This window comes from Canis aureus, chromosome 26, assembly GCF_053574225.1.
Source record: "Canis aureus isolate CA01 chromosome 26, VMU_Caureus_v.1.0, whole genome shotgun sequence".
NCBI lineage: Eukaryota > Metazoa > Chordata > Mammalia > Carnivora > Canidae > Canis > Canis aureus.
In genome coordinates, this window is record NC_135636.1 from 36625002 (window position 1) to 36697090 (window position 72089).

Consider the following 72089-nt stretch of genomic DNA (forward strand, 5'->3'; position numbering starts at 1 on the left):
GACTCTTTTTTTTCTATATTTTTATGTTGGAGTTCGATTTGCTAACATATAGAATAACACCCAGTGCTCATCCCATCAAGTGCCCCCCTCAGTGCCCACCACCCAGTCACCCCCACCTCCCCTTCCACTACCCCTTGTTCATTTCCCAGAGTTAGGAGTCTCTCATGTTCTGTCACCCTCTCTGATATTTCCCACTCATTTTCTCTCTTTTCCCCTTTATCCCCTTTCACTATTTTTTATATTCCCCAAATGAATGAGACCATATAATGTTTGTCCTTCTCCGATTGACTTACTTCACTCAGCATAATACCATCTAGATCCATCCACGTTGAAGCAAATGGTGGGTATTCATCGTTTCTTATGGCTGAGTAATATTCCATTGTCTGCATAGACCACATCTTTATCCATTCATCTTTCGATGGACACCAAGGCTCCTTCCACAGTTTGGCTGCTGTGGACATTGCTGCTATACATTGGGGTACAGGTAAGCAAGACTCTTTCTTACACCCTCCTCATGTATGCAAGGCTCAGCTCTCCCTTCCTGGGACAGGGTTCAGGGAAGGGGCCCCTTGGCATCAAAGGCCTGCCCCTTGACTCCCAAGAAGAGCACCATTTCCACAACCCAGACATGGGTGTTGGGGAAGAACTTGTCCTATGGCAAAGCCAAAGCAGCCTGTGTGATGGACAGAACTCAGGCTCTGGAATCCTCCTCTCCTGGGTGAAGTCTGATCATTCCTAGCCCCGTGGTCTTGAACAAGCCATTTAATCTCCTGAGTCAAGTAAACGAAAAACTAAAGTGCCCGACTTGGTAGGAGCTCAAAGTGTCAACTGTCTTCCATGATAAACCCCTCTCTGGAGCTCACAGCAAACCCACCTCTGGGACATTTCTTGTTTCTATGAGAACAGATATTTCCACAAAACATCTTTCTTGGGGGCAGCCCGGGTGGCTCAATGGTTTAGTGCCACCTTCAGTCCAGGGCCTGATCCTGGAGACCCGGGATGGAGTCCCACGTTGGGCTCCCTACATGGAGCCTGCTTCTCCCTCTGCCTGTGTCTCTGCCTCTCTCTCTCTGTCTCTCATGAATAAATAAATAAAATCTTTTAAAAAATCTTTTTTTAATCCATTCAGAAGGAAGGAACTGTGGAAAGCTGCTAGTCCAGACCTTGACCTTAACAATGGGGAAACTGAAGCCAAACAAAGGGAAGCTGGAGATCAAATTGGGAGTTGATGCCAGAATTAGACTAGAATGAGATCCCCTGAAAAAAAAAAAAAAGAATGAGGTCCCCTGGTTCCCAATCCTAGATCTTCTCTGCCACATAACAAGATAGCCTCTTTAGAAAGCCCTTTGTCAGTATCTGGTAAAGACTGAAGACAAATATTCTGTGTCTGTGCTCAAGGAGAGAGATATAAAGATGTTTACTGCAGCATTGTCATCAGAAACAGAAGTATGGATAATACAACCTAAATATCCCTCAGTAGGGAAACATGGAGACAAACTGTGACCGATTCATAGGTTGGAATATTACACAGCAGTTAAAATGTATGTACCTGATCTATGTCATCAGCATGGATGAATTTCTAAAGCTCAGTATTTGAATTTTTTTAGGGTTTTATTTATTCATTTGAGAGAGAGAGAGGAGCAGGGAGACAGGGAGAAGCAGGCGCCTCGCTGAGCAGGGAGCCTGAGGTAGGGCTCAATCCCAGGATCCCTGGGATCCTGACCTGAGCCAAAGGCAGATGCTTAACTAAGCTACCCAGGCGCCCTGAAAATTTTTTTAAGAATTTATTTGCTCAGGGACACCTGAGTGGCTCAGTGGTTGAGCATCTGCCTTCTGCTCAGGGCGTGATCCTTGAGTTCTGGAATCGAGTCCCACAGCCGGCTCTCTGTGGGGGGCCTGCCTCTCCCTCTACCTGTGTCTCTGCCTCTCTCTCTCTCTCTCTCTCTCTCTCTCCCATGAATAAATACATAAGGCCTTTAAAAAAATATTTTATTTTTTCATTTGAGAGAAGGAAAATGAGCATGAGTGGGGGGAGGGGCAGAGGGAGGGAGAAGCAGTCTCCCTGACAGGGAGCCTGGGAGCCCAAGGTGAGAGAGGGTGGCTAGATCCTAGGACCTTGAGCCAAAGGCAGATGCTTAACTGACTGAGCCACCCAGGTGCCCCTAATGTTCAAATTTTTAAATCAAGCATTTGCTTCGACGTGGATGGAACTGGAGGGTATTATGCTGAGTGAAGTAAGTCAATCGGAGAAGGACAAACATTATATGTTCTCATTCATTTGGGGAATATAAATAATAGTGAAAGGGAATATAAGGGAAGGGAGAAGAAATGTGTGGGAAATATCAGAAAGGGAGACAGAACATAAAGACTCCTAACTCTGGGAAACGAACTAGGGGTGATGGAAGGGGAGGAGGGCAGGGGGTGGGGGTGAGTGGGTGATAGGCACTGAGGGGGGCACTTGACGGGATGAGCACTGGGTGTTATTCTGTATGTAGGCAAATTGAACACCAATAAAAAATAAATTATAAAAAAATCAAGCTACAAATATTTACAGCATGGTATCGCTCATGTAAATTTTTTAAATTCACAAAGGCAAAGAGAGATATTAAAACATGAACAGGAAGACTGTCAGCTGAGCATAGGAGCTACCTGGAGGACAGGACAGTAGGATTGAGGAGGGGCAAAGAGGCACTTGCAGCACTGAGCACAGCATTTTACTGATCTTTTTAAGAAATATTCAGAGCAGGGGGCACCTGGGTGGCTCAGCAAGTTAAGCATCCAACTCTTGATTTCAGGTCAGGTCGTGATCTCAGGGTCATGAGATCAAGCCCTGCATTGGGCTCTGCACTGGGCAAGGAGCCTGCTTGGGATTCTCTTTCCCTTTCCCTCTGCCCACCCCCACTCGCATGCAGGTACACGCTCTCTCTCTCTCTCTCAAAATTATTATTATTATTATTATTATTATTATTATCATTATTATTTAAAGCAAATATGATTACATGTTCATGTGTGTTGATTTGCAGTGGGAGTTTCTTGGTTTTCTTACTTTCCAAACTCCTCATTTTGTTTTAAATATTTCATCACTACACTAAGAAAGTAAAACGATTAAGCTTTGATAATCATCCTTTACTAAGAACAGAGACACTTAACTTTGCGATGGTTGCAGGTTAAAACTTCATGCCACCAGAGGTAGGGTGACCCCACCTTCCAGGTTGACAGGCCCCCAAAATGAGCTTGTAGGACATCAAAGGTACTCATCAAATATTAAATGAATTGATTAACGCTACAGTTAACTATAGTGGCTACTCAATGACACATTTTCTCTCCTTTGCTTATAAAGGTTCACAAGAAAATCAATGCAATGGGCAGAGTGAGACTGAGATCAGTTACTTAGATACAACACTCCTGGAGAAGGACGGTGGTGGCTGGAACTAGGGAGTGGTTAGAGGACATGGAGAGTAGTGGATAGATTCCTTTCTAAAAAAAAAAAAAATTATTTATTCATGAGAGAGATAGAGAGAGCCAGAGAGAGAAGCAGACTCCATGCAGAGAGCCCGACGTGGGACCCGATCCCCAGTCTCCAGGATCAGGCCCTGGGCTGAAGGTGGCACTAAACCGCTGAGCCACCCGGGCTGCCCCAGCAGTGGATAGATTTCAAAGATAATTAGGAGTTGAAATTGGTAGGATGGTAGGATGCATTGACGGAATATTTATGGAGTTGAGCTCCATCTTGGACACAATGCATTTAAAGAACAACCCAACCTTCAAAGGATAATGTGCACTTTCAGTTCTCCTCTGATGCTGATTCTATTTCTTCCTGGGGCTCTATATGCTGGACTCAGCCCTACACCAGGGCAGTGTACATGGACTTGATCCTCCAGAGGGCTCCCTGCTTCTTGCATTCCCTGGGTTCGCAGGAAGCCTCCAGTAACTCAAATGTTAGTTTGCAGGCTGTCAGGTGGGCTTTGAAGCAGCAAGTTGGCCTAAGCACAGAGAGGAAGGTCTCTCTCTCTCTCACCTTTGTATTGTCAAACTTCTGACAATTCAAGTGGCCTGGCTAAGAATGTTCCCCAACCTCACCACTAGGCTTCTATCCTGACTGGATCCCTAAGGGGATCCATCCCTAGAGCCTGTCTATCACCTGCGGGACAGGGGCTGGTGCTAATTACATAAAAAATATTGAAAGGGTTCCTGGCCCCTGAGTTCCTGAGGAAATGCTCTGCTCTGACAGCACTGGCACGCATCCGACAGTCAACGTCTGCCTTCATATCCCTTAAAAAGGAACATAGAGGAAAACCCTTCTGTGAGTGGAAGGTTTGACAGTGCCAGTGAAAATTATGCAAAAAAAAAAAAAAAAAAAGAAAAGATTAACATAATCAAAATCTTTGTGGGTCATGCTGGAAATGCCTTTTCTTAAAACATTAGTTTTGCTCTTGGGTCTCGTCCATTCTTTTTCTGTCTTGAAAAGTGTGGAAATTTTGGCTTTGTCCAGATGGACTCACTGACTCTAGGTGGCTACAAATGGATTTCCCAAAGGCTGTGCACAGTTGGTTTTCTTTCAGCTTTTCTTAATTTTCATTTATTTTTCTTCCATCCTAACCCTGGCAATGGGCCAGTGCTTTTGGGTTGAATAAATTTAAATGTCATTACTGATAATAGGAAAATCATGCCCACCTTGAGCCATGCCACAGAATATAACTTTCCAGAAGAGGAGATTATAGGCCATCAACAGGCCCCCTCCCACTTATCCATAAACCCACCAGTCCCCAGTGTACCAAGTCTCAGTTCAAGTTGTGTGCAACTCCAGGGTACGTCTAATTATCTCGATGACTCTTGCAAACTTCTCAAAAGTTTCTCAAAACGAATTGAATTTTCATTCAGCATCCAACTAAAAATAAGTTCATATCATGCAAGACTTTGAAGTAGGGATTCTTTGCCTGGGTTCTACAGGTCTATGGATAGAATTCAGTGATATGTGAACTTAGGCAGGAAAAAAATTACTTTTTTCCCACCAACCTATGACTAAAGTTTAATCTTTTCTTCTAGTATGAATATAGGCAACAGGGGTGCCTGGGTGGCTCAGTCAGTTAAGCATCTGCCTTCTGCTCAGTTCATGATCCCAGAGTCCTCGGATTGAGCCCCACGTTGGGCTCCCTGATCAGCAGGGAGTCTGCTTTTCCCTCTCCCTCTGCCCCATGCTCATGCTCTCTCTCTCTCTCTCTCTCATTCTATCTCAAATAAATAAATAAAAATCTTTTTTTAAAAATGAATATAGGCAACAAACCACAGTACTATTAGAAGGACCTGGGCTTTCACCAATTAAACCCCATGGATTTTTTTCATATGACCTAAGTTGCTATATATCTCAGATATTTTGATATATTTACATTTGACACTACTTTAAACCCTTCACTGGTTTGATAAAGTGTTAATAAGGAGGAACACTTATCATAAAATTGTTTTCTTAATATGTAGATAACTTTCTTTTTTCTTTTTTAAGTAGGCTCCACACCCAGCATGGAGCCCAGTGCAGGGCTTCAATTCACAATCTTGAGATCAAGATCTGAGCTGAGATCAAGAGTCAGACACTGAACTGTCTGAGCCACCCAGGGACCCCTAGATAACTATCTTTCAATATCATTGATTTCCTTTGGAATCCTGTGTATTTGTTATGCATTTAAAACCCTTTTTTTTACTGAACAGAGGTCCATAGGTTTCACCTGACTGTTGGTGGGAAGAGGTCCATAGAGAAGAATAAGTTTAGGGGCTCTGCTTTGGAAGGGGAGAATAAGGAGCAGGAGGGGGGAAATTTAACAACCGTGGATGAAGAACCTATTAATATGCCATCTTTTCCTGAGCTTACCCAAAGGAAAAGACACCCAAGGATAAAAGCAACATGAGTCCGCCTCTCTTCTACCCCACTTCCTAAACAACACTTCTCAAACTTTAATCTCATATAGTAAAGAATTTAGCTTTGCCCAAGGAGAGATTCTGGCCTTTTTTCTGGACTCCTAGAAAGTAACCTCTAAGTCCTTAAAATTTCCTGGGAGATAGGAGTGAGAATTTGTTATATAGCAATAGCTGACTGATACACCTCTGGATATTAGTGCATATCCCACTTAACTGAACTTCCCATGTCCCTATCTTCTCTAAATCAGTTCCCCAAAACCTAGTCCATGTCAGAATCAAAACTTGGGCCAGGTCCCAGCCCTCCCCCTGCCACCTTCCCTGTTTCTGTTTTGATTCTCATTCGCTGTGTGACCTTGGGAAAAATATTTAACTCTCTGAGCTTCACTTCTGTAGGGTTTTTGGGAATGTTGAGAGCACAAACATAACTTCATGCTAATAAACTCTCTAGGACAATCTTGGCATGCAAAGGATATTCAACAAATCATAAGGGATCAGCCATTCCAGATGGATTCCTGAGAACTAGTATAAGCATCACTCCACTTGAGAATAAGCCAAAAGCTAAGATGGATGGATGAAGTATATATAGGGATTTGTTTGGATAACTGGGTGGATGGATGGATGAAGGGATGGATGATAGGTAGAGAGAAATGAGGATACCTGTACCTTTGGAAGGGTATGTAAACAGATGGTTGAATCATTTATGGATGGAGAATGGAGCCCCTCCTCCCCATGGACACCTAACTACCTCACACTTGCTTCTTTTCCTCTTCACTCTGGCTCCCACTCATTCTTCTCCTTCACAATCAACTCCTGGGTTTATTTTAAGTGCCCTATTGAACAAATCACAAAACCTAAATTGGCCGGTTGAGGGTTTCTAGCATTCTAATTGTGAAGCATGCTTCTGAATGACTTAGAAGCTGAGGGGAGCTTGAAAAAAGCCCAAGATGCTGAGAGAAAATGAGAAACATGACATTTTGAAAAGGAAGCCAATTTTCTTTAACTAAAACTGTTGCCTCTGTAAACCATATTATAAATCCAATAAATTCACATAATGCTATGGTAAGGCCTTTACAAAAGAGAGAGGGGAGGGGAAAGGAAGAAAGAGAATAAAAAATAGGAAAAAATGTTGCAGAGATTTCCAAAGCCTCCCTCCCTTTAAAAACAATTGCTTTGAACCTTATCATAGTTATTAAGAGTTGAACTACCTGGGCTCAAATACAGACTCCACCAATTCCAAGTGGTATAACCTTGGGTAAATCACTTACCCTCTCCATGCCACAATTCCTTCATTTATAAAATGCAGATGATAATAATACATGCTTCATTGGGTAGTTGTAAGGATTACAGAGAAAATATAGGTAAACTTCCTAGAAATCTTTCAGGTATGTGGTAAGTTCATGGTAAATGTGAGAAAATATTATTACTGTTACTTCCACATACCATCACTAGGTGAAGAAGACAGTAGCATGCAGGACTCGGGTGACCTAGATGCCCTCGGGAATACAGAAAAATTTAGCACTGCTCTGAAAACTCTTATCATCCCCTACAGCTTCACATAGTGATATTCTCTGCCCTGAATACCACTCCCAACCATGATCCTGATACTGGCTGCTCACAAGTCCAATCCCAAACGTCATGTAACCCAAGTATGGATGTGAACCATCTGGTCCAGTCTCAACACACTGTTCTATTGAAAGAAACAGTCCAGCAACCAAAAAGCAATGTAAAGTACTTCAAACATTTACTCAGCCTCTCCAAGAATTTCAAAGGGAGACATGCATTCTTAGTACATTACAAACATCTTTAGAACCTCCTCTTTACTGCTGCGTTCAGTATCTTTCACATAGCATCTCCCCAAAACTCTCTCTCTCTCTCCTTCACTCATTCTCAACCTCCAGACCATGAGGCTTTTCTATTTCTCACCCTCTCCATATGTTCCCACATGAACTCTTCACTGAGTGGACCACCTTAACACTCTCACAGCTTTGGTGCCTTCTGTCCATTTCCAACTTTCCCTGGATTCTAAAAACAAAGGTAAGTTCAGGAACTGACCAAGCAGACCAGAATTCTTCCCTGTAGAATCAGGGTAAGTTAGAAATATTCATTCATAACTGCTGTCTCTGCTGCACCAAGTTCTCTGATCTCTCTCTGCCTTTGCTCAAGCTGTTTCCTCTTCCTAGAATGCACTTCACTTCTTTTGAGAGGCGTTTGGATGGACTAGCATCTGTGTTGTGAGAGGCAGGAGTGAGGCAGGGATGGAGAAAAAAGAATGGAGAGCTAGAAAAGTCTGACTCACCTCCAGTCTGCTTTGGAAAGGCAGAATGTGCTACCATGTAGATTGAGTGACTGCTGGTTGAGCATCTGGTCCAGGGGACACAATGGCTAGTAAAGAGCTGGACTAACTAATCCAAAAAACTTGGGTCTTACGGAATTTAGGACAAAAGAGCCCCATGGTGGGGACAGGAGGGAGGGCTGAAAAGTAGGCCAGTGTTCACCCTAAGTGCTCATAGCTATCAACTGCTACTCACTAGTCTCCATGAAGCAAGAACCTCAAATTTGGAAAGTAGCACAAGATTCTTCAGACCAGCAGGTCCATAGTGACATCTATCTTTACTTCCACCTCGCAATGTGGGGCATGGAAACCCTAGACCTGACCTTTGGAAAAACATCTTAGAAATCTCTTCTTACACAGTAGTTTACAGTTTTCAATGGATTTTTACCTTTGTCCACATGGCCCCATAAGACCACCAGGGATGAAATCTCAGCTCTGACCATAGTTCCAGTGACTTTGAGCATGTCACTGCCCCTCTCTGAGGCTCAGTTTTCTTGCCTGAAAAAAAATAGGAATATATTAGTCAAGATCCGCTAAACTTTGCTGCATAACAAAGCTCAAAAGTTAATGGCTTTACACCACAAAAATTTGTTTCTTGTTCATAATATCCAAGGTAAGCCTGTGAGGAGTTCGGAGTCTCTACCGTCTTGTGGCTGAACCATCTGGAACATGGGCATCTGTATTCATATGGCAAAGGAAGAACTAAATTAACGCAGGCTTTTAACTACCTCAGAAGTGACATGCGTGACTCCCACTCATGTTTTACTAGCCAGAACTGTCACCTGACTCTGCCTAACTCCAAAAGAGCCAAGAAATACAAGAAAACAAATGGAATCTTTGGTAAGCAACACTGTCTCTGCCACAAGGTACAATAAGAATCCCTCCCTCACAAGGTAACTCATAGGATTAGAAGAACAATTATATTTCAAAAGGACTTTTAACATTTAAGCTTCAGTAAAATATGTATTGTGCAGCTTCTGTCTGCTAAGCCTGATGCTAAGTATACCCTCACAGAGCTTATAATCTAATACATGAGGCAGACAAAAATCAGATAATTATGCCAAGAGTACCAAGAGTACAGTGAAGCACTGAAGCAGATGCACTGGGAGAGAGAGGCATGGTGATGTAACAAGGAGCCTGGGATCATCTGGGGGCCCAGGAAGTGTTCTCTAAGGTCATTCTTGAATTAAGATCTAAAGGATGAGAAGCCATAACATAGAGCAGTTAAAGAGAAGGTGGTTCGAATGGCATTGTTAGAAGAAGAAACAGTATAAACAAAGACTTCAGGAGCAGAAAAACTCTAGCATGCTTCAAAGACTGAGAAAAAGTCCAAGAGGCTTGAGTCCTGAGACCAAAGGACAGGTTAGCATGAGAGGAAATCACTGATTTCAGCAGAGCCCAGACCCTGCAAACTGAGACAGGGATTTATTTCTCCTCTATCAACAGATCGAAGTGTGGTAACAGTTATTATGGTCATCATTGCTACTTTGCAGAAGTAGAAACTGATGCCCAGAGAGGCCAGGAGATCCAGCCAGTTAGAGTCCCACAGCCACCAGAGGAGGAGCTAGAATTTTGATTCAAGTCCTAGCTACAGTGTGGCCTCCCCCAGAGGCCTCAGGGTGATTCAGGACTAAAATCCTTCTCTCCCATCATGAACAACACCAGTTCCCTCCTCCCAATGTGCAACATTAGCCAGGGCCTGGCCAGTCCCATAGATGGCAGCTAGCATGGCTGAGGCCAAGAGTAAAGGAATTGACCACAGAAACCTCAGGCACTTCCCTTCCATCTCAGCTGTACTATTGCTCTAGCATGGGGCTTTGGGTAAACAATTCTCCCTTTCCAGCCCTCAGTCCCCCAATCTCTGAAATGAAAATATTGAACCAGATGGTCTCTGAGGTCCCTTCCAGCAGCAGGAGGCTTAGGTGTGTTTTCAGGCTAAGTAATGAAGGGGGAAAGTGAATAGGCTCCAAACCAGTCTTTATCTGGAGAACCGCAATTTGCCAAACAAGAAAATCAAAGGGAAATTGCAAAGATGATGAGGGATGAACCTTTTTTAGGAACAACAACCTAATCACAAGCCACTGCTAGAGAATAAATGTCACAAAAACCTTGATTTGCAGCTTTAGGGAGCAGCGTGCCATGGGAGACGGGCAATTAACAACGTGCGAAGCTTCTCAGAGGCATAGATGAATCATGGAAGGCAGTGTCTATAGGCTGGAAAGGATGCCAGACAGCATGTGATCAAACTCCTAGTCTGATTCATAAAGTCCCTGTGGAACTGCTCCACCAAGAAGCCAGTCTGAATCTTCCTGGACCACCCCTTGTAATAAGGAGCTTCATACCCACTCCCCTTTTGGACAGTAGCCAGCATAGCACAACACACAATAACAAAAACTCAATACATAATTCTGAATGAGTGAATGAATGAATGAATATCTCTGGCCCCGCTCTAATAACTCTTCTGGTACTTTCACCCAGGAGTCCTGGTGCTACTCTATGGAGCATCCTTGGTCTCATGACTGCCTATCTTAGGAAGGAATCAACAAAAGCAGATCCTGATTCTGATTCTGAAGGTGCTTTTAGGAACCTCATAGTTGGAGACTGGGGAATTGATAGGGAAAGGAAGGAAGCGAACATGGTGACATTAATGAACAGGTTACCATTGTGGGGAATTTTTGCTTAATCCCACCAGGGAATCCCTAGAAGATGATAGGGAACTGTGCTGGCCAATACACCAGCAACAGTTCTACTACGTGGAGCTACTGAGGACTTGAAATGTGGCCAGTCCAAACTGAGATGTAGAGTAGATGTAAAACACACACTGGATATCGAAGACCTAGTATTAAAAGTGGTAAAATATCTCATTAATGATTTTTATATCACTTACATATTGAGATGGCAATATTTTGGATATATTGGGTTAAAATATATTAAAATTAATCTTTCCTGTTTCTGTTTGCCTTAAAAAACATATTTGGCTCACATTCATGGCTCATATTATATTTCTATTGCTTATTTCTTTTTTGTTGTTTTTTTTTTAAGATTTCATTTATTTATTCATGAGAGACAGAGAGAGAGAGAGAGAGAGAGAGAGAGAAATGGGCAGAGACACAGGCAGAGGGACTCTCATACAGGGAGCCCGACGTGGGACTTGATCCTGGATCTCCAGGACCACGCCCTGGGCTGAAGGCGGCACTAAACCGCTGAGCCACCCGGGCTGCCCTCTATTGTTCATTTCTGATGTAGAGCATACCTTAGAGTTATTCCACCCAAAGGGTGAGGATGCTGAAGTTCTACCCACCAATTTCCATGCATCATTGGTTGAGTGCTGCTCCCAGGGGTGTAATTTCCCCAGCATTACAACCTGTCCCACGTACAAAGAAGCTTCCACAGCCAGCAAAAACCATCAGGCAGAGTTGCAGGAAATTGCCATAGGAAGCCATCAGCATGCTCAAGAGTCTCGAGTGTAGGGGATGTGGGCAAAGCATCATCAGCGCTTGCTGTGCTGTGCCTTTCATCATAACTAATATACACCCCTAGGGAGCAACAAGCCAAACTCCCTATTACACAGTTATTACTCCCTCTTGCTCATTCATTCATCTAGGAAAGAAGCATCTGAACTATGGGAATGCTGGCCCACCAAGACAGCCACCAGGGCTCTTATTTTATCAGAGCCTCTGAGGAGAAAAGAGGAGGAGGGTCTAGGGATTGCTAGCAGAGCTCCTGAGGTGCTGGACCTTGTGCCCTGGATCAGAGAAGCGTCAGAAAATGACCTCAGAGGTGAGCGCATGAAGGCTTGTCACTGGATGGTGCCCTCTGGCACCTGGTCTGAGCAACTCAAAAGTTTGAGTGAATTAAACCAAGTTCCATTCTCCAGAGAGCCTAACATGACAGCTGTCGGGCATGGCTAGGGAGAGGGTATGCTCTAACCACCCCTGTTTATAGGGGAGATATTCCTACCCTGGGATGATGGGGATGGATGGCCAAACACACAACACTTGACACTGGACAGACAGGATGGACAGCAGTTGTTGACCACGTATACTCACAGCCCAGGTGGGAAGCCACATGGGCATTGTACTCTGGAACAGAGTGAACCACCAAGGCCTGTGGGAGGCAGGCCTGTATTATCAAGAGAATGAAGATGTGATTTGCTTCTTTGAATGATTCCACAATCTGGCAAGGACATCTGCTACTCCAGAATAAGCAGGGACTGTACCCGGTCCCCTTGATAAGGAAGGTTGTTCAGCAAGGGGACCTTACCTGTGGAAGCAGAGTAGAAAGGGGAATTTGCAGTCAAGACAGGCAAAGACACCCAGTTTTACCAGATATAAAGACAGCCCACCACACTGTGCCTTAATTTTAGACCTTAGACCACAGAATGTGCCCCAGGGATGACAGCAGCAGCCGCAACCCTCATCTGGTTAGCAGCATTGGCTCAGGTGGTTTCAACATGCACAAAATCTCAGAATGTGTTCATTAATATGCACAATGTGCTCATTGTGCTGCCCAAAGTGGGCTAAGAGCTGTTCTCCATTCAGCCTGAGGAGTGAGTGATGGAGACCCCCAGTTATATGCACACTGCTGACCCTCCTGCCACCCCCGAAATCCACCAGCCCCAGCCAGGTCAAACATCCCCACCTCCAGCTATCTGAATCCCTCACTTTCCTGCCCATCTCCTGAATTTGACACAAACAGACATTAATACATCTGCCCTTTGCTCCTGTAAGAAAACAGGCTCTGTAACCAAGACAATTAGTTTTGCCCTACAGCGGTGAGCATGGAAAGAAGCTGGCTATCAGTAATAAGGGTCCAACTTGGGACCCTTGCTTCCAGACCCCTCACCACCCATCCTTCCGCCTTGTTTGCTCCCAGTGACCTCACTCAGCCAATCAGAGGGCCATGTTTGCTTTCTGCACTGGCCTCTCTCAATTTCTAATCAATGCCTGTCTCGAGACACCATCTAGAATGAAGCCACGGAAAGATGAACTTTGTTCTGCTCTTAATGTAGCGCAGGCATCCAGCGAATAATAAGCTTCAGAGTACGGCACCGGAGAGAGATGATCCCTGTGAGGGCACATGCAAGACCCCATGTGGCTACTACTCTGCCTGGGTGGGAATGCCAAGCTGCCGGTGCTTGAAACCCACCCCAGCTATCTCCTTCTAGCTGCATTCTGGAGGTCAGGCCCTACCCAGCCCCTTGGGCTGCTGTCCAGTGCTGATGGGGGGTGATGTCTGGTAGCTATCATCTCACCCCTGGACACCAAGCATCTGGAAGCATTCCTAGAGTGTGGCCAAATCCATGTTATTTACCAGCATGCCCCTGCTGGTAGCTTTATTAAATCCAATTTCCATCAGAAATTAGCAGTTAAGTCAGAGCTGCCACTGTGGGCACCTGGGGACAATAACCCCACAGTCCAGGGGGGGTTGAGAGAATCTATGAACAAGACACTAAAAGTAGAATTCAGGTTCCTGGAAAAGCAAAGGGTACTGCCAAACCGTTGCCATGACTTATCCAGTGGGCACGTAGCCTGCTGGGAACTTACACCATGCTGTGATTTCTGGGGTTTGGGGTTTGTTTTTCTGCCCCAGTCCAGTCAGAAGTCACCTTCTCTTTCCTGGGCAGGTGGGAGGTGGCAGCGGTGCAGGGAGTGACCCCTCTGAGGAGGAGGAGAGCCCGGCTGGGGAGGTTCTGATGATTAGCGTGCTACAGCTGCCACTGACCTGACCGGGTGGCCCAAACCACGGAAGGTGACTTCCTCCAAGTTTTGGAGACCAGGAGGCCAAGATCATGGTGTCAGCAGGGATGATTACTGTGGAGGCCTCCCTCCTTTGCTTGCAGATGGACTCTTTCTCCCTGTATCTCCACGTGGACTTTCCTCCTTGAGTGTGGATACCTGTGTCTTAATCTCTTAAGGACCAGTCCTAGGGTATCAAGGCCCACCCATATGACCTCATTTTACCTTAATTATTATGTTAAAGACCCCATCTCCAAATACAGCCATATTCTGAGGTCCTGGGAGTTAAAACTTCAGCATGTGAATTGGGGACAGGGGTTACAATTCAGCCAATAACTGACCTATTCCCTTTCAGAGTCATCAAGGTCAGTATGCCTCATACAGGGCAGGATTTTATTTTCCTAGGAGACCAACAAGCCCCACCATGGACTAAAGAATCAGAAGAAGGGAGTCTGTGCAAAATGGCCCTAAAGAAGGAGGACCAACACCCTGAGAAGGAGCCTGGGTAGAGGGGAAGAATAGGGGGCACTGGGATGGGGGGAAAGAGATCTGGTCACCAGGTCTTAACATGGATGTGAATAAATTTCCTTGGAAGTGTGACCAGGAGGGAGGGACAGGCTATGAAGAAGCTTGCAAGATAATGGGGGATATTTAGCTTTCAGAAAAAGGGACAGGTACTGACAGATGGATTAGCAAATTGTGGTTTCATGCACACAGTGGATTATTATTCACTCTAAAAGGGAAGGAAGTTCTGACATGGGCTACAACATGGACAAAACTTGAGGACATTATGCTAAGTGAAATAGGCCAGTCACAAAAAGATAAATACAGTAGGATTCTGCTCATATGAAGTACTCGGAGTAATCAGAGTCCTAGAGACAGAAAGTAAAATGCTGATTGCCAGAGCCAGGGCGGGGGTGGGGGGGCGGTTAGAGTTATTGTTTAATGGGGACATAATTTCAGTTTTACAAGATGAGAAGAGTTATGGAAATGGATGTTGGTGATGCCTGTACAACATTACAAATGCCACTAGACTGTACACTTTAAATGGGTAAGATGGTAAATTTTATGTAATGCATATATTACCACAATAAAAAAAGAAAAAAATATTAGTGTATGCAAACCAAAACCCATTTGCAAATAGTTGCAAAATATTCAGTATGTCCATGATTGTTTTCAAAATCTCTGATATCAATAGTCCTGTATCCCGGGAGGTGGGCCTTTTGAAATGGCCAAGAATTCTTTGCTCAGAAAACTGCATTATTCAGATAGAAAACTCAATATACAAGGAAGACTCCTAAAACAGCTATACTTCCAACTTCCTAAAAATCCCTAAAGAATAATTCTAATGACTTCTGGCATTTTTAAATCCATGCTTGTAATTTAAAAATTGTAAAATTTTCAAATGAGCAGAGCATTAATAAATCAGATTCACTTTGTCTCTTAAAAAAAAAAGGGACAGGATCTCTGTCATCACCTCCCTGCAGAAGGGTAACCAATGAGCCCCAGAGGAAACACTGGACCTGCTGGTATAAACCAAAGAGAGGCATCTTTCAGGTGCAAGAAAATAAAAATATTGTAGGCACTGACGTGTTTAACCTTGGAGTAATCTACTACCACCAGCAGCGACCTCCCTTCATGCAAAGTGTCTCATCTGGGCTGGAAGATCATCAGGGCAGTTAGAGATGTTTTCCTGCAACTCTCAAATCCTGTGATGTATCAAATAAGAGACTTAGCCTACATAATTTAGCTCGTAGCCTGCCCTTGTGATCCTTCAGGCTGCTATAACACCAGCCTCTCTCTTTCCACACTACATGAATTCAGAGTAGTTAATGATACATAATTCTGGCATGTAATTCATGACATCCATCCAAAATGTCCAAGCTACCTACTATATATTCATAGTAGCTACTACTGTAAATCAACAGATCTTCATACACACACACACACACACACACACACACACACACACACAAGCAGAACAGTTTATCTAAAAAGTATAAAAGAACTTCTGAGCCCTATCAAGGAATTAAGCCTTTTGGAAGAATTTGCTTCTATGTCTATTGGGTCAGAAATGCAACATCACTCTAGGAGGGTGGGGTGGGCAAGATAATGCTCTCCCCTCCTTGTCCCCTACATGATGTCTTCATCCTAATCCCCAGGATCCCAGACCCAGGATTCAGTAACTTGGATCCCCGGCCCCTGGCCCTCTCTGCTGGATCACAGAACTGAGTGGCTTTGGCTTCCACATCTGAACCCTGACCTCTGGCTGCCTTAGCCAGAGTATCAAAACTAAGTGGCCCAGACCTCTGACCTTGATCCCTGATCTCTCATCCTTAGTTCAGGGTCTGGGCTCCCAAAACTGAGGCAAGCAGCCTCCCAGCCAGGCCCTAAAAGCCAAATCCATGGGCTGGTCCTGCTTCGAGCCAGTGGTCAAAACTGACTGGACTTGGCCCCTGGGCCTGCTCTGCCTTCAGAGGCGGCAGCCCTTGCCCTGGACCTGGGGCTGAAATGCGGGAAGGGTGGTTTCTTTTTCTCTTTTTTTTTTTCTTTTTTTTCGTGCTTCGGTGATACCAGAATTAATAACACTATTTTTTATTTTGAAAAATAGTTAACATATATTTTTATTATTATAAAATAATATATTAACATATATTTTTAATATATGTTAACATATATTTTTATTGAGGTAAAATTCACAGAACATAAAATTAATCATTTTACAGTATGTGTATATATATATATATATAGGCACCTAGGGCATTCATGGTCTTGTATACCCACCACCTCTACCTAGCTCCAAAACCATTTTGTCATCCCAATGCAAACCCCACTTCCACTAAGTCACTCCTCATTCCTCATAGCCCCCAGCCCCCAAAAACCACCCATCTACTTCCTGTCTCTATGGATTTACCTGTTCTGGATGTTTCACAGGAGTGAAATCATACAATGTGTGACCTTTCGTGTGTGGCTTTTTCTACTTAGGAGAATGCTTATGAGGTCTGTCCATGTTGGGGCACACATCAGCATTTCATTCCTTTATATGACTGAGTAATATTCCATTGTGCTTAAATTTTGAATAAGTTTCTCCTTTTCACTTTGAAGTGGGCTCAGAAATCACCAAGCTGGTCTTAGCTGGCTCTGATGGGGGTATGAGAGCTGGCTGCGCTCCAATGGGACTGCTCCCTGCCGCCCCTCCTTCCCTGCGCCCTCAGCTTGCAGCTGAAATGCTCTATCCTGGGAGAAGCCTGGCCATGCCTCTCCTTAGGTAAAATCCTCCCGTGACTGGAACTCCTCCACCCTCAGCCCGTCCCATCTATGTCTCAGCCCCTCGACTGCAAGCAGAAGCTCTCTGAAGGCCCAGGCTCTGGGGACTCTCCAGGGGTCCATCCGGGCTCCCTTTCCACCAGGAAGGCCTGCCCTCCACTGCCCCCACATCCCCTCTCCAATTGATTCAAATATCATAACCCAAGATTCTAAGGTCCTCGTGCTCAAAAATGGGGCAAAAGTGGTGGAAGGGCCGTGAGATCAGTGGTGACAAAGCTGCAATTTGCCTCAAGGCTGACCTTCCAGGAAGACAGGCTGAGAAACTGATGAGTCCATTTTAGCTTTCACACTGACACTTTTGGGGATCATAGAACTTACTTACGAGGGAACTTATGTAACCAACGAGATATAAATAAGCACATTAAAGAATTCCTGCTCCAGGCCAGCTTAATGGCCAAGAAACTAATTGTCAGAAATTGGAAAGGGTCTGAAATAAATACGGCATTTCATGTCATGTAGGGAACCTGGCCAAGGACCGTCAGATTAAATGCAGGGATGCTGAGAGGATGCTTCCAGACATCGAGTGAGCAGGGTTTTTCATTTTGGTCATTAGGTTTTCCACTTTCTCACATCAACCATCACTAAACAGTAACCAGCACCACTTGATTCTACCTCCTTCCAAGAGCAAGGAGGGTGAGTCAGAAACCCCAGGGGTCCAGAGCTCTTCCACCTGGCTTATCCTCTCAATGGTCAATGCCTCTATGGCCAGGGGCGTCTGACACCAGAACTTCAACTATGAACAGGGGTGTCACAGATCAGCCTCTGTAGGCCGGGTCCCCAGCTGTCAAGGACAACCCCTGCCACCTCAATCCTCCTCTCCTCCCCTACCCCTGGGTCATCACCCCCACTGCCTCACTCCGCCAGGGCAGCACTCTTCTGTCTTCCAGTCTCTCCCCCTCCACAGATTCCTTCATGCCACCCTTCAGATGCGCTCATCTCCCCATCCGGACAGAAGCCCCCTGCCCTGGCTCTGCCTTTCCCCAAGCCACCATGTCCTCTCATCCCTTCTTCTACTACCAACAATCTGCTGTCCAGCCTTCCCATCCTCCTCTAGGACCCCCAGCCTCCAGCTTCTGGCCATGCATCCCTCTACCACAGAAAGGTCTTTCTGAAGCATAATAGAACCCAACACCCTCTACCTAAACTTTCCAGTAGCTTTTAATCGCCAAGAGGAGGCTATGTCTCAAGCTAGGCATTCAAGAACCATCTTGGCTTGGCCCTGTCACCCTCACCTCTCATCCAGCACACACCCTGCAGCACCTGCTCCGCCCTTCTCAAGCTCCTCACCTGCTCATCCTCCCTAAACTATATCTCTCCCCCATTCACACAACACTCCTCTATGTTCTGCCTTCCACCCTTTGGAATCTTGGCTCCCCCACCTATAAGGTTTGGGTTTGGACCAGCTACTCCCCGAGGTTCCTCCCTCCTGGTTCTAAAAAAAAAAAAAAAAAAATACAGCACACACACACCACTTACCCTTTGTTCTTAATATCTAAGTGCTTTCCATGGAACACTCCGGAACAGCGAGCGAGGATCCCAGCAGAAGCAGCAGGCGTTCTCTCTCTCACGCTTTTTTCCCTTCGCTACTTTCAATGTATTTCACCATCTCATGAACAAAAATAACCTGGTTTGATTCCCTAAGAAAAAATAGAAAGCTGAGAGTCAAATTAGCGTCCACTCTCAGAAAACCAAAACGAAAAGTAGAGAGGGAGCAAAACAAAACAAAACACAGGAGACATCAGATACATGGATCGACCAGATAACTTAGTGCCCCACAGCTGGGGATCCCAAGAGGGCCAGAGTGAGGAAATTTAAGCAGGAAGAAAGGTTTGCCCAAGGTTCGCTAGTGGGATCCTGCTCACAGGTGTCATGAATCACGTATTGTTTAAAACAACACTGACACCTGTCAGTTCAGTTCAGACATAGAACCTTCCCCTTCTTACCTGGTTTATCAGCTAAGGGCAAGAATTCATCTGCCAGTGGGTGGGCTGATCCTCAAAATGTAAAGTGTGTAACTCTTTATGTTTAGGGGAGTGGTCAGCTTATCTATGTCTCTTGCTTGATCACCAAAGCAGCACTGATGTATATCTGGCTTTCTGGGGAGGAAGGAGGATAGAAAGGTGAGTCTTGGGATCACCAAGGATAAGAACCCCAGATATTACCTCTGGGCAGTACGCCAGGGCTGGGCAATAAGGAAAGGACTTTTATTTTTATACTTTTGTCACATCTTAATTTATTAAGAGGGATGCATGGCCAGAAGCTTATTATTTCAAATAATATATGCTGTAGTTGGCTTGGATATTTTGCTTTCTCATCATACCCAGGGATGAGAGAAGTTTTATTCTCCTGGTTGTTCAAGAAAACAAACTGACCCTGGAAGGCCAATTACCTGTTGGTCACCTTCAGTGTGTTAAACTTTCATCTATGTCATGGTCTGCAAACTATGGCACACAAGCCAAATCCAGGCTACCATTTGTTTTTGTTAAGCCCACAAGCTTAGAATGTATGTATGTATGTATGTATCTAGCAGTCTGTCTATTTATAAGTAGGCTCTGCATCCAGTGTAGAGTCCAGCACAGGGCTTGAACTCATGACCCTGAGATCAAGGCCTGAGCTGAGATCAAAACTCAGACACTCAACCGACTGAGCCACCCAGGCACCTCTTTTTATGTTTTTTAATGATGTTTTTAAGTCAAAAGAAGACAATTTAGTGACATGTGAAAATCATATAAAATTCAAATTTTGGTGTTCACAAATAAAGCTTTATTGGAACACATCCATGCACATTTATTGGCATAATGCCATGACTGCTTTTGCACTCCAACAGGAGTCTATACGGCCCACAAAGCCAAATGATTCATTGCAGAGTGTGTCAACCCCAGCTTTAGATTTCTACATCCTGTTGTTTCAAGTATTAAAGAGTTAAGAATATATTAGAAAATGAAATTTTAATCAAACATCTGTGGAACCTTGAGTATATTCTTGAGGAGCACTATTTGAAAACATACTTAAGGATTTCATATAGTAATGTAGGCTTTTCAAAATCTTTTTAATTTTTTCACTACAGAAAATTGTAAACATATTCAACAGTACACAGAAAATATAATAAGCCCCCACGTGCCCACCACCCAGCTTCAACAATTATCGATTTATGGCTGATCTGGTTTCAATTGTATCCCACCCACCTCCCCCTCCTGCATTATTTTGAAGCAAATCTCGAACAGTATATAATTTCCTCTGTAAATATTATGTAGCATACACTGTTTTAAAATAAAATTTTACAACCAGGGAGACTGTGACAAGCTGCAAATAATAAGGAGTTTGCCACAAGCCTGTGGGGGAGGGAGGTGGGAGACACTTTATAATTGATTGAGAAATGCAAGTCACTACCCCATCTTCCAACCAAACTCCAGGCTGGGTGACAGTCACCAGCCATGAAGATAAGGCAGCCCTGCCTTCCGCCATCTATTGTGATCAAGGGAAATAAATTGGACAGAGCTAGGGGCAAGGAAAGGGGCTGCTTAATGTAATTCAAGACAGCAAAGGAGACAGACACTTAATGAGTTTTGGAAAGTCATGTGAATACTGGCATAAGACGCACCAGGGCAGTGGGCAATGCCCGGCTTCTCTCTCTAATAACCAGGGTCACAGGAAGAAAGGAGAAGCAAGCTGCCATCATGCAACCAGACCCTTTCTTCCATCTTCTCCCCTTCTGTCCCCTCCAGAACCCCAAAGACATCCCCCTCCAAATTCTCCTACCCATGGGAGAAATAAGAAAGAGAAGAGCCATGTAGGCGCTCAGGAATCGCAGTGTAAGCAGGAAGCTTCCCCAGAGGTCAGACCCAGCTGGTCCGTGGACCTGGTTGCATGGAGACAGGTTAGCTGGATTAAGGATATCGTGCTCTAACAGCCAGCTGGTATGTCAGCTTGGCTTGGCTGGAGTACCCAGTTGACTCAGGCAATCAACGATCTAGATGTTGCTGTGGAGGTGTTTTGTAGATGTGGTTAACATCCACAACCAGGTGGCTTTAGGTAAAGGAGATTATCCTCCATGATGTAAGTGGGTTTCATCTAATCAATTGAAAGGCCTTCAGAACAAAACAGGTTTCTCGGTGGGGCGGGGGGAGACATTCTGCCTCAAGACCATGGCATGAGCACCTGCCTGAGTCCCCAGCCTACTGGCCTGCTCCCCAGTGTCAGACGTGCCAGGCCCCCAAATCACAGGAGCCAATTCCTTGAAATAAATTTAGGTATATAAATATGTATCTGAATGTATGGATTGTTAGTTCATTTATTTTTTTATTTTTATTTTTTAAGATTTTATTTATTTAATCATGAAAGACACAGAGAGAGGGGTGGGGACACAGGCAGAGGGAGAAGCAGGCTCCATGCAGGGAGCCTGACATGGGACTTGCTCCCGGGTCTCCAGGATCACGCCCTGGGTCGAAGGCGGCGCTAAACCGCTGAGCCACCTGGGCTGCCCCGTTAGTTCATTTAATCCTCACAATAGCCCCATGAGAGTAGGTACTATTGTCCCTGTTTTTCGGATGGAGACAGTAAAGTACAGAGAGGTTGGGATCGCTGTGAGCCTGTAGCAAGGAGCTAAGGGAGCCTGGGAGCACAGGTGAGGGAGGGAGGCGTTTGCAGCTTCCCAGCAGACCTACCTGAGATACAGTCCAGTTCACCCCACTGGAGGCGAGAAGACACCTCTGGGGAAAGGGAGTGGATAGGAAGAAAACCCAGAAAGCCAAAGCAGATTGCACATTCCGACCCCACTGTGGCAGCATCAACAAAGCCCAGAGCAATCCCAGTGAGTTATCCCACCGCGTGTCCGTGTTACCACAACGAACGTCTTGGTGCAGCCCGTCTTTCTGTTTTCCCCTCCACACTGTCCCTCCCCTGGTCTCCTACTCACGTGCTTCAGGAGTCACTAATTCAATCGGAGATACCTGCGTTGCTGGGGCAGAGAGAGGCTGTGAAGACGCCCCTAATGTGGGCAGATGTTCCGTGGCAGCCAAGGAGTCTGCTTCAGGAGCCACATCCACGGGTCTCTCCCTGGACTATGGTCCAGGCTGCTTCTCAGCTCCAGCTCCAGTCCGGGGCCCCAGCCGTGCCTGTGGATGTGTCCCCCTCCGCTCCCTGGAAAACATACGTGACTGTTTCATGATCTAGACGCCAGTGGCCTGACGAGGTGCACATGGAGCTAACCCACAGAGACGAGTCAGAGGAAGGATTCCTTTGGCAAGACCAACCCCCCAAGAGAGGCCCCGGGGCCTGGGGGTGGGGGTTCTCTAAATAATGGGGTCTGCCTGCTGGAGAAACTCTGCAATACATTCCAGCTTTCCAGAATCTAGAAGAGCTGGACGCCTTGGAGGCAAAGGAACTTGTTTTCTTTTTTATTTAGTTATTTAGTTATTTATTTAGAAATTTATTTATTCATGAGAGACACAAAGAGAGGCAGAGACACAGTCAGAGGGAGAAGCAGGCTCCATGCAGGGAGCCCGACGTGGGACTCGACCCCGGGTCTCCAGGATCACGCCCTGGGCAGAAGGCAGTCTAAACCTCTGAGCCACCCAGGGATCCCAGGAACTTGTTTTCTTAAGGGGAAGCGTCACCTACACATGATCTTCAAGCTCATGAGAAAAGCCCAGTTTGGGGACCTCAGGGGAACCCCAACGCAACACAGACCTCGGTGAACAAGGGGAATGCAGCCCAGGAAGCCGAGGGCTCTCCTGTTGGTGAGCTTACACGCTGGGGTTGAGCTTTGGTAAGTGTTCCCTGCCTCCCCACTAAGTCCTCCGGGGCCCTCACGCCAGGAGCTAGGGAATCCTGCAGAACTGTTCCCTCGGCAGCTTCTCTCCGCTCCAGCTTTGCCCCTAGGCTCTCCTCACCATCCATCTCAACCGTGCCCTCTCTGCGTCCCACCCAGCATCCTCCTCTCTTGGACTCGAATCCAGAAGCCGCCTGGATGGGCTCATCACAGTTAGGCAGACGGTGCCACGTGGGGTCCGTTAGCAGGAGGGTGTCCCCAGGGAACGGGGAGCTCCCAGGGCTCCCCACCTGAGGCAACCTGTGCCTGACGTCCTCCCCTGGGTGTCCCCCCTTCACCTCCCCACCTCCCCCACCTCCGACATTCACAGGGTTCACCCTAAGCCAGGCACTGCTCTGGGTGCTGGAGAAACGGGGATGAACAAGACAGACCCAGCCCAGGCCCTTCCAGAGAATCCAGTCTATTCATTCATTCAGCCACCAACCATTGCTAGAACACCTACTACGTACCTGGCCCCGTTCAGGTGCTGGGGACACAGAAGTGAACAAGCAGAACAAAAACCCCTGCCCCCGTGGAGTTTACATTCTAGATAAGACACTAAAGTAGTCATTACAACAAAATTTTAATGACAAATGTGTAGTAGCCGCTACAGGGGAGAGTTCAGGATGTTAAGAAAGCATGTAGGCAAGTATCTAACCTGGGGCGACGCCTGGGTGGCTCGGTCAGTTAAGTGTGTGACTCTTGGTTTTGGCTCAGGTCACAGTTTCCGGGTGGTGAGTTCGAGTACCAAGTAGGCTGGTGCTGAGCGCAGAGCCTGCTTGAGACACTCTCTCCCCCACTCCCTTGGCCCCTCTCTACTCACACGTGCACACACGTGTGCTCACATGTGCACACACACATGCATGCTCTCTCTTTAAAAAAAAAAAATCTGGGGATCCCTGGGTGGCGCAGCGGTTTGGCACCTGCCTTTGGCCCAGGGCGCGATCCTGGAGACCCGGGATCGAATCCCACGTCAGGTTCCCAGTGCACGGAGCCTGCTTCTCCCTCTGCCTATGTCTCTGCCTCTCTCTCTCTCTCTCTCTCTCTTTCAATGTGACCATCATAAAATAAAATAAATAATAAAATAAAAAATAAAATTAAAATCTGGTGACCCCTTAGGAACCATGTTAACTGAAGTCTCACGGAGGGCGGGGAATCAGCTAGAAGGGTGAGGGTGAGGAGGAGTGTTTCCGACAGAGACTGCAGACATACAATAAAGGCTAATTCAGAACTGAAGCAAAACCAGCTGAGAGAGAGAAGGGGGACACAATCAAGCCCAAGGACAAGCCTTAGCTACTGCAGACAGCCTAGTGTGAGGGATCTGAGTGGACCCTGAAAGCAAGACCTCAGGCCTGTTTTGTTTTGTTTTTAACCATGTGCGCTAGGTGATGCAGGTCTCCAGAAAGTGTGGAGGCTGCTGCCATACAGGAGAATGAGACAAGGAGGTGATTAGCTAAAGAAAAGAAAGAATTGTTCCAGACCAGGACATCATCTTTTCTTAGAGAAGGGAAATCAAGGTATTTGTCTTACAGATGACCTCACTGAACTCAAGAGATTTCAGATTGACAGCTAAAAGGTCACATTGCTAGGATGGGTTGAAATTGTGATGAAGTCTTGGTTTCCTGTCCCCGGGAGCTAGTGACTCCATTTGGGGCTTTTCTGTTTTAACCAGATTACTTCTCTCAAGACCCTATCCCAAATACGGTTACATTCTGAGGTACTGGGGGACAGGATTTCAACATGAATTTCAGGAAGACCATTCAACCCATAATTCTAAGAAAAGTATGGTAGGGAGTGGGAGTTTTCATGGTCTTTCGTGAAAGGCAACTCCTTTCAACTGTTTAGGCTCAGTCTGATTGTTTGCTTGTCTGGGCCATGCTTTACAGAGAGGACTGTGTGGTCGGAGACTCCAGTTCCCAGTGATGAAGATCCAACCCCACAGACCTTTCTGCCTCAGACCTCAGCCAGGGGAGGAACTAAAGTTTTCATATTCAAAACTGGATTCACCTTGTGGTGGGTGTCAAGCCAAAAGACAAGACGACAAGCCAAAGATCAGGAAAAGGAAGGGTTTTACTCGCAACCAGTAAAGGGGGGGGATACTTTGTGGGGGGGATATTTCCCAAAGCAAAGTCTCCTTGAACAACAAAACTGGAGAAATTTTACAATGGGATGTGTCTGTATTCATGAAGGGGCTCACCCAGTGGGAAATTCAGCATGGAATTGGGGTAAAAGTCATCTTAAGAGGACAGAGTGCAAGTCAAGTCGTGAACACCCAGCAAGGGTCAGTATCATCAATTCTCTGGCTTTAGTTGGTCGGTATCTGAATGCTCCAAGGGGCTTAGATCCTGCAGTCAACTGGAGAATGTGCATTAGGTCAGTCTTTACTTTTGAGCCAACAGCAGGAGATATACCACTGATTTATTGCCCTGGATATGATTAGGCTATCTCCTGGCCTGATATGGGATGTGTGCCCTTCAGTATTCTTTTGTTCCCCTAAAATCATCATGTGCTGGGGTCTATTCTTCTGCAATTTCAGCTTTGTCTCTTCTTTCTTTGTCCAGGGACCCCTAACTCCTGCTCACAGGCTGGGCTAGCTACAAAACTTTCAAACCAGTGAAGTCTAAGGAAGCAAAGCAGATTGTCAGTTTTCCAAATATGTCTGGAACTTTATCTACCTTCTGACTATCTCCTCTCAGAGGTCCTCAGATCCGGACCTCAGTCACCCAGGAGACTTTTTAAAATACAGATTGCCTGGCCCTACTCTTGGTGGCTCTGTGGCAAGACCTCAGACCTGTAGTTTTACCGTGTGCCCCAGGTGATGCAGGTCTCCAGAAAGTGTGGAGGCTGCTGCCATACAGGCCCTTTCTTCCACTAAGCCTGAAGATAAACATGTCCTCGGGGCTCTGGAACCCAGCGGTTCTGATCTGTGGGAAACTGGCACAATTCCTAGCCCTTGATTATCTCACTAAATTGTCGAAAGACGGATTCTGATTTCCATTTCTATTCCTGCCTCTCAGCTCTGATTACTTCAGCAAGAGCCTTTCAATTGCCCCATTCTTTTCTTTCTTAAAGAACAGCCTCTAACTTCAATTTATATATATATACAGCTATTTCCCACATTCTGGAAGCTTTGTGCTTCCCTTCCTACCTCCAGGAAGGGTTTAGGAAAAGATTTTATTTCTCCTCCTTTTGATTCCTTTAAGTCAAGAGAGACAGCCTCACATCCCATTGATCAAACGTTTTTAATGTAGTTAGAGATGGCCACTGGTGAGTAACTGAGCTACCAATTTGAATTGGCCCCATGGCTGATGCTGGCGGCTCCCTGACCATGGACCTCCACACACCAAAGGCTGCTTAGGGCAAACCCAGCAACTCACCTCCCGTGGCTGCAGGTACAGGCAAGGCCAGCAAGCAGCACAAATCAGAAGTCTCTAGGAGTTCCTATCCTCAGAAGCAGCCGCCAACCAATTGGCACACCAGGGGTTGGTGGACAAATGCACCAGCTTTCCTGTTTCTCCTCTGGGATGACTCCAAGGTACATTCTACACTGGATCCCAGAGTTCCCCACCTGAAATGAGCAGTGGTTGCTCACAGTGGTAACCTGTCCAAGGACACATCCCTTACTGACCTCCTGCCCTTCCCTGTCTCACGGCCTCCATTCCTTACCAGGGGTTTTCTGGGATCACCTCCCAAGGAAATGACTTGTACTCCAAACTTTGTCTCGACCTCTCACCAAAAGGAGCACAAAGGAAGACAGGCACTATCCTAAGCTGTTCTTCTTGTGCTAGATCACAGCTCTTTCTCAAGAACTCAAACCCAAGACCGTACTCTACTTTGAATTTTATTACAGGATATTTAAGGTACAACATCAGAGACCATAGCAGGTCTTTTTCTGGCCGTGCTAAATTCAATCCTGTAATTCAGTCTGAGTGTTTGTCTAAGACTTTCGACCAAATGGGGCTTGAAGCTCAAATTATCAGCATCCACAAACTCATTTCAACCAACAAAGACCAAAACAGAATTTCTGGAGATGGGATTATAAAGTGGTGCATCCACTTTGGAAAATGGTCTGGCAGGTTACCATATGAGCCAGCCGTTCCATCCCAAGGTCTATACTCAAGAGAACTGAAAATCTATGTCCATATAGAACTTGTACATGAATGTTCTGTACCAAAAAGTAAGAACACGAGCAGCCCCGGTGGCTCAGAGGTTAGCGCCACCTTCAGCTCAGGGCGTGATCCTGGAGACCCGGGATTGAGTCCCATGTCAGGCTCCCTGCATGGAGCCTGCTTCTCCCTCTGCCTGTGTCTCTGCCTCTTTCTCTCTCTCTGTGTATTCTTATGAATAAATAAAGAAAATCTTTTAAAAAAAAAAAGTAAGAACAACCCAAATACCCATCAACTCAGTTGATGAATGGATAACACGTGGTACATACAACGGAATGAATGCTAGTCATCCAAAAACGAGTGACGTACTGTTGCATGCTACAACATGGATAAACCTTGAAAACATCATGCTAAGTGAAAGCAGCCAGTCACAAAAGGCCACATAATGTATGATTCAATTTATATGAAATCTCCAGAATAGACAAACTCACAGAGACAGAAGGTAAATGAGTGGTAACCAAGGATGTATGAGAAGTGACTGCTAACAGGTACAGGGTTTCTTTGAGAGGTGATGAAAACGTTCTAAAATTAGACACTGGTGACGGTTGCAAAACAACTCTATGAAAATGTTAAAAACCATTGAACTGTATTCTTTTATGAGATTAATTTTTATTTTATGTGAATTATAATTAACAAAGTGGTTATGTATTTAAGATGGAGTGTGTGTGTGTCTGAAGACCCTTTGAACCTGTACCTCTAAATTTTGTACAACTTTCTAATTTTCCTGAAGTATTTTTTCACAGCCATGTTACAACCTCAAAAGAACATGAAACTAGAAATCTGTCCATGAGTCTTGGTGTTGGCAAAACTAAATTCCAAGCAGAGGCTGGACCTGTGAGTGCCAGCGGGCAGCAGAAAGGACACAGCTGGATCGGGTACAGATCCTAGTGCAGCCACCTGCTGCTTCTGTGAGCTCAGTAGGTGATGCCTCATACAGGGTTTTAAAAACATTAAATGAGATGAATCTATATGAAAATATGTCTCAGCCAGGCAGAAATAAGTCTTCTTAAAGCAACATTTGGGAGAAAGGTTGCTCACCCATTTGCTCATTCAAGGCATCTGAATCTTGACCACGAGGACCAGCTGGCTCAGATGTCCCTCTGTACCAAAGCTGGAGGGACTCTTTAACCCAGGGATTTTTAAAGTCACAAAATAATTCATTCAGAAGAACCAAGGTCATTCCCTGGGGTGAGAATGTAATTAATTCAGTATGTAATCTCAACATCATGGTGTTTAACCACCTATAAAAATCTTGAACAAAGTCTGCAAAATCATCCCCACTTCACAGAAAATAGAGTCTTGGAGAAATCAAATGAGTGACTCCGGGTCAAGCAGAACCTGGTATTGCTGGGATTTGAACCCATATCTCCAGCCATATACCACATACATAGGCAGAAGTCAGGCAGGGCCAGGGCTTGTGTGGAATCAAGCTAAGCAAATCAAGGGAGCAAGCATGAGGAAAAAGTCAGGGCTACATCAGAGTTGCTTTCTCTACCAGGGAGAGAGTGAGCAAGGCCACCTGAGATGAACATTGGAGGGAAGCCTAGAATGACCAACCATTCAGATTGGGACCAAAGAGCAAGTTTCTCATAGAATGCACACAATAGCCCTGCTCTGGGGTGATTATAAAATAAGTGTGTGCAGATGAGGAATGACATGACTCACAAAGGCACAGAGCTAGTACCTTGCAGAGGAGGTGGGGGCAGGATGCAAACCTATGCCTATATGACTCCAAGTCCTACGCTCTTTGCCCCTTGATACCTATTTGGTAAACAACTTAAAAGAAAAAAATATGTTGAACTTAGATGGAGTGGAAAGGACTGGAGTATGGCCCCAAAAGTAGCAGTTGCTTTTCAACCTATAACTTGTCTGTTCTTAGCTATGATGTGGAAATAAAACCCATGCCATTGAGTTACTATAAGGAGTAATGAGCTGACTGACATAAAGCACCTAACAGATGCTTAGCACATAGTACATAGCCTAAGTGTTGACTCCTTTTCCTCCGTAGGAAGTTTGGTGGTCTAAAGTCAACAGCCTGCCCCCCAGTATAAATGTAAAGACAGAGAGGCACTGTTGCAGCACACAGATGTTACAAGACAGGGTAGGCCCTTGGGGAACATCCAATCTTATCCAGTAGATGACAGCCTGACAAACTGAGGCTCCAAGAGAGGCGACAGCTTGCCCATGGTCATCCACCAAGATGGTTTGGTCAATCGGAAGAAGAGCTATTCCATATTCCCAAGACTTCCCTCAACTACGGGGAGCAAAAATAATTTCTCCCCCAGTAATCCTTGTCAACACTTAATAAAAACACTTCTCTGGCATAAATGTTAAAATTGCCTAAATATGGCTAACTCTTGGATAATGCTGGTTAATCCTGGCTAATGTTTGATTCTCTAAAGCATCTTTTCCCATCAATAAACTTTTTTTGTGGGAAACTCTCATTTGCCTTGTGTTTCTTATGGAAATGTGATTTGTACATACATCCTTTCTGCATAAATATTTAGCTCATCATTGTGCTGCACAAATTCCCTGCAAATTAGGTGGAAATCAGCCTCAGCTGACAGAAGCATCTATACTCATCCAGGGGAAAATCATTATTATTTAGAACTTATTAAGCCCCAACAGTAAGTACTGGATGGGCCTAGGAACTTCAATAAATATTGAATGCAAATGTAAGCCAGATGCTTGAGCTGAGATTGTTCTTGTAATTTCTGCCTACCAGGTAACAGCAAAGATTGAGGAAAGAAAATGGGTCGCAGCTTGGCTCTGCTAATTGCAAGCTATTTCAACCAGAGCAAATCACTAAGTAACCCCTCATCTATAAAATGGGTCCAAATATCCCTGTCTCATAGGGTTTTTTATTATAAAGATTAAATGAGATTGTATGTACCAAGTACCCTGCATATGGCCTGGCACATAGCAGATGTTCAACAAATGCTCATTTCTAACAAACTAATGAACCCTAAGAGGGCGAGTGGAATAGCTCACAAGTAGGTAGCTCACAAGGTGGTTACAGTTGTATCCTATCCCAGTGCTGCAGACATAATTGCTCCCATATCAACTATTTGAAGGTTACAGTTAATTCCACCAATATGATATAAAACTAAGTCAAGAACCGGTTTTTAGATAGCTTGGAATATTTATACAAATTGCATCGTTAAACGTTGTAGCCAATGCTGTCCCTGTCCTGTCCTTCCCCCTTGGATGTTTCATTGTGCCCCAGTGATTTACATCTGTCAGAGTCTGTATCTCTGTGCCTGAGGGCTCTGGTTCCAGAAACCATGGGAAGCTGCCCACTACCATGTGGCAGACCAGATGTGCCAGGGAATGGACCCTCCCGGGAGTTGCCCTGAACCAATGACTAGAGGAGATGTATAAATACCCCAAGTCCCTCACCTCTGGCACGTGGATCATCACGAGACATGTGTTTCCCCACATCAACCCTCACAGTTGCTGATTCAATAACATTGTATTGACTTTTCTTCCCTGTTTTGCTTCCCCACCTGTGTGACCCCCCAAGGAAAGTTTCTTCACTTAGATCTTGTCTTACAGTCTAGGAGAACTCTGAAGGAGTTTAAGACATGCCACCCCCAAAATATGCTGCTCTGGCATATGGATTACTTTGAGCTGAGGATATCTGAGAACTAGCACATGCAGAAAGGGTTCTCTGATTCCTCCCACCCCACCCCTTCTATCTAAAACCAGGCCATCAGACTTCCTGTGAGAGGGGTGCCCTTCCTGAACCAGAAAGAACAAAACATCCATATCATCAGAGATTGGGAATCAACACTGAAATAGATCTATAACAGCAAACACATTAAAATAATCCTTACCCTCCACTAGTTTCCCCCATACATCTTCTAGCTACTACCCCACTTAGGTAACCCCTAGTCCAAACCCCTTTGTCTTGCCATTTCTTCACAAATTTATCATTTCTTTGTCTAAAAGGTGTAAGAGCTCCCTATTCTGGTCACTTGGTCAGGCCTTCATTCTCTTGTGAAGGCCCGCACACACATGTAAACACAATAAAGCTTGTACACCTTTCTCCTATTCATCCTTCTTAGGCCAGCCAAAGACACTAAAAGGGTAGTGGAGAATTTTTCCTCCCTACGACCCAAACTAAGTCATGTCTGTGCCAGGTTCTCAGTGCTGGGCCCAAAGCTCATGATCAAACCAAGTACAATATGGTAATAAAAATAGCTTCCATTCCCTGGAAGCTGGCCCTCCAGAAGTCCAGGCTCATATACCCCATTGCATACTGGATATCTCTACCTGCTTTTTAACTCCATCTGAAAAGCGATCTCCCTATCTGCTCCCCTCCTACACACACACCTGCTTTTAAACTCAAGAACAGCTGCATCATCCACTTATTCTCCCAATACAAGGACCCCTTTCCCTCCCCTGCCCCTTACCACTTCCAGCCATTCACTAAGTCCAGCCAATTTGACCTCCTAAATCTCACCTGGACTCCATCACTTCTCTCCATCCCCATAACCACTGAGCCAACAAGACAACCACTACCTCTGGCCCAGACTAGTGCAGTAGCCTATCACCTGTTATCCCATACCCACCTTGGCTCCCCACACTTCCTCTCTCCATACCACAGCTAGAGGAATTGCTCTTTTCAACCGCAAATAATAATAGCAACAATTAACATTAGTGAATGCTTACTTAGTGCCAGGTACTGCTCTGATCTGACTCCCCAGCCTAAAATCTTGCACTTCCAATGGGATTTAGGATAAAGCCTCCAAGTCCTTGCTTGATCCTTTTAGAGCCCTATATGATCTGGCCCTTCCTTTGCACCACTGTTCCTTCTCTCACTATTTCCTCTGACAGATCAAATCCCAAAAGGTCTCTTCTTGACCAATAATTATTGAACAATTTTGGGGTCAGTTTTCTGCTTTTATCTTTCCATGGAAAACAGGTAGAGATAAACACAGCCAATGATTCATTTAAGCAGTGAAAACAGATTTTATCAGTACCTACTGACAGGAGGGGAAAGTGCTGAGCTCTATTCTGATCTGTGCAAAGGTGACTGGGCATATAAAAGGAGAATGAGAAAAAGTGGAAAGGGGATGTTGGTCTATGTGATACCCACCTGCGTTTGCCAACTGGTGCCTGCCAAAGTCAGGTTCCTACCCTCCTATACAGGCTGGGAGATAGGGGCCCTATCTCCAGGAGTTGGTTGAAACAAAAAACAAATTCACTTGGCAGCCTTGATTTTTTCTCAGGCAGTCAGTTTCATTGGTCTAGGGTCATCCTAAAGATGTCTCCTTCAACTGTTATAAATTTACAAGCCGAGGTTGAGGCCTAGTCAAGAAAAGGATTCAGAGGAGTTTGGTTGGACCTTGGTCAAGGAGAGAATCTTTGTCAGTGACATTGAATAGCCAGCCATCTGTGCCAACTCCCCATCCTCACCCTCAACTGTTCTCACCCACCCCAACTGCCACCATCATCTTCCTAGGTCCTTAGTCCAAAGCCCTTCCCCATCAAGAGGAAGGCTTTCCTCTTCTGGGCCTTACTGGGGCACCTGCAATGATGAGTATGAGATTAAGGGTAGTTCTGTTTATCCTTTTTAATAATCCACAGGTTCTTCAGAAGACCTCTCCCCCATCTCCTCCAAGGCCTGGTGTACAACCCAACATACAGTAGGCGCTCAATGAATGTTTGTTGAGTTAATTAATGAAGCCCTCCAGTCTTAATCACAAATACATGGGATGCTTCCTTCAAACCACCACCACCCCACCCCTGGGACCTGCAGTTGATTGGACAATTACTTCAGTGCTGGAACAAATCACCCTCAGGCGCTCGATAAAACTATTCAATGAAAGTTGCTGACAAAGTTGCTGATTGCACTGCTTTGACCCTGAAAGTAATTACATGCACCAGCATCCATCTGCCGGTGGGGTGGTCTAGAAGGGGGTCCTCACCTCCATGCAGCTCTGTCTTCTAAATAAACTCAAAAGAGCATACATCGTCACTTCCCCAGGATCACTGTCACTTGTTAGGAAATCAGAGGGCAAGTAAAAAGAGCAATCTGCAATACAAGCATCTCCCCAGGCCTCAGCTATGCACCCTCCATCATCTCCATCTCAGATACCAAACACTGTGAACCCCCTCCCCTCTGAGAAGTCAGCAGGCTGGCCCTGATCAAATGACTGCTCTGCTCTCAGCCCATCACTATCACTTCCACACACCAGGCATAAAACACTGGAAGTCAGCCTCCATGCTTGTCTCTCATCACCTACCCATCTATCATCCGCTCTTTCCACAGCACCTGTTGTTCCTAGTAGGTGAAACCCATTAGTGCTGGGTTTACACTAATGAACAAGAGAGGCATGGTCCCTACCTTCTTGGAGCTCACAGTCTAGAGAAGGAAATGGAAATTAACCAAATAGACACACAATATGTTCAAGTTAAATTTAAATTAAACACATGTATTATTTGCTGAGTTCTTTGTCAGGCCCTGTAGGAGAGGAAAGTAGCAAGGGGTAGGAGGTCATTGACCAAGATACCTCACTGTTCCCCTCAGCTTGACTATACTCTAGACAGTCTCCTCCTGACTATAGGCCCCCTGACTTCTCTTTTTTTTACAGAATTTACTTTAGAAAACTTTCAATTGTGAGTTCTTTCTCTGCTGCTTTGGGATGTAAGTCTTCTCCCAGCCACCTGCCAGTTTTACAAGCCTGGTATGTCTTTCCAAAGGACCTGGGTGCCATCCTTCAGAAATGAAATCACTAAGAAAGAGAATGCCCCTGTCTTCCACTCTCTGGAGAAGGGTAGGAGCCTAACTTTGACAAGCACCAATGAGCAAACACAAACCAACACCCTCCATTACTTTTCCATTACCTTAAAAACCATCCTCCCTTTTGCTTCGTAGACTTGAGGGCCAGTCTCTCTCCCCTATTGCAATAGTCTTACATAAAATCTTCCTTGACTCTTTAACTCCGTCCAGTGCACTGTTTCTTTGGCATCACATAGAAATGAATTGGACATGGATGCTGCCCCCAAAGAATTTAAAGTCTGATTAGGAAGATAAGTCAAAACTTTCAAAATTGTAGTAAATTCTATGAAAGAAAACCAGAGGAAGCCATGAGAGGTTATAACAAGGGAAACAATTCAGATAAGCAGGGGAATCAAGGAAGAACTCTCTGAGAAGTGATCACTAAGCCAGGACACAAGGTCTAGGCAGAGGGACTAGGAGCCATCAAGGCCTTTGGATTAAACATTCAGTTTCAGATACATTAAATCCCTGTCCCCATCAAGCCCTGTTGTATTTGCACATGTATCTCTTCTTTCACTTACCAAAGCACAGCTCTGACTGTTGGCTCCCCAGCTGGGCAGTTGTCCATGAATCCCAGTACCGCCTGAAGGAAGTTCATAGCTCTTAACTTCCATAGCTTTAGGGCCAGACTGTGTTTGATCTGGCTACTGTTAACCCTCCAACCACGGGAGAGAAAGCATCTGAGAGAAACACAAGCTTCCGGGAGGTGACAGAGGAGGGAGCTTCTTGCAGAGGCACCCCGAAGGCAACCCAGAAAGGATGAATGATTGAGAGCCAATTCACACAGTTGAAGGACTAATAGGAGGAAAAGCTGTTCTTTCCCAGTGGGCCAAAAATCCAGTTATTTGGCCTTATTCTGTGACATAGGACCTTAAGCAATAAAGAAACACAAGATCAGTCACTGCTGAGCGTATTTCTGAAGCAAAAGACATGCCTCAATGGGTGACGGGCACTGGGTGTTATTCTGTATGTTAGTAAATTGAACACCAATAAAAAATAAAAAAAAAATTAAAAAAAAATTAAAAAAAAAAAAGACATGCCTGGTGCCTGGCTGTGCCCTGGGATTTCACTAGCCCTACAGCCCTTCAGTCCTCCCATTTCCAACTGTTCTTCCAGCCCTTCTGATGGAGAAGGAGCATAGAGATCCCCTTTCCACTGGGATAGGGCTGGGGTCTTGACGCTATTGCATTTGGACACCCAGAAAAGCCTGATTTCTGCCTCTCTGCAAGATTCCTCAGGGAGCTCTCATCAGAGAAGAGTCACCAAACAGGGCACACCCTGCTCCGCGGTGATGAGCTGGACCTCTGCTCAGTCCACAGAGCCCAGAACTCCAAGGACCCAAGGCTGGAGCCCAGCGGTCAGGCTCACAACTGGTGGAGATTCTGCTTCCCTTAAAGCTCTAGGGACAGTGAGCTAGCGGGGTGGGCAGACTGGCCTGGAAGCACCCCTCAGGAAGGGGTAACTGATGTGCACAACCCATGTGACCTCCTGCACAGGTCCCCATGATCCTATCACTGTTGCAAACAGTCACCTATCAGATAGTGGACTCCTCCTCCTCCCTGGAGGTAGAAAGATCACCTCTCCATCACCTCTGATCCTTCCTTTCCAGCTATCTCATCCTCCTGGCACTGAGTACAGGATTGTGTCGGTCAGACCTTCCTCCTGGGTCATGCTCTCCAACCCAGGGCCAAAGCCGTTGTCTCTTCATCCCCCAAACACCATCTTTTCTTCACCTCTAGGCCCAGTACCTGCTTATATCTCTGAGCTCTTGCAAGGGCCCAAGCACTCAGCTCCTTCTCTGTCTAGGAGCCTCCTAAAGCCAGGCCCACAGGCCAGCAAGTGTCTTGGCAGGGACTCTTGCTTCTGTGATGAGCTCTATCTGCATCCCATCAAGGGCGATGAGTTACTGTGGAGATGGGAGCAGGGCTTTCTTCTTTAATCCAATTAAGCCACATGCTGACTGTGATACTTTTCTCCACTATCTAAGACAGCAGGTACCTTTGCAATGACTTCCCCTCTGCTGAGGCTGCATGCCAGCCACTGGAGGCCAGGAGTCTCTGAGAGATACTGCTGAGGCTGTGGAATCACAAAGGCAATGTGATGGGGGCGGGGACAGGCCAGGGAGGTGGAGGACTGACCAAGGAGCACCTGAGATGAAGATTGGCCAGGAGTGTCAGGGCAAATCACATCTGGGAGCCAGCTGAGATGGGATTTTGTAACCCCCTGGAACCTGTGAGTATGAACTTAACTGGAAAAAAGGGTCTTTGTCAATACAATTAAACATCTTGAGATGAGATTATCCGGATTACTTAGAATGACCGAAATCCAATAACAAGTGTCCTTTTAAGAAATACACTGAGAGGAAAGAAAAAGGCCATGTGAACTCAGAGGCAGAAGCTGGAAGGATGCAGCCATGGGCCAAGGAACACAAACAGCCACCAGAAGCTGGAAGAATCGAGGAAGGATTCCCCCCTGGAGCCTTCAGAGGGAGCAGGGCACTGCAGTGCCTTGATTTCAGACTTCTAGCCTCGAGAACTGTGAGAGAAGAGATTTCTGTATTTTAACCCACCCAATTTCTGATAATTTGTTACAGCTACCATGAGACACTGATAAAGCCACCACCTCCCATCCCCTTCTTGGTTAAGTGTTACTCCTGGGGTCAACTCGACAGCATTTCCAGCCTGCATCACCAGAAGCTGAGTGCCCTCCTGCAGCCAGAGAAAGACCTCAGGCAGAAAGACAGCTGTGCTTGCAGTAGGAGGCCATCCTACATGCAGGAGTGCCCACTGAAATGGCAGGTGACTTCTGCGGTAGAGAGAGGTTGGTGGGGAAGGAGGGTACTGACAGCCCCTCCACACGGTGGCTGGATTTGGATCTGGGTTACGTCTGGTCCATCTAACTATGCATCAGGAAGTAGGCTCCTCCTTAGAATCAGAGCCTCAGATGGGAAAAGAAACTCACATTAGGATGTGCCAGCTGTGTGGCCCCATCCACATTTCCTCATACATGTCCTTCCAATGCCCCTGTAACATACAGAGGCCAGAATAATGGCCACCAAAGAATTCTGGTCCTAATTCCCAGAATCCCCATGAATATGTGACTCACATGGCAAGAGGGACTTTGCAGATGTGATTACGTTGAAGGTCACGAGATAGAAGACTGTCCTGGATTGCCCAGGCGGGCCCCAGTGTAATCACAGGGTACTTACAAGTGAAAGAAGGAGGCGGGAGGGTCTGGGCGTCAGAATCAGAGGTGAAGATCCTGCTGGCTTTGAAGGTACAGGAAAGGGCTGGAGCCAAGAACTGCAGACAGCCTCTAGCAGCTGGACAAGGCCAGAGGAAAAACTCTCTCCTACAACCTCCTCACACCTTGGTTTTAGCCTGATGAGACCCATCCCAGACTTCTGGCCTCCAGAGCTGCAGGATAATAAATTTGCATTGTTTAAGCCACTGAATTTGTGGTAATCTACACAGCACAGGACACATGCATTTCACAGACATGAAGAAACCTTGAGATGAGCCCGCGGGCTGTGAGGAACAGGATGGAGCTAGCCTCAGAGGCTCCCCCGGACTCAGCAGGACACCCTTTCGGAGATGTTGCTCACCACTGTGTCTGAGTCCAGCAGAATCCTCGGGGCATGGCAGGTCACAGGTGTCATCCACCTCATTTGATGGAATTGTGTTACGTTGCTTTGTACACTTCATCACACCTAACAGTGTTTTGCACAGACTAGTTGTTTAAAAAAACTTAATCAAATGGTTAAATGTTTGGTCAATTGAGTGAATGAAACCGTTTCTCCTCGTGGTTCACTCCTTTACTCTCTCTGCTTCCTCCTCCTGCCCCGAGTCCAGCCACCTGCCTCTGAGCTCATTGCCTGAGAGAGGACACAGGATGTCCTGCCGGCTGAGCGGAGACAGAGACCTCTGCCTGGTCTGGGTCTCCACAAGCCCTTGGGACAGAAACAAAATGTTTGAGAGGAGCCTGGCCCCAAATGCCCTTCTCCTCCCCACCAGCCATGCAGATAACTTCCTCTGGGACTGAGAGAGAGAGGCCTGCACAGATGCAGCAGGGAAAGGGTCCTGCTCCCCAGGGAGGTGGCAGGAGCCTGGGAAAGGAAGGTGGAGGGAAAGACCAGTCAGGGGGCTCTAGTAGCCTAGAGTGCTGGGCCCCCCCGCGTATGATGGGGTATTTAAGATAGAATAAGGCAGAGGCACCTGGGTGACTCAGTGGTTGAGCATCTACCTTTGGCTCAGGGTTTGATCTCAGGGTCCTGGGATCGAGATCCACATCGGGCTCCCTGCAGGGAGCCTGCTTCTCCCTCTCCCTATGTCTCTGTCTGTTTCTGTGTCACTCATGAGAAAATAAATTCTTTAAAAAAAAAAAAAAAAAAAAGACAGAACAAGGCAGTCTTTGGATAACATGCTGAGAGCTCTATGATTGTCATCAGAGCTGGGGGCCAGGCCAGCATGATCCCAGGGTAGCAAGTGAGGGAGTCTTGGACTGGGCCACCAAAGGCAGTCCTCTCCTGCTAAGGCCAAGGAGGCAATCTGGTTGGGATTCCAAACCATATGGACACCTAGGGGTGCCAGCTGCTGGTGGCTGAGCTGACCCTACCCTGCGGAGACCAGCCACAAGCTCCTACCTGTCTCTGAGGTGGCATTTGGGTCTCAGAGGCAGCTAGGAGCACTTGCTTCTCATGGTAACCTCAGCCTCATGTCCTCAGCCAAGGGAGCAAGGGGGAGGGGGTGCCCAGGAGGCAAGGAGGGGGGTTAGCAGTCATCAGCCACAAGGACATCCATGCCCCCGGAACAGGCTTCTCATGAGGGTCCCTGGCAGCAGTGTGGCCACAGTGACAGGGGGTCCTTCCATACTCCTCCACACACACACAGGATGGCAGCGGGAGAGAAGAGAAGCCTCCTGAAACAACCAAGGAATAGTTTAGAGGGGCTTTATTACCAGCAAGAGGCCCAGAAGGGGCTGACACTAGAATGATTTCATTGTCTGCAGGAGGGGTGATCTCATTTCACAGCACTGGAGAGAGGTTTTCGGGTTACATTTGTGATAAAGCATCTTATGGGGAAGAAACAAAATGAGAGAGAACTTGAATGTAATAATAAGCAATGTTTTTGAGTTTTGTATCATGAGCAGAATTGGACCAATGCAAAACACAAACCAGGAATAATAAGCCCTCCCTCTCCGGGTCAACCTCTGTATTAAATGAGATATTGTGCACAAGCAACCCACCAGAGCCCATTATACAGTCAGTATAACTACGTAGGAGAGGATCATTTTTTGACAACCCCCCCCGCTCCGCTCTACAGCAGAATTACTTCTGGTAATAATCATGGAATAACCACTAATAATCTCTATTTCCCTGACTCACCCTTTAGTTTTTAAAATGACTAACAATTGTCAACTTACATACAAAGGAAAAATTTTGATGTTACACATGTTATTCAGATTCAGTAAAATATGTACTGTAGGAATTAAAATTTGCACTTGCCAAGCGAAAATTTTCCCTCTCACAGTGCACAGCCCATTTCACCATTCTAAATCTTAAACATGAATAAAAGCTCCCAGTGGTCCTACAGAATGATAGAATCAGTCACTGAAGAGCCCTTCATCATTTAATTACTGAGCTATCATTGCTGATATTAAGCCAACTGTTTAAATGCAGGAATATGCATACCGCAGGCATCAGAGACCCGAATTGAGCCCAAAGCAAACTTGGATGATTCTGGGTCATAAGGTAATTGCCCTCAAAATGGACATGTGGAGCTGGGCCCATGTATAGAGGGATGACTGTAACAGGGACTTGTTTGAATTAGTGTCTGTATAAAACACAATGTTTAAGAAAGGGTGGTTGAAATATGCTACTTTGAAGCTTACACCTACATTATTAAAACTCAACAGTGAGCACAGCCATTGAGATAGTAGATCAACTGAATGTTTCAAGGAGAAGGAGTGTTTCACCATCAATATGGCTTGGAATCCATTATAGTTTTTATATTTCACTACAGATAATGCTCCCTGTTATTGCCTGTACCTCGGGCAGCACAAACCTCCTCATACACTGTTGGTGACCGGAGCCCCTTCCAGTCTTCAGGGGATTTTCTACTTCAAAAAGTGAAAATAAGGCACTTAGGTGGCTCAGTCCATTAAGTGTCTGCCTTTGGCTCAGGTCATGATCCCAGAGTCCTGGGATTGAGTCCCACAACAGGCTCCCTGCCTAGCAGGGTGTCTGCTTCTCCCTCTCCCTCTGTCTCTCCTCCCCACTCATGCTCTCTCTCTCTCAAATAAATAAACAAAATCTTTTTTTTTTTTTAAGTGAAAATAGGTGGATCCCTGGGTGGCTCATCAGTTTGGCAGGCACCAAACCTGCCCTTTGGCCCAGGGCATGATCCTGGAGTCCCAGGATCGAGTCCCACGTCAGGCTCCCGGCATGGAGCCTGCTTCTCCCTCCTCCTGTGTCTCTGCCTCTTTCTCTCTCTCTGTGTCTATCATAAATAAATAATTAAATAAATCTTTTAAAAAAGTGAAAATAGTTCACATTTATTGAGTGTCTGCCATTGTTCTAAGAGCTTCACATGTATTAACTCACTAACCATAAAGTGTCATCACTCCCATTTTACAGATAACAACACTGACACACTTAGAGGCTTAGGTATGGCATATGGAAGTACTTTGTATGCTGTACATGCTGTACAAATATTACTAGGTTTGGCAGTCATAACAGTAAAGATTTCATACATTCGGTCATGATACTGGACCAGAAATATCAGGGAGAAAAAGGAAGGTAGATGTTTATGAGGCTGTTAACAACCTGGACAAAATTCCACAGCCAGATTCAACAGCGCCAACATTCTGTTACCCAAAGGGAGCCTGTGAAGACAGCAAACGGTGTGACCATGTTTACTGATGCCAAGCAGCCAGCTGCTAGAGAAGAAATTCAGCTCACAATCAGGGCAATTGTGAAGCTGCAGAGAAGTGGCCTCAGTGTTCCCCGGGCCCCCCAAATCCCACACCCCAGAGCAGGTTGCACAGGGATTGTTGGCTCTGTAGCATAGCCAGAGAGGGGAACTGTGAGCAGCAAGTCACCACAAAGCTGTCCACAGAGAGGCCAAACACAACCCTTGGGCTAAGTACAAGGTGATCTAGAATATCCATGAGCAAAAAAATAAATAAATAATAAATAATTTTAAAAAAAGAAAAGAAAAGAAAACCCATGAGCCTCTCAGTAGAGGCAGAGAAATAGAATAAAGCTCTTCTTTACAAAAGCACATTTAGTGCACACATAGGGTAGGTCCATCTTGTCCCTTGTTGGCTTTCATTTATTTAATGCCCGGCCCCTAAAGCCACTCTTCTCTGCCCACTAGTGAGTACTGCATAGAAACAGTTACTTAGCAGGATGGGGGTGCAGAGAGAGGTAGCTATGATGAGGACCAGAGCTAGAGGCCCCAAGCTACCTACAGTTGACACTGGGAGCAGCTAGGCAATCCTGAGGTGGGGCTCATCCTGGAAGGTCACACAGGCCACCCTTCCATCGAGCACTAGAGTCGTCCTGAAGTGGTCCTGCTTGCATGTCTCCAAGGACAGGGCCCTCACTGCTGCTCAAGGTAGCCCATGGACATCTCTGATGGTGAGAAAAGGGAGACTATTGCCCAAGTGCTCCATGCTGCCCCCTGTCTCCATATGCAAGCCACACCTGCGGCGGGGAAGGTTTTTCCAAGAACGTCCTTGCTGAAGCACCATGTCACCCACCATGACCCATCCTCCCCAGTCAAAATTGAATCCTCCTTTTTCCACATTGTCCAGGCTTTGTTATCGGCACCCACATCTGTCTGTGTTTCAGCCTGTTTTATAAATACCTGCCTCCTCCACTTGACTGTGAGGTCCTTGAAGGCATAAACTGAGGTTTTTTTCCTTGACTTCTGATCCAAATAGATGCTTCAAAATCCTTTTGTTAAAAAACACAGTTCTTGGGTCACCTGAGTGGCTCAGTGGTTGAGCATCTGCCTTTGGTTCAGATCATGATCCCAGGGTCCTGGGATCAAGTCCCACATTGGGCTCCCTGCATGGAGCCTGCTTCTCCCTCTGCCTGTGTCTCAGCCTCTCTCTCTGTGTCTCTCATAAATAAATAAAATCTTTTTTAAAAATGCAGTTCTTTAACAACGATCACCAAGTTCCCTTGGCCTACTTGTGCTGGCGCTCTCTCTCTCTCTCTCTCTCTCTCTCTCTCCCAGCCATGTAACTAAACCAAAGAGAGGGCCCTCACTTCTGGGCTGTGCATACCCCACAGGGCCTCAGTCACCTCACTTTACATACTCTCATCCCAATGCAATTCCCATTTTCCCTCCACCCTCAGAGAAGGGGAGCTCAAAGCAATGGTTTTGGGATCTCAAGTCAGCTTTCTTATCCAGTCCTCTGTTCCCTGGTTCTCAAACCTGACCATGCATCAGAATCCTCTGGGGGGCTCGTTACATCACAGATTGCTGGACCCCACCTTCAGAGTTTCCAATTCAGTGAGTCTGGCATAAGACTTGAGAATTTGCACTCTAACAAGTTTTCAGATGATGCTAATGCTTCTGGTCCAGGGATCTCACTTAGAAACATGGCAGCACAGCACTTCACTGAGGACAGTCCTTGAAGGACACTCCCAGCCAGAAAAATGGCTTGCATGTGGGGTAGGGGTAATGGAGTCTTGGACAATATTCTCCCTTTCTCACCATCCAAGACTGTAAGCTGTTTCAGGCAGCACTGAGCACCCTGGAGGGATACAAGCAGAGACTGTATGACTATATCACACACACACACACACACACACATACATACACACACACACACAGAGCATTTCCACTCATGCTTTATCTAACCTGTGTTTGTATGCCTCCAGCAACAAGATGCTCACTGCTTGTCAAGTTAGACTATCCTGTGTTCAGTTATTTCTTATGTTGAGTGACTTGTCACCTCCTACCTCAAGTTGCTAAATAAAATAGGATGCCCAGTTAAATTTGAATTTCTGATAAGCGCTGGCTAACTCTTTAGTGTAACTTATGTCCCATTCAACTGTAATTATTTTTGTTTGCTAAATCTGGCAACCCATACTCCTACCCATCAGGTCTCCAGGTACCTGAGCTAAATGCCTGTCAGTCCTGAAGCAGCCAGATGAGCGCAGTCTCAGATGAAGCCACTTCCTCTACTTCTCAAACACCATTTAAGCCAAAGCCAAAAGCAAACAGAGTCAGCCTTAAGAAACACACTTGGCCAGAGCTGTGTTTGGAGCCCAGGTCTTTTAGCTGGTCCAGGGCTGGGTTGCTGTTGGGAAAAAAAAATGAACCTTCCACCTGGGCTCCCCACGTGAGGGCCTCCTTGCCTTTGAAGCAGATTGCCATCACCTGCTCATCCATCCACAGCTACACTGTAGGCAAAGGTTAGAGCCTAGACTAAAACCTGCTTCTTCCGCTTTCCACGCAGCAGCCTTTTCACTAATTCAAGAATCATTTACTACGATCACCCCAGGATCTCTGTTAAGTGGCGGAAGGGTCTTCCTGTGCAAGTCTTGTCATTTTAAAACTTCACATACCATGGATCTGAAGACTCCTGCCCGCTTTGTGATATCCCTCTTAGAGACCATCCAGCCCAACCACCTCACAGAAGACCAGAGAGAGAAAGGGACCCACCCGAGCTCAAATTCAAGTTGACAGCAGGGCTAGATAAGAATCTAAGGCTCCTGATCTGAGCTCAGACCTTGTCCTGCCAGGACTCCCGCCAACCAAAAAGGAACTACTGACAAATTAAAACCGCAGAGGTATACCATTTTTCTCCCAGGGAGCTAACAACAATAAAAAATTCTGACAATATCAAGCGTTGGAGAGGATGTGGAGAAAATTGTATTCCCCGATACTGCTGTTAGGAATGTAAATCGTTAGAGAGACTTTGGAGAGCAATTGGCAACAGCTAGTAAAATGGAAAGTGCACATACTGTACAACACAATGATTCCACTGCCCGTGACATGCCCCGAAGAAACACGGCCACATGTGCCGGGGGAGAGCCAGGGCAGGGGTGCTTATTGCAGCACGGTTTGTTATGGTGAAAAATTGGAAACAATCTAAATATGCACCAAGGTGAAAACGGGAAACAAAACATGACCTCTCCACACGACAGACTACCTTGCAGCAGTTAGGATGAATGGATTAGAGAGAAATTTTTCAACAACAATAGAGGTCAAAAGTAACCTTATGTGAAAAAGCCAGGTGTAAAGGGACCCAGAGAAAATTTATGTAAATATTGAAATGCATTTCCACGAAACAATACCACGTCCCTATTATTTATAATACATTACATATGTATATAAAAATACAAAGGTTTCAAAACAATTTCTTTTAAAAGGCTTGCCCAGAAGGAAACACAGCTATTCACGAAAGTCACGATAGCGGTTGATTCTGGGAAAGGGGTAAAGAATAAAATCTGAGGATGCCAGTCAAAGGGTGCTTCAACTTTGTAATGTTTTATCTTTTATTAAAAATATACTTGAAGTAAATAAAACAAGACGTTCACAGCCATTATCCCAGCAGTAAGCATGCTAATTCATTACTCTTGTATTTTTATTTTGTTCTAATTTCTCAAAGAAAAATAAAACACTATTCTGAGGCACTGCTCTGCTCCCCACCCCCAACCTACGTGACTGACCAAATGCAAGTTTCTCAGATTTCAATAATTCATGGCCTGAGGCAGGGCGTGAGGGCAGAAGGGTTCCTTCCTTATGGGAGAACTGAAGAATGTACTCAGTTTGGGCTAAAGTCTCCCTCCCTCCATCCTGACTACAGATGACCTTGAGTTTGAATGAAAGGAGTGAGGGTTTAATGTACTGGATGCTTCTCCCAGTCTACTTTAGGGAGATGGAAGGAAATGCTCACCCATTTCAATAATTTATCAGAACCTAAGCACAATGAAATGAAGAACCTTCCATGGGCATGGGCTCTGAGTCCAGCCACAGCTCTCCGAGACCACTGTCTGGTTGGTTTGAGGTGAAGGGCTCATCTCAGCTTGAGGATGGAAAGGGGGAGCATGATCCTCACTGATGGGAGAGGTAAGACTCCGGTAAGCACACAGATCACAATGGGGAGCTCGTTACACAGAAGTCTTGAGTCAGCAGGTCTAGTGGGAGGGAAGGTAGGGACCTAAGGGCAGTGCTGAGATATCGCATTTCTATCATGATCCCATGTTGTTGGTGTGAGTGGTCCACAGGCCACACTTGGAGTAGTGAGTCTCCACGCTACCCACTGGCTACTGCCACTTGCTCCTTCTGCTTCATCATCCTACTTGCAAATAAAAGCTTGAGCACGGTGTCTGATGGTACTGAGGGTCAGGAGAACCAGAAACACCTAACTCCTGCCTTCAGTCCCAAGGGAGATGGCTAGTGGGGAACCAGAGCACCCCTTGTTAGAGGCCATGGGTTCTGTGAAGAGAAGAAGGGACCTGGTTGGAGCACAAGGCTTGGCTGGGGTCTGCCAAAGATTTCTAGGACTAAGACCAGAAAAATCTCAGGCAAACCAGGATATGTTGGTCACCCTAACAAAACCCCACTTGGAAGACTAATTCATGGTTATAGAAATGAGAAAGTGGTTCTCTCTGGGATGAGGAGGGGATGGAGGATAAATGGCTCATCTGGCTCAGCTGCCATCTAGATGGCTACCTCCCACCCCTACTCAGGTCACTCCTGGCCATTGGGCCACAATCATTGGTTCTTTGAGGCCTGGGTCCCAAACAGCCCTGGTTATTCCTATCTGGAAAAAAAAAAAAAAACTAACACCTTCTCCAGCATTCAGTTCCTGAAGGAAGCTGGGGAGATGTGGGGGGGAGAGAATCTTTCCTGAAATAAAAAAGGCAAGCCTAAGTTTAAATTCTAGCAGAGCCATCCTCTGTGAGCCATGTGACCCAAGGCCAGCTAATCCACCCACTGGGTCTCAGCTTCCTCATCTGTGAAATGGGGATAGAAATGGCCGCTTCACCTCAAGATTGTGGTGAAGATTTAATGAGATAATATGAGAAAAGAGTCCGGCTCTCAGATGGGCAGCCTGTGGTCACTGCTTCCCAATCTCTCCATCCCACAGGGTTTGGTGGCACCGAGGGGGCCATGCATGAGCGATAACACTTGCTCAGCAGGACTCTTCCTCCAGCTTCCATCTTCATGCTTCTGCTGCCCTTCTGTTTCCAGGAGAAGTGTGAAGGTCTCAAGTCCCATCAGCTGTTCTTGTGATTCAGCCTTGGGCAGTAAGTGCAGAAATATCACAGGCAGAGCCTGTTCCGGTGACATTTCAAATCCACAGTATCTTTTACGTCCCCTTGCAGGCTGTGTCTGGTCAGCATCCATTGCTCAAAAACTTCATCGGGGCATTTCTGTCTCTGTTTCAAGGGTTCTTACTCATTCCACTTCCCCGGGGGGATGGCGCTTGAGAACAGAGCACTGTTCCATGCCTAATCTGATTTAATCCCCCAAGAAGAAGAATCTGCCAAGAAGGGAACAAATGCTCAGAGAGATCAAATCAACTGCCCAAACTTACCCAGCTGGTTTATGGAAGCGACAGGATTTGAACCCAGGACCTGACCTGCTGGCTCATGAGAAATTCAATTGACCACACCTGTCACTGCCTTGGTGGTTACCACCACACAGCTCCTGGCTTTCTCTAGCCTGACCTACCTTCCACCACACTCCTCCCTCCCAGACCTGCTCCTTGTGCCCTCAGGAACCCCTCTTGGAAGTAAACAAGCTCATGTCCACACTCAACCATTTCACCAAATGCTCAGTAACTACCCCTTTGGTCTTGGCTGAAGTTCTCTGTCCCTCAGGACCCCATGTGCCCTGCAGCCCTCTCCCCTCCTCCACGTACACACACCTTGGGGTTCAAATCTAGGGTAAGCATCCTCCCTGTTCATCACCACCACTCCTGGACCAGGCTTTCCTGCCCTCAGGTAAAGCTGTTTCTTCAAACTCTCTCCTTCCCTCCTCATCGCTGCCATCCCTCCTCCTGAAGACTCTCTCCTCTCCTGCACAGACTCAGTCTGCATTTCCACCCTAAGTCCTGGCACCTTCTAGAACAGGGTTTCCCAGCCGTGGCACTACTGACATTTTGAGCCAGATAACTCTTCGTTGTGGGGACCATCCTGTAGGAAGTTTAGCAGCATCCCTGGCCTCCACCCACAAGAGGCCAGAAGCACGTCCCCCTCAGTTATGACAAACAAAATGTCTCTAAACATTGTCTAATGTCCTCCAGGGGGACAGAATCACCCCCAAGTGAGGACCACTGGTCTAGAGCAACATCAGCATCTGGACCCCAGGCCCAGTGCCTTCAACCACTCCAATCTGAGCAACACCACTTCATTCTGTTCCGTTCCTCTCCTGGAGCAACCACCTGCCTTCTCCACTGCCCAGAACCACCCAGGAAGCAGGGCCAAGTGTGAGGACTGGACCATCCTCAGCGACTCCAGCCTCCTTTCTAGTGCTTCCCCCAGTCTGAAATGAACTGTGATTTGTTAATGTTCTTTCCCCTTTGCCCATTCTCCTTTCTGCCCCTTCCACTAGGATACAAATTCCTTGAAAGCAAGAACCCAACTACTCTCTTCACTGTTCTATCCCTGATACCAGCAGAGGGCTGGGCACAGAACACATTTATGGAAAGAAGGAGGAATGGGAAGGAGGTAAGGAAGGAAGAGTGGGGTGGGGCAGAGGACGAAAAATAATCCCAAAGGGGAGAACACTGCAGAAGGCAGGAGGTATTGATCAGATGTAGCAACAAGAGTCAAATGTGACATCTGTGCCTTGAAACAATCTGTAGCTAATAAAAAGGATAATGTATCTCTAGATTCATTGACATGGAAATATCCCTAATAAAGCTGACTATTTATATGCCCATCTGTGTATTTATGCCCAAAGAAATATCTGAAAGAATGCTCACTAAAAGGTTGAATATTTTTATCTCTGAACAATGAGATTTCAGGGGGAATTTTGCTTTCCCTTTTTTTTTTTTAAAGATTTTATTTGTTTATTCATGAGAATACACAGAGAGGAGAGAGAGAGGCAGAGACACAGGCAGAGGGAGAAGCAGGCTCCACACAGGGAGCCTGACATGGGATTCGATCCCGGGTCTCCAGGATCAGGCCCTGGGCTGTAGGCGGCGCCAAACCGCTGAGCCACCAGGGCTGCCCCCTTGCTTTCCCTTTTATTTCAATTTCCTACAATAAGAATTATCCTTAAAAAAAAAAAAAAAAAAGAATTATTCTTCCCAGCAGAAAATTTGATAAATCATCGTTTCCAAAAAATGTATTGTAAGATGGGGAAAATCTCATGGTAAAAGTTTAGGTGGAAAGTGAGATATACAAAGAAGTTGCTTATTGTACATGATCTATAGCCCAATTAGAACAGCTTTTTAATTTGTGTATGGAAAGTACTGAAAAAAAAAAGCGCAGGAGGAAATCCACCACATTCCAACAACAGCGGTTCTGAGATACCAGTGGCAGAGATAAGATCCCTTTATCATTTCTCCTTTACATAAAGTCTTAATTTTCCAAACCCTGTAGTGCAGCGCTGTCCAGTATGGTAAGAAGTAGTTACTGGCACTTGAGATGTGTCACACATGATATGACCGAGGCCTGGATTTTTTTTATTTGATTTTATTCTTTGAAATTAACTTTTCCATAGCCTCACATGCCTAGTGGCTACCGTATTTGAGAGCAGAACTTCAACGTGAGCAAATATCTTTTATACTTAGAAAAAGAGCACTGCATGTTATTTCTAAATTGATAAATAAAAACTCAGAACAGAAAATCCAAATGCTACCCCAATGTCTGGCCCAGTTCCAGCACAATGCTGTGTTCTGCATCTGTTTATTATAAGATCTGAATGCCCCATCCAAACTTTCTTGGCAGATGTGTCATTTTTTTACACTTTTTAAAAAACTGAAGGATGATTTCTTCATTTCTTATTCAGTATTTGAAAGTGAGGCAGAGTCAATGAACTCACACATATTCCAGAAACTGACTTCCTCAGACCTTAACAGAAGGTACTTAAGTGCACAGATGTTTGCTGGTTTTAAAAAGAGGCCTTTGCTGCGTCTGAAAAAACATTCTCCCTAATTTTTCGCTCAATTTGTTTTAAGTTGGTAATGAAATCTGTGAATCTGCGCTCCCTTTCTTCAGGAAAAATGGAATTTTGATCTCTTTTAAAAATCAGAACGCAAGGGGATAATGGAGAAATCAGTCTCAATGGCACATTTCGTGTTCGTTTCAGAGCTGTGATGTAAACATGATGATGCTACGCTTTTGGGGTCTTTGAGATTTTTGCCACAAGCACAGCAGCTCAGGTGGATTACTGCCTAATGCATGCTTCTTTGGTAGATTTTTGTTAACAAATTGCATGTCTGCTCGTTTGAAATAAAATCATGAAGTTTGTTAACGTCTTTGTATGAAGACGGCACCATTCTGCTTGCCCAGGGGAGGAAGACTTTGTACTAATCACCCCATGCTCTCCTGCAGTAAAGAGCCGAAGGAGCGACAAAAGCGCACATCGAAGGTGCTCTTACCATGTGGCGACTAGTCACACACAAAAGAGGTTTGAATAAGTGTCTGCTCTTAGAGGCCAGAGTAGAGGACAGAGGGAAGTGCTGCTTGGCCTCTGGTTTCACGAAATAAATCATAATGAAATAAAGCACTGAACATTTGTGTTGTATTCACTATCTTAATGCATGGACTTCTGTAGATTTTGCATTCGAAGATGCAGGACAGGCTAATGAACAAAAAGAAAGTCCCCCAAATCGCACCACCCAGAGACGAAAATCATCCACTTTTGGAAACCATTCATCCACACCTCTATTCCAGCAGCCCTCGACTGGGGGCAATTTTGCCCCCAGGGGACACTTGGCAACATCTAGAGACATATTTGGTTGTCACAGCCAGAAGGGAGTGTTCCTGGCACTTGGTGGGTAGAGGCCAGAGACGCTGCTAAACATCCTACAATGCACAGGACAGCCCCACACCCCACACAAAGAATTTTCCAGCTCAAATGTCAGTAGCACTGAGGCAGAGAAACCCTTCTTTACATATATGGATGTGTAGCTCTTGATCATTGCATAATTGAGTTCACACTCTGCCAGCTGTTTGCCATCCTGCAGGAACATATGTATTGCTTCTGGTCAAGCACTGCCCATTCCCTAGAGAGGGACTTGTTTAATTTTTTACCAGACCTCTGTAAGAGAAGGGAATATTACAGATTTTATCGCTGGAGAGACCGCAGCTCAGAGAGGTAAAGTGTCTTGCCCAAGGTTGCACAGTAGGTAGTCGCAGTACTGAGTCAGAAGTCCAGGCCTGAGGGATTCCCAACCCCACCTTTCCCACCATCTGCAGCTTTACTCCCTTTTTCACCCCAGGATCCAGTTTACAAAGGACTGAGAGTAAGACCCTTGAACCATTCTTCCAGAAGCTAAAGGAGACAGGGCTTTAATCTTAGTGCACATCGTCCAAGTGATTCTGTTATCTAAATCCTCTCAATAGTCTAATTTATATTTTCATCAATATGATCTGTCAAGAATTAAAAGAACACTTTCGAGTTCCTCACTAGTTGCTTTTCTGTCAATTTCTAGTTGGCAGGTCCAACTCCACTTCTGTATATATTTATAAGCTACATTACATTCATAGCTGTCATCTTGGTTGTGGATTAAACCCTCCATCAGTTTGTCAAGTGACCTGCTTAGTCTCATTGAGTAATGTCTATCTTGAATCGTCCCTCTTTTTTTTGAGAGAGAGGGCAAGCAGGGGATGGGGCAAGGGGGAGGGAGAGAATCTCTAGCAGGCTACACACCCAGCACAGAGCCCCATGTGGGGCTTGATCTTTCAACCCTGAGATCATGACCTGAGCCTAAATCAAGAGTTGGACTTTTAACCAACTGAGCCACAATAGGAAGGGGGGGATGACAAATTTCCCTTCTTCTCCTAGCAGTGCTGTGATCCCTGCCTTCTTTCTGTCTGCATTTGGTTGGTGTATCTGTGATTATTGTGCCTTAATTATGCAATTTCAGGTATGTGCGTTGATGTTGCATATAGTTGGATTGCAGTTGAATTTACCCAGTCTGAGAGTCATTTTCTTTAATGAATAGATTTTTTTTTAATTTATACGTACTTTTGTAATGTATCTTTGATCTTTTTTTTTAAGATTTTATTTATTTATTCATGAGAGACACAGAGACAGAGAGGGGCAGAGACACAGGCAGAGGGAGAAGCAAGCTCCATGCAAGGAGCCTGACATGGGACTTGATCCCAGGACTCCAGGATCACACTCTGGGCTGAAGGCGGCGCTAAACCGCTGAGCCACCTGGGCTGCCCCGTATCTTTGATCCTAACTCCATTTTCTTGTTTTATATTTTATATACTTCTGTTCCATCCTTTTTCCTCATTTTTCCTACCTTCTGCTAGTTTGGTAAACAGAATAGTTTTAGTTGGCTGTGGTCTGAATGTTCATGTCATATAAGGTGTAATAGTGTAGTAGTAGAACACATATAAGGTCATATAGGTGGCAGTTTCATATGTTGAAATCCTAATGCCCAATGTGATGGCTTTAGGAGGTAGAGCCTTTGAGAGAAGCCTAAATCAGGAGGGTAGAGCCCCGGGGGAATGGGATCAGCGCTCTGATAAAAGAGACCCTGCAGAGCCCCCTGTCACTGTGTGAGGGACACAGTGAGAAGTCTGTCCTCCACAACCCAGAAGAGGCCACTCACCGGAATCCTACCCTGCTGGCACTGTGATCTCTGACTTCTACCTTCAGAACCATAAGAAATAAATGTCTGTTGTTTACAAGCTACCCAGTCTGTGGCATTTTGTTATAGCAGCCCAACCAGACTAAGACTCGTTTTCTAATTTTTCCTACCTTCTGCTAATTTGATAAACAGAATGTTTTTAGTTCTGCTCATGATTATTTTTATATCTTTAAATAACATGCTTTAACTTCCATGTCTGAAGATTCTAAATTCAGAAACTAAAAAAATAGCAGTTGATTCCCTTTCTGAGAGATAAGAAAATCCCTTCCCTCCTGCATCCTCACTGTCTCTTCACCCTCTGCTTCTGGTCTTCAGTGGTAGGCTCTGGCGGGGGGGTGGGGGGGGTTGTCTTGGTCTTTTTTTAGTACAGTTATGGAGTTATTTTTGTTATGTATATATTTTCTAAAATTATAATAGCTACATTCTTACAAAATTGTATTTAAAATTACATCTTATAAAATAAAAATTTCATAATTGTCCCATGGTCAATTAATTTAATTTTACATAGAAAGAGTTACAAAGTATTACCACCATGCAGTGCAACAGTTTTCCTTTCCAGGAATATTCTAGATGCTTTTTTCTCCAGCTCCTCGTTTCAATTCAACTCTTGGTTGACTGAAGCACATTTTCAAACTTGCTTCCCACTCCCTTCCTGCTGCCCTGCCCCCAGAAGGACATACGGATGTTACACTTCCTAAACCCTCGCATATTTGAGTCACATGTAAATATCCACCACCATAGGGCATTTCAGGTGCCATCTTTTTTCCTTCAGTTGCTTCCATGCTTTATCTTCTCCCAGATTCCAGAACCCACTATCAGAGTGGAAGAGCTAAGGCCATCTGATTTTTATTTTCTTTGAAGGCCGCCTGCTTCTTCTGCCTGAATCTTCATCAGAGTTTTTCTTTATCCTTGAAACACAAGGGTTTCATTCCAGTATGTGTCTCACTCTTAGTTTTGTTTTGTTTTTTTAATCCCCATTCAGTTTACTTAGCAACGCTTTTTGAGCTGGAAATACCTATCTACCTTTGCTTTGGGGATCTTTTCTTTTATTTCCTCTTTGAATATTGTTTCAATGATACTTACCTACTTCTTGCTGTCCATGAGCACAAATGTCCCTATGCCATCTATAGACTTCCTCCTTCTCCAGATCTCAGTGTATGGGTCAGGATCAGGGCAGGAGACTAGAACTATGCTGATAATTCAAGTAACTTAATGTGAATAATTGTTAAGTGGTGTAAAAGAACTAAGTGCTTGAGAAAGGCAAAAAGAGAATATTATAGACCTAGCAACTCCAGGGAGTAACTACCACCTTGAGGGCTGGGAGAGCAAAGGGAAGAAGTTGGTATTACTAAAACTTAGTTTGGAGGAAGGGCTCTGCAAGCTTGAAGATCAGCCCTCTGAGGATCCACCCCTGCTGAGCTGTGCTGATAGCTCTGAGCTCAGGGATGGGGCCCTTAAGGCTGGGAACAGAACTTATGTTTCCTGTGCTCTAAGCCAAGCATCTAACGTCCCCTGCCAAGGCCTAGAACCATGACAGGTCCTATACAGAGATACTTCGAGGCCACGATTCCCAACATAGATGCACATTGAAATCACCTGGGGAATATTAAAAAAATAATGATGCATGGATTTTATCTCTTGAAATTCAGGTTAACTGGTCTGGATGCTGCTGAGAATTGAATTTAAAAGCTCCCCAGATGATTCTAATGTGTAGCCAAGGTTGAGGACCCCTGGCCTAGAATTATCTGTGCATAAGACCTGTTACCACCTCTGAGAAAAATAAGATTCGTGTTCACGGTCCTGGTTCTATGGATCGAATTATGATAATCACCTAAGAAAGCTTTTTAAAACTGGTGATGCCTCTCCTTTCCCCACCCTGCCCTCAGAAATCCTGATTTAATTCATTTGAGTTGGGGCCCACATTAGAATTTTTAAATCCCAGGGAGTTGTAATGTGCAACTAGGGGTTAGGTAGAGGAAATACCCATAATGCTTATTTCTCCTGGTGGGAGTTTTGATGGCTAGATAAGACATCATAAGGAGGCATAAATTTCTAATAGCATGTTAGCATTGAGAATGCTAGGTTGCTGGGAGAAGTCTAACAATTAGATGACTTTAATAGGGAGCCTCTTCACTATGACATGTCAGAAATGGGGATAAACTCAGACACACACAGTGAAGAGGACAGCATTAGGAGAAAATTATGAATACAGGATGAAAAGATAAGTTTCAACTTCCTTTAATATAATCGCAAGTTGGCTTTGGGCCACATTATCTTCAGTCAGTAGTTTTTGGAGCAGCAGCATTAGCATCACCTGCTATCTCACTAGGAATGCCAATTCTTGGGCCCCACCCCAGACCTACTGAGTCAGAAACTCTGGAGGTAGGGCCCAGCCATCTGTGCTTTAACAAGTCTTCTAGATGATTATCATTCTCAAATTTGAGATTCAGTTTCCAAAGGAGTGACATCTGGAAAAGTCACACTAAAAAAAAACAAAATGCTAAAAGGCCTGTGTCCTCCTATGTCCCAGAAGGGAACATAGGTACCCTCAGTATACAACTACAGAGAGTAGCCTACCCTCCCTCTGATAGACCAAATGCATCACCATAGCAATGTGGATGCTCCTGGTGGGTCTCAGACATTCCCCATAAGAAGATCTTTTCTTAATAAACTGAAGAATTTGTACAAAAAATCAGACTGCTATGCCCTTTGTCCTTTGCCTGCCTATGACAACCAGTGCCATCTCTTTGCCTTTTCCTTTGGCATGCTGAGAACTTATTTTTGTCTAATCCCACTATATCCTCTCAAATCAGTGCAGAGTCCTCCCAGATCCTGACAACGGATCAGCTGATGGTCCTACTGCTGTGAATTTTGTTCCTTTAGCAATGCTTTCATTAATGCCTCTATCAAATTTGGATTTTGGGGGGCCACATCAAACTATTGACACTAATTGATCTCAGAATAAAATAAAGCTCCTGATTTATTTTCCATGGGTAATTCTAAGCTACGTACTCTCTGTACATTTCAGCTACTTGATAATTTAGATTCAGGTATATAACTTCATAACATCTCCTGAGATATTAGCATGTCATTGTTTCTTGATTCAATTGTGACCAGCTAGCAGACTTTGTTGGTATTGAGGTGACCCACTGTTCTGGTTTACCTGGGACTGAGGGGTTTCTCAGAAGGCAGAACTTTCAAGACTAAACCCAAGAAAACCCCATGGAGCAGCTTTTAACCAGTAAAAACAGGATCTGGTGGATAAACCAGCAAGCTTGCCTCTTGGTGAGAGAGGTAGGCAGCCTCCAAGACGGCTCCCATGACCCCAACTCTTGGCATTGAGGCCATTATGTGATCTCCTCCTTTTGAGGGTGGGCTAGACCAAGTGACTCAATTCTAATACAGTAAAGTAATGGGTTATCACCTCTGAGATGAGGTTACAAAAAGACTGAGACCTCCAACTTGCTGGCTTTCTCTCTCATTTTCTCCCTTGCTGTCTCTAAGAGAAGCCAATTGCCATGTTGAAAGATACCCTACAAACAGGTCCACATGGCAAGGAATTTATGTCTCTAGACAGTTGTTATGGATCAAATTGTGTCCTCCCCCTAAAAAAGAGATATGTTGAAATCCTAATCTCTAATACCTCAGAAAGTGATTTTATTTGGAAATAGGGTCATTGCAGATGTGATTCGTTAGATGACATCATATTGGAGTAGAGTGGATTCTTAATCCAATAGGGCTGGTGTCCTTAAAAGAAGAGGGGGGACATGAGGACACAGACATACAAGGGATGAAAGTCACATGAAGGCAGAGGCAGACTGCAGCTGTAAGCCAAGAAATACCAAGGATTGCACCATCACCAGAAGCATTACCAGGCTACCTTGAATATACCATGAATTTTTGTAACCTTCCTCGGGTCCTTTGCACAAGCTACCCCTCTTACTATGGGTCCTCTCCATCATCTTCCCCCCTTTCCTGCTAATCCTTCCGTTTCCCCTGGGTGACCAACCATCTAGGTTTGCCCAGGCATGAGGAGTTTCTTGAGACACAAAACTCACAGCATTAAAACCAGGAAGATCCAAGCCAACTGGGTTGAGTTGGTCACCCCAGCTGAGATGCCTTTTTTTCCACAACAGCTGCTTAGATTCCAAGGACAACAAATATCTACCTGGGAGAGCAAAGGGAAGAAGTTGGTATTATTAAAACTTAGTTTGGAGGAAGGGCTCTGCAAGCTTGAAGATCAGCCCTCTGAGGATCCAAGAGTGAAGGCTCTTGCCTGTTCCACTCCTGCGGTTTCTCCACACTTTCTACCTCAATCAGCTAGTCACTGAGAGCTACTGTTAATTAACAATGTATTGTAGACCAGAACTAATTGCAATCAATATTTTATTAATTCTCAAACAAAAGGTTGTCTTCAATTAACCAAGTGTGAAAAAGTTGATTATTGTGGTTTGCACATACGCCCATAGTCACCACCACCAATTAGCAGGCTTGTGCCCCAAAAGCACTCATTAGCGCATGCAATGATGACATATCAACAAAAATAAACAGCTATGCTGCTGTGGCATTGCTTTTCTAAATTCCACCAAGGACAGGGAAGGCGATACAGTACTATTTATGAGGAATTGTAAAAGCAATTGTTACACATTATGACATGAAACACAACCACATTTTCAAAGTGTTTGCTAACTGTGCAATCTTCTATAGGAGAAGTACCATATCTGGAGATGCCACCATATTTTACATGCAGTTGGTATGCCATGAATGTTTGTTAAATAAAGTTGTTGAATGTTAGAGCTACAGAGGTTCTCAGAACTAATTCTGTGTGATCATAAGCCTCAGAAAAATGAACTCTGTGCCAGAGTAGCACAGCTGTGACGTAGAACTAGGACCAGGGACTCATTCTAGAACATGAGTTCTCAACCTCAGCATTGCTGACATTTTGGGTTGGATCTTTTTTTTTTTTCTTAAGGTTTATTTTTTATTTTTTTGAAAGAGAGAAAGAGAGTGCAAGCAGTGGGGAGGGGCAGCAGAAGAGGGAGAGAATCTCAAGCAGACTTCCTGCTGAATACGGGGCTTAACCTGACCTGGGGACCAGAACCCTGAGATCATGACCTGAACCAAAGCTAAAAGTCAGATCCTTGACCGACTGAGCCACCCAGGCATCCTGGTTTAGATCATTCTTTGTTGTGGAGGCTAGGATGTTTAGCATCCTTGGCCTCTACCCACTAGATGTCAGTAGCAGCCCCTCACCCAATCACGACAACCAGATTATCCCCAGACATTGCCAAATGTTCCCTGGTTGGGGTGAGGGTGGATTGGGAAGGGGAGCAGAATCGCCCTTACTTGAGAACCTTTGTGAATGTAGACCTGTGGTTCTCAAAGTGTGATCCCCAACCAGCAGCATCAGCATCATTGGAAGCTTGCTAAAAATACAAATTTGGGAGGCCCCACCCTCAACCCATTTACTCAGAAACTCCGGGGGAGGGTACTAGTAGTAAGATTTCTAGGAGGCTCTGATGCTCCTTCAAGTTTGAGACAGTGGTGTCAATGGTATCTTACCTTCACAAGATGAAAGTTCTAGGAGTGAAAGTTTTCCTTGTCCCTGTTTCATAGATGAGGAAACTGAGGCAGAAGAGCTCCTGTGCCTCTCCCAGGTTCTGATTTCCACCTGACTTAGTAACAGCAGTGAGAGATTTGAACCTCACTCAGTATGACACCAGGGATCACTGTTTCCGCTCTAGCACGTCTCCTTAAAGATGGCAGCAGGGAGTGATAGAAGCCTGGATTAGGATGCCATCTGTCTCTTTCAGACCATGAGCAACACAAAGGCCAGGCCACCAGCCCCAGACCGCTTTGTGGTTGCTGTGTTCTTTGGGGTCTAAGGCAATGAAGACAAGTGTCAGAGCCTGGAGAGGCATGTAAAACCTGACTAAAGTTACTGAGACCAAACTGAGCATCCGAGGAGGAAAGGCACTGACAGGTATCTCCAGACCCTCTCCCATGTCAGCATTCTGAACGAACTTGTGTTGAAAATATATTTCACCAACCCAGCTCACCAATGGTCTTTTGTGGGAGCCTTTGCCACCATTCCCCTGGCTACTGCAGAAGCAAACATTTCATATAGTGTGACCTCACTCCCCTGACCACAGCTGGGTACTTGCCCTAAGTTGAGCCCTTCCCTGAGATTTTGCACTTGGCCCTAACTGAGAATTGAATTTACCCCTCCCTGGAGATTGAAGCAATGATATTTCAAGTTCTAGAACTAATGGGCTTCATGTGTTCTACTACTACACTATTACTAGCACGTAGGTGTCATTCACTTACAAACAAGGAGACCTAAATCAAATAAGCAAGACTTAAATACAAAAGAGAAAATCCCTTTTAAAACCAGGACTAACCAAAGGGGAGGATAATATTTTTCACAACATTCAGGAGACAAAAGGGAAACATACTACTGTAAACTTCACCTGTAATTCAGGGAGGTTTGTTCTGGAAACTTCCCTCCTATATTGTCCATGGCCTATGGTTTCTGAAGATGGTTCAGATCTTCCTGGAAAAACCAGACTCATGATAGACCCCTTGGCCCCAAAAGTTATCCTTGGATCTCCCCAACACCTCAGCAGTGATACTTAACTGATAGCAAAATTTCACATAGAAAGGAGGAAGGGAAAATATGAGTCAAAGGGACTACAAGTTACAAAAGGAAGAAAGCTGGTTCAACAGATGAGGAAGTACAGGAGTGATGGGGAAATCAGAAGCAAAATATTTGCTGCAACAGCTATGACTCCAGGCATCTCTGCTTCAGTGGGAAGCCTAAATTCACCCTCTCCACATCCAATATGCACATTTGTATAGCCAACAACAAAAGTGTCTGTGGCAGAGACATGGCATCAGTGATTTTTGCTAGATGGTAGGATGAAGGGATGGAGGATGGATGGATAGGTAGATTGATGGATGGATGGAGGGTGGGTGGATGGATGGATGCATGGAAGGATGGATCCATGGAGGACAGATGGATGGATGGTGGATGGATGGATTGATGATGGATAGATGCATGCATTATGGATGGATGGATGGTAGATGGATGGATTGATGATGGAGGGATGCATGGATGATGGATGGAATGGTGGGTGGAAAGATGGATGTACGGATGGATGAACAAATGCTGAATGAGGGCATGTTAAAACTCTAGAGGCAGAATTAAGAGCACCCAGCTGAGGTGAGGCAATACATCAGGCAGATAGATCTCTTGGGTAATGGAACAAGTGGCTGTGAGTGGTGTAGAGAGAATACTGAATAGAAGGACAAAGACTGGCCTTTGCCCTGACCTGCTGTGTGACTCTGAGCCACTTCCTGCAGCTCACTGAGTCTCATTTCCCCATGAACACAAATATATAGGGCCGTCCTCGCTCTCCCTCTCTCTGGTTCCTTCCATCTCCCAGATCCGAGGAATCTTCATGAGGTTGGGGTGTCCCCAAACTGTTAAAGCAGATGCATGTTCCAGGCCCTCTGCAGAGCAGGTCTCACTGCCCATCTGTCAGTCCTGTTTACAGAGCGACACCAAGATGGGTGGGCAGTTGGGAGGTCTCCAACTTCTCTGAGAACATCTCTGCAGATGCTTCTGTAAAGGGTGAGACGTGGGCCTTGTAGCAAGTGAGAAGTTTGGAGTGCTGCCACTCGGTCCTGCCTGTCCCCACGCTCACCAGCCAGGCACCATCCCCTGAATGCAAGGCACTGATCACTCCCCATGGGGGTTCTGGGTCTTTCCATGAGATGAGGGGGCCCTGCCCTGCCCAGGTGTCAAAGGATACTTCCTAGAACCATTGGAATGATGGTGTTGATGAAAATGGTGCAACCATACAGCCTGTGGGGTAGTACCCCTTTGTCCCAATTTAGTGTACTTCCTGCTACCCACTGCCCAGGGCACCATCAAGTCTCCTTTACAAAAAGATTCCTCAGTCCCCATGTAATCAGCTGACACAAATGTATACTGGTGAGGGGCTCTCAATTCTACATTCTACATTCTCTTGTAAACCCAGCCAGAGCATCTTGGTGCAGATCATTAACAAATAATTTCCTTTTATCACCAGTCACTATGTCCTAGGTGCTGTGCCAGTGTTCTTCAATTTAATGCTCACAGTGACTGTGCAGGAGGCAGTCTCTCCCCAGTATAATAATGAAGAGTAGACTGAGGCTCAGAGAGGCTGTTAACCAGACCAAGATACACCATGAACCAGTGGCAGGATTGAGATGAGAATTTTGGTCCATATGCAGACCTTGTGCCCTGACCACTGAGCAACACTGCTTCCCAACACAGCCCAGAGCTGCAGCCTCACTAAACCCTTTGCAGTTCAGCATCTCCCCATACCTCTGTTCACTCCCTTTCGTCTTCTCTAAATACTGCAGGCTCTATTCATGGGTCCCCTCTGCCATGAAGACCTTTTCACGCTTCCAAACCCCCAAGGTAAAATGAACTTATCTATTCTGCATGACCCCATTGGCCATGCAGGTACACCTATCACAGGAAACATTTCCACCATTGTGTGTATGCCAATCTCAGCCTTCCAGCTCACCAGCTTCCGGGAAGTATGGTCCTTGCCTTATCCGTTTGTTTGCCCAGGGTCTAGCTCAGTGCTAGGCACATGGAAGGTCTCAGCAGATATTGAATGAAGAACCAAATGGACCAAAAAACCTTATCAGAAATCCAATTTCAAGCTAGTCAGGAGAGCAAGTTCCGAAGGCAGGGAGGCCTGGCACATGGCACGTGCTTGCTCATAACAACTTACTTCATGATGAAAGAAAAATGAACAAATGAATGATGAGCACGGCTGAGCACTGACACACTGATTCTATTGAATCAGGCAACCAGATGCAATCATAGGATTTAGAAATGGAAACATCAGGTACTTTCTAGTAAATTGATCATTAACTCTAAGGTCCCTATTATAAGCTACATGTCTGTGCCTCCTTACCCCTAAATTCATATGTTAAAATTCTAATCCTAATGTGATGACATTTGGAGCTGGGGCATTTGGGAGGTTTGAGCATGAGGGTGGAGTTCTCAAGAATGGAATTGGTGTCCATATAAGAAGAGGGCTGATGGCTAGCTAGTTCTTCCTCCACCACCAGAGGGTACAATGAGAAGCTGGCAGTCTGCGACCCAGAAGAGGCCCGTCACCAGAGCTTGACCGTGCTGGCACCCTGATCTCAGACTTCTCAGCTTCCACAACTCTGAGAAATAAATGTCTGTTGTTTATATGCTGTTCAGCCTATGGTACTTCATTATAGCAGCCCAAATTGACTGAACTATCTCAGAGTAACTTTTTAAAACTTAAACCATCCTTCTGAGACAAGAGGCCTTCAAAACGCAGTAAGAAAATAAGCCTCCATTCAAAAGCTTGACAATAAAAGGATATTAGTCACTCCACATTGCAAACAGAGTTGGCCTAATTCTGGAGGGCTAATGAAATCCTCAAAATAAAGTTTTAACATATAAAGTCTTTTTAGAGTAGAGTTCCCCCAGAAGGGGACCCTGAGACCTGGGTTCAAGTGCAAGTGTTTCTTTTGGGAGGCAGCCCCGGGAGGCACCAGTAGGGGCAGGAGAGGAAAGACAGTGAAGGGACAGAAGCCAATGAACAGTGTGTTATCCATCCAGTTGTCACTGTGGACAGCTAGAGCTTGCTCCTACAGGGGCCTCTGGGAGACAGTACAGACTCACCTCTGAACTGACCCACCTAAGGGCAAAGGGAGATGGGTGGTTATTCCCCAATTCCCATCCACCAAGCCTGCTCCCAGGAGCATTTACCCCCCGCATCTCCAGCCTGCCCACGCATCCAGGCTGATAGCCCTTGAATGGAGAGACGCCAGTGCCTGCAGGAGGACAACCCTCAGTGTACTCAGGGAACGAGTCATCCACACAGTCTGCTACAAAGCCCAAGGGAAGAACTGCACATAACAGCAGGGTTGGTCTCCAACTGACAAATTAACAGGTATCAGAACCTCATGTAAACTAAGCCAGAAAGTAGGGCCCTGAGACAAAAGGAAGCTCTGGGCAGAGGAGAAGCTAGAACCTTCCATCTGCCTCCTCTCCTCCTCTCTTTCCTTTGGAGCGTACATGTCTGCCTTTCGTCTGCTCTCCCTCCCCGACCTGGAATCTATTTTCTCCTCAGGCTTCCTTCCTCTTCCCCCTCAATATCTTCCACCCACCCCTCCTGTCCCTATTTTTCCCATCTCTTAAGAGCCCATAACATGAAAGCAAAGTATCTTGCTTAATATTTGTTTACTTGGGAACAGTGAGTTTTATGTACACTGTTCTTAATTAAAATCTCAGCAAGTTTCTATTTGTGGATGGAGAGGCATTCTGCCCAAGAAGGGGGGCTTTGAAATCTTGGCATCTTCTTACCCATGCACCCCCAGCACTTGGAATGAACACTTGGGATTTCAGCCTTTCATTTGGGGCCTATGAAGCTATTCATGTTCTCAGCAACACCAATTATTGGCAATTTCACTGTGTGAGGGAAGTGAATTTCCTTCCAGACATGCTGTAGTGGCGCTTCATCCCTGCTTCATCTGTGTGGGTGGCCCGTTAGATAAATGCTCATCTGAAGTGTCAGGCGGGGTATCTATAGTGAAGCACTTGGTCTCCACCCAAACCATAGTCTGGAGTAGCTGCTCTTCCTTGTCATTTTTGGGGGTCCCTTCTAAGGGACTACATCAAGAAAGGAAGTTTCCCGTTGTCTTCCAGACTCCTCTTCCCTTCCAATTCATTCTCTACCTGTCCTTCCTCAAGATCACTCAAGTGTCACCTCCTCCAAGAAGCCTTCCCTGGCTTCCTCAAGCTGGCAGGCATTCTCTCCTCTATGCTCCCTGAACTTCGGACTACTTGCTTACATGGCATGCCCCAGAGTGTAGTGTCTGCTCACCAGGCTGTGGGCCCATAGAGGACAGAGTCCCCATCCTGGTCAACTAGTCTCACTGGAGATTCAGCAAAGAGTACAAGCTTGGTAAATGTTAGATGGATGGATGAATGTGATGGATGAAATGAATGCTGGGACTTACTAGAGCCTGAGGCCAACTTGTAGGAACTCGTGGGCTGACAGTCAGTGAGAAATGTAAGGAATCCAGAGGTCAGGAAGCCCAGTGTTTTCCCCCCTGGAATGGGAAAGGAGGGCAGAGGACTAAACCTCTCCCACATGGAACCAGGAACCATGGAACCAACGCTCCACTACTGTTGAGGTTCTGGAACATATTGAGGTTCTGGAAATGGAGTTCCACTTCTTTAAAAAGTTGGAAAACTATCATTCTACAGTTCCAACTGCTGCATTTTTTTAGAGGGAGTATGACTTAACTCCAGGGAGGCTGGTCTGGAACCTAGATTTACTGACTCCTGGTCCAATGCTCACTCAGCTCAATAGGACAGCCAAGCCCACTCAGAGATGTGGGTTTGCTTCTAAGTGGGGGTCTTGCACCTGGAGGCCTAGACATAGGGGACTTCCTGCATCCCTGAGAGGAGAGTCTGGGATGAGGAACAGCCAGCAGTGGAGGTGTGGGGCAGCAGGGCTGATACTCCTGAGCAGAGTGGGAGTAGGAATGAGGCCTCCAGGTGTGGCCGAAGACCAGAGGGGATGGGATCAGGACCTGAGATCAAGGCAGAGCTCAGGAACCTTGACTAGGTAGAGTGGGAGGGGACCCGAGGCCAGGACAAGGCCCCCTCCCCCTGCCCAGGCAGATGGACCAGGGGTGGCCACAGCCCTGAACGATGGAGGTCAGGAGGTCAGGAGCTGCTGGGAACACGCAGGGAAAGGGGAAAATCCCCGTTGGACCCAGGCTCCACCCTCCCCACACCTCGCCCTGTAGCGAAGAGCAGAAACCCCAGAGGCCTCTGGGAGGCTGGGGATGTTGGGGGCCTTTCCAGTGCCCTGGAGCAGCAGCCAAAAAGCAGAGGGGTGGCAGCGCCATCTCCTGGCCCCTTCCGGGAGTGCAGCTCACGCCCAGCCAGCCTCTGGCCCCAGGCAGTAGGGGTTGGGGGCAGAGGCGAGGCTGCGCCCAAAGAGCATGTCCGCCGTTTACTGTTCCTTTTTCTGCATGTTATTATGGAAAACCTCAAACATATTCAAAAGTAGCGAGGATTGTAGTCACGAAGTCCCAGATACCCATCACTCTACTTCCCCAAATCTTACTTCCTCTTCACCCTTCTTCCATTTGCCCCTTCCAAATTATCTCAAAGCAAATTCCAAGCAACACATCATTTCACCCCAAGTGTGTTCTTATGTCTCTCTAAAATAATTAAGTACTTTAACAATGTAACTGCAATACCACTATCTCACAAAAAAGTAATATAATTCCTTAATAGCAAATATCCAATTATCTCATGAATTCATAAATGTTTTTCTACAGTGTATTCAACAGAATCCTAATAAAGTCTACATATTGTAACTGGTTCAATGTCTTTTGAGTCTTTTTTTTCCCCCCAAACAGCCGCCATTTATTATCACTCACTAGTCTTTGGGTTTTGACTAGGTGGTTCTTCTGCCCCACATGGTTTTGGTTGGAACACTTCCCTACACTCAGCTGGGGTACCTGGGTTCTCTTTCCTGGGGCCTCTCCATTTAGCTTTCCTCCTTAGCAGCATAGTGAGTGGGAGGTTTTGTTTTTTTTTTTTTAATCTATAGGTTTCTCCTCCATTCGGGGTTTTTTGTGGGTTTTTTTTTGGGGGGGGCAGTGAAGGGTAGGTTTTGGTTGGTTTGTTTTACTTGAAGTTCATTTGTTGAAAGAACCTAGTCATTTGTCCCAATATTTCCCACAGTTGGGATTTTGTTGGTTTCACCTCTGTGGTGTCATTTAACATGTTCCTCAGATTTCTGAGCTGTAAATTTTGTCAGTTGAAATTGAATCCAGAGGTTTATTCAGATTCTATCCTGATCTGTTGTTCAGTCTGCTATCAGGAGGCAGGTGGCATCAAATGATTTCTCATCTCATGATGTCAGCAACCACTCATAATCATTACCTAGGTCTGTTATTTCACTGGAGATTGCAGAACTCTGTTATGTTAATTCCATCATTCACTGTTTACTTTTAAATCCAAAATTCATTATTGATTCAGAATTACTCCCCACAATGAAATGGGCTCCTTGGGAGAAAATCCACTCTTGGACCCTGGGACAAGTCTTCCTCTTTTTCTAGAACTGTATCATCCAGTGAGGCTACTGAACACTTGAAAGGTGGCCAGTCCAAATTTGAGATGTGCTATACATGTAGAATATACTTCCAGTTTCAAAGACTCAGTATGAAAAAGTAATGTTAAATATCCCATTCATAATTTTATATGATTTGAATGTTGAAATAATATTTTGAACAGATCGGGTTGAATGAAACACGTTATTAAAAATTTTATTTTACCTGTTCCTTTTTACTTTTTGAATGTGGCTCCTAGAAAATTTTAAATTATATACACAGCTCACATTTATGGCTCACGTTCTATTTCTGTTGATAGCGCTGGTCTAGGATCTAGTTGTCTCGGTGAATTCATTAACTCTTCTTTGAGCTCTTCCTATGTGTCAGGCACTGTTCAGAAAATATGGCAGTGAACAAAATAGACAAAGCTCCTGCCCTCATGGGGCTTGGATTCCAGAAGGAAGAAACATACAATTAGCAAATCTCAAGCACATCGGGTGGCAAAAAAAATCCTGTTGAGGTCAGGAGAGATTAAGGGGGAGCCTTCTGCTAAGGAGATCTTTGATCACGAAACCAAAAGAGACAAAGAGTGACCTTTGTGCACATATGTGTAAAGAAGTCCAGACAGACCTTGAAGGAGAAAGGACAGATCTTGCAAAACCAATGGAAGGACTTTGATAAGGTTTTATCTTTCTTTTTTTTAAGGTTTAAATTTATGATACAATTTCTGCTGGTAAAATTTACCTTTTTTGAAGTACACATTTCTATGAATTTTGACAAATACATAGAACCATGAAACCATGACGAAGATCAAGATACAGAATATCTCCATCATCCAAAAACATTCCCCCTTGGCACTTTCAAGTCAACCTCTCCTCCTACTTCCCAGCTCTAACTACTTATCTATTTTCTGTCCCTATAATCTGGTCTTTTCCAGAATGTCTTATAAACGGAAACACTTGAGTCTGACTTTTTTCACTTAAAAGCAAGACTTTTAAAAGTTGCTTGGTTTTTGCATTTATCAGTAGTCTGTTCCTTTTTATGGCTGAGTAGAATTCCACTGTGTAGATGTACCACAGTTTATTTATTCACCAGCTGGTGGACAAAAGAAAATTAGGAAACAACAAAGGAGAAAAAGAGAAACAAAAATAAGGCACAATAAATGGAAAATACGAAATAAGACAGCAAAAAATGAGGCCAATATAACACTATTCATAATAAAGATAAATAGGTTGAAGTTACCAAAAGACCAAAAGATGGAGAATCTAAGCTTGGATAAGCAAAACAAGATCCAGAAGTATATTATTTAGAAGCAAACACTTAAAAGGATGTAGAGATTAAAGATAAAATAATTAAAAAGTATATATCAGACAAATATGAACCAAGAGAAAGCTACAGTAACGCTAATAGTAGCAGCCCTAGGATTTGACAAACAGAATCCAATGCAAACCACAGTGCCATAACATATTTTCAAGTAACCACAAGGAGTATGTATTTTCATTAAAAAAAAAAATGTAACTTCAAAATACATAAAATGCCAACTTGCAGAATTAGAGAAATAAATAAATGATTTCTTTTTTATTTAATTAATCTGTCACAAAAACCAATCAAGCAGACAAATAATCAGCAAGCTAATACACATACACAGAACTCTTAATCTTATAATTAGCCAATATTTCCAAGCACATGTGGGATATTTATAAAAATTGACCTTTAAAGTAAACCAAATATTTTCAAAAGATCAATAACAATCAGGCTCTTTTTCTGACCATATGCAATAAAATCAACAAAGATAACTGACAAATTCTCTTATATCCGGAAACTAATATACTACTCAGTAACCTATGGCTTAATGATGAAATTACAGGAACTAAGCAATTAAGTACAACATGTCAAAATTTGGGAGAATAAACTATAGCAGTATCTAGAGGGAAATGCATAGGTTAAAAGGTATTTATCAGAAACAAAACAAACAATCATAGGGGAAAAAAGAAATAACCAAGAAATAGACTCTTAACTATAGAGAACACATGGTGGTTACTAGAAGGGAGGTAAGTGGGGGGAAGGATGAAGTAGGTGATGGGGATTAAGGAGGGCAGTTGTTGTGATGAGCACCAGGTGTTGTATATAAGTGTGGAATCACTGAATTGTACACCTGAAACTAAATTACACTGTATGTTAACTAACTAGAATTTAAATAAAAACTTTTAAAAAGCAGAAAAAAGAAAGGTATTTACCATAAACAGGAAGATTTAATGCAAACAAGTTAAATGTTCAATAAGGAAGTTGGAAGAGCAAGAGAGATGGTAAGAACTCAGACTAGAGAATCCGAGATGATTTGGGGTATTTTTCAAAGACTGAGTGAATAGGATGGATGTATGAATCTAGAACTCAGTGGGATAATTCATAAGTAGACAGATAAACCAGGGAGCCATCAGTATATTTAAAGCTGGTACTCAGAGAACTAAGTGTAAATAGAGAAGAGCATAGGACCTGGGTGAGTTCACCAGAGACTTAATTCTGAGCCTAAATTGGTTAAATTTCTTGGACGTCCCAGGATATGCTATGTGCAGAGATGCTGCCTCAGACCAGCAAAAGTCACCAGAGCCTGGCATGTAAACCAGAACACCTAACAGGGAACATAATTGGCAGGTGGACCAGATGTCATTGCCATCATCATCATCACCATCATCACCATTTTCATCACCACCATCACCATCACCATCATCACCATGATCACCATCATCACCATGATTACCATCATCATCACCACCATCACCATCATCACCAACCACCACCATCATTATCATCCATCCAATCATTTACTTAGTATCTCATGATGATGATATTATTACCCTGTTATATGAAGGGGACATTGATGTTTAGCAAGCTTTAGTAACTGTTCACAATGGTGGTGGGATTCTAGCTCAGACCTCGAGCACTGCATTGCCAGTACCAGGATGCTCACTACCATATTGTCACAACAGCAGAAAAACTGGACATAGCCCAAATTGCAATCATTGAAGAAACATTCAAACAATTATAGGTATGAGTGATAGACTGATACACCTAAGATCTACTCTAAATTCCATGATAGGTAGAGTAGCAGGAGCACTGCACATGGAATCCACTGTTGAGACTCAACCCCTCCAATACCACTGATAGTTGTGTCACCTGTAGCAAATCATGTCACCTCTCTGAGGCCCAATTCCTCATCCATTCAGTGGAGTATGAGGCTCCCTTTCCTCATGGCCTACAGTCTTCAGTAAGAGCCAAATAGAAACAGATGTAAGAGACTTTCATGTCAATAGAGGTTTTTGTAAACATGGGGAGGGTATGGCTGCTACTTCCAGAATAGTGAACAGGCCTGGCTCCAAGCAGATGATTCCTAGAACTTGGGGAGGCCCTGTCCTGCCAGCAGTGTGACAGGGTCAGATTTCAGGACCTCCGTGCCTCTCTAGCTTTGCATACACACACAGAAAATCACCCTTAGACTCTAGCAACAGGACCTCCATGCCTTGTATCCTACCATATTTTTTTAAGATTTTAAAAATTTATTTAGAGAGAGAGTGAGTGAACACCTGGGGGAGGGGCAGAGGGAGAGAATTTCAAGCAGACTCTATGCTGAGCATGGAGCTCAACATGGGGCTCAATCTCACAATCCCAAGATCATCACCTGAGCCAAATCAAGAGTTGAAGGCTTAACCGAGCTGCCCAGGTACCCCCTTGTACTCCTGTTTTGGAGGGACATTCTCTGGCCTTCCAATGGCCAATGCTCCCTCACAGGATAAGTCTAAAGGAGCAAGAAAATGTGCCTCCTATAGCTCCCACCCCTTCCTTGGTCAGGCTACAGTTCCTCAAGACCCCAGAATTCCCTGCCTAAATGCCTATTTCCAGGACCTACTGCAATTCTTCTCTGGGTCCTTCCTCCTAGGGGTGGACTGTCCCCATTGTGTGCACTCTTAGCCTCAAAAGGCAAGAAGGAGGTTATTTGCAGGGGGATGAGGAGGTGGGGAAGATTGGGACATGGAGAGTGGAGTGATTGCCCTCATGGAGACCCCTCTGGGTCAAAGCAGATGCTAGGAGGAGAAAAGGAGGCTTAAGACCAGAGCCTCCATTTGTATTTTGCCCCAGACCTCTCAAATGCTGGGCTTGCACACAAACATCATAACACTGATCCCTACCCCTCCCCTTTCCCTGTGGGGTTGGTGATAAAACATGGGCAGCAAAAACAATCATTGCTGGAGGCCTAATTATGGCAAGCAGCCTGGTAGTGCTGTATATAGACTCTGCTTTGGGGAAAATGTGCTGATTTATGCAGTTCCCAACATTTAAAGGTGGAGACCAGACTGTGGCTGAATCAGATCTGATCGCTCTCTGGGACAAATTGCACCCTGAACCTCTGAGCACAAGTTTGTGAAGGATCATCTATCTCTCCTTTCCCTGCCTATACTGGCTTCACCTGGGGTTCTGTGGGTTCTGTGAGCCAAAGTCTCAAGTTGGCCCACAGGTACTGAAGTCTGTCATTACGAGCACCTGCTCTGTGCCAGCCTCTAGGGAAATGGAAGCACTTCAAACCAAGGCCTCGGGGAGTTCAAGCCTAGTGAGCTCAGACCCTCTTGGCATGAAGGCTGTCCAACTGTGAAAGATTATATAAATGGCACCAAAGCCCCCTCCCATCTCACACCTGCACCTTCTTGCTCTGTTCCTTGGAATGCCCTCCCACTCTGATGCTGGGCTCAGTCAGATGACTTGTTTTGGCCTATAGGGTATCAGCAAATATGACGCAAGCAAAGGTTTGAAAGGCTCTCGGGCGGTGGGGCTTGTCCTCTTTAGCAGCCCTTGGAAGACACCATGTGAGCATGCAGGCCAGAGAATGAAAGACGGTCCAGGGCCATGGGGAGAGAGAGCCCTGACCATCATCTCAGACGTCCCAAATGAGGCCATCATAAGCCAGCCAGCCCTGGTTAGCCACAGGCATGCTGCAGATCGCAGGTGAGCCCAGCCTAGTCCGGAAGACCACCCAGCTGAGTTCTGCCCAAACTGCCAAACTACAGACCTTGAGTTCAATGGATGGTGGTTGTTTTCAGCCCTCCACAGCAAAGGAGAGGGCTGAGCCAGACATAGCAGGATGAGTGGGATTTACCAGGTGGATAAATGAGAAAAGGTAAACCAGGCAAAGAGAACAGCATAAGCAAAGGTATGTGGGCATGGAGGACTTTAGAGAAGGGAGTCTCCCAAGGGTAACTAGTCAGAGGGTCTCCGGACAGAAGGGGCTGGAGAGTTACGCAGACGCCTTGCTGAAGGGACCTCAGTGCTAAGTGTGGGAGTTTGGACTTTTTCCAGAAAACAGTGGGAAGGCACTGGAGGAATGTGAGCAAGAGAAGGCCAAGGTGAGGTATTTTGCAAATGTCACTTTGGCAGCCATGAGGGGAATCAGATGCCCACCTTCCACTTCCAGCAAGGGACCACCAGTACCACCAGCCTTTATAGGGTGTCAGGCAGTAGCCATTCCTCCTTCCTCCCCACACCTCTGGCCTCAGACAGGAGCTGTTGCTGAGGTCCCAAGACAAACTCATTTGAAATAAACCAAAAGAAGTTTCTGGAAACTAATTTCCATGTCTGAGACAACAGCAGTGCTGTTTCAAGGCTAGTGACAGGCACACAGGAGTCTCAGAATCAGCGACAGGGGGATAGTTGTAGACAGAACACAGCTTCATAAAATCATTCCTTTTTGGAGTTGGAGGGCCAACTGGCCCAGCCCCCTCCGAAGTAGGTCCCTATCACACACCCTTTTTTACATACCTTCAGTGACAGGGTGCTCAGCACTTTGCCTGCCCAAAGTTCTTCATCTCAGGCTTGTTACACTCATGCCTCCTGCCTCTGCCCACAGTAGCCTTCAGAGGTGACAAGATGCCTACCCAAAACCCCATTTGTCTTTTCTCCAGCTTGTACATGATTCTGGAGGGATTTGACTTGCACACGATGGGAAGGAGCAGCACTTATTCATCCCCAAACCACATTTCTATCAGTGTAGCTAAATAAGCTTTCATGGCCCTCACATCGGTCCACCCTCCATCGCCTCCAGGATCCCCTCTCCAGATAAGGTGGGGGTTTGTATATCCTTCTATTATAGCTGAATTGCAATTCTTTTCCTACGTGACAAGATGATTAAAAAACATACCCTAGAGCAAATTCATCTCTGTCCCCACCCCACAGCACGAGGTCTGCAGTAGGGTGGCAGCTCATCAAACGTCTGCAGAATGACTGAGCCTATTCCCTAGAGAGTAAGGGCTACTGGATGGATCCCAGCATGCAAAACAGCCTAGTCCTAAATATACGGGCTTAGGACCTTCACTGCTTGGGTTCTAGTCCACCGGCCCGCCCCACTTAGGCCCACAGTTCCCAAACAGTATGCCAAGACACCCCTTGGCACTGCGGCAAACGCACAGAGGTAAATGGGTTATTTACACATTAGAGAGAAACACAGCAATGTGTGTCGGACACCCACTAACTACAGCTCACGGTGGTCACAGTGTCAACACTAATTTGTGCTACATTCCCTCTAATGACATCACATCTTTTCAGAGCTGAGTTTTCAGTGATTACAGGGATAAAAAGCAAACACCATGTGAAAATCAATGTAGAACAAGAAATGAGGACAGCCACATGCCATCTGATTCTAAGTTCTGAAAAGTTGTGCAGTGCCTGTTAGGCACACATATCCCATTGCTACATAATGTCGATTATTTCAGATGGAATAAAATTGTTGTCTTTCAATTTATGGGAGTTATTTTTTCAAATGGCTACTAAGCTGCTATGACATAACTGTTTTTAAGTTGTTTGGACCTAACTACTTCATAAACAAGGCTACTAGGTGTTTCTTTCGGCCTCTGGGCACTTGAAAAACTTACTGAAACGCTAAGATACTGGGAACAGAGAAATTGTGGGAATCTCTGGGTTAAGCAATTTACTTGGTCCTCAGTTCCCCTAAGTATAAATGGGGGACCACAATAATATAAGGTGTTGATAGGATTAA